The following is a 72,089-nucleotide window of genomic DNA, read 5'->3' as shown; positions in this document are numbered from 1 at the left end:
AATTTTGCTTTGCCCCTGGCTGATCGGCCAGGGGCACTTATGACAGCAGCAAATGGTACAAAACGATGGAAGGTGCAATATGGCTAGTAACCAATCTTGGCTTTTGTGCCCCTGGCTGATTGGCCAGGGGCACTAGCAGCAAATGGTACAAAAGGACTGGTAGCCATGATCATCCTCAGTTCCAATTTATGGAAGGGTTTGGATGGTGCAATATGGCTAGTAACCATCTCTGCTGTCATGCAAAAGCAAAAGCATGCTTCTGTGTAGCGCTGCTGCATCGCCTCTGTGAGCGGCATCTAGTACACATACGGTGAGAGTCACAAACGGCAAAACAAGCTCCATGATTGCCATGCTATGGCATCTGCCAGGGCAATCCAGGGGAAAAAGGCACGAAATGCTTGTCTGCCGTTGCTTTCCCAGACAAAGGAGTGACTGACGACATTTACCCAGAACCACCCGCGACAATGATTTTTGCCCCATCAGGCACTGGGATCTCAACCCGGAAGTTCCAAGGGGCGGGGGAGGCTGCAGGAACTATGGGATAGCTAGGGAATAGCTACCCACAGTGCAACGCTCCAGAAATCGACGCTAGCCCCGGACCATGGACGCACACCACCGATTTAATGTGCTTAGTATGGCCGCGCTCCACCCGATTTTATAAATTCTGTTTTACAAAACCGGTTTATGCAAATTCGGAATAATCCCGTAGTGTAGACGTACCCTTAGAGTGATGGATAGGTCTCTCATGAGCCACTTGTGGACCACCTAGGTTTATGACTGAATGACCAATTTCCTTTACCTTAGGACATCCCAGTATAAAAATCTATTTCTTACTTTTATTTATTTGCATTCCTAGCATTCATTACCAAATCAGTACTTTCTTTTTTTCTTCCCATACCTGTGAACATTTACAATATGATCTATTTTAGTCTCAACAGTCTAAAAGCAACTGGCCAGATTCAAGCCTGGTATAAATCCAGAGAAATCAAAGGAAATGCACCAGGAGTGAATTTAGCCAACTGATATTATTTACTATGAGCATGTACCTCTTTGGTACTCAGCCTATTACTGTTCTCAATTTTTTAATAAAGAGACATACACAATATCATATTTTTGTAAGGATTTCACATGCCTCTTAACTTTATTTGCATAATTAAATGCTGCTTGCCTTTATGGGCCAATCAGGGATGGAAAAAATAGACCCTGCTTTCCTAGAGCTGCACTCCAAGCACTAGTTATATGTGATTGGTTGGTTCTAAAGGAATCCACATTCTCTGTAGTATATAATTGAGTTACCCCCAAAAGTGTTTTAAAATAATGACAGATTTCAAAGCAGCAGCCTTGTTAGTCTGTATCCGCAAAAAGAACAGGAGTACCTGTGGCACCTTAGAGACTAACAAATTTATTTGAGCATAAGCTTTCGTGGGTTACAGGTTTTTTTCTCCTGCTGATGATAGCTCATCTCAATTGATTGGCCTCTTACAGTTAGTATGGCTACTTCCACCTTTTCATGTTCTATGTATGTATAAATATCTTCTTGCTGTATGTTCCAGTCTATGCATCCGATGAAGTGGGCTGTAGCCCACGGAAGCTTATGCTCAAATAAATTTGTTAGTCTCTAAGGTGCCACAAGTACTCCTGTTCTTTTTAAAATGTCTAAGTATATCCACACAAGTCAGTAAGCTGCCCTCAACAAACATTTTTCTTTAAGGTCTGATGTGCTCTTTGCTTTTAAAGATCACAAAGCTGGCCCTTTTGGTTTTTAATTGTCCTCTTCTTCTAGAGTCAGTGTTTCAAAATGTCTTTTTCTTTTAAACTCAGAAAAATAAAAAGACTTTTATTGGCTTAAAATGGTACTTTTTTGGAGTCTAATAGCTTACGTTTCTTTTATAAACACATGCATTGAAATCTATTGGCCCAGCCTCCCAAGTTCTACCCAACTCCCTGAGATCATTTTGATGTTTCCAAAACAAATATGTTGAAATTTCAATCTTACCAAATATATATATATATTTTTTATTTTTCATTCTACTTTGGGACTGTTTTCCCAAAAATTTCTAAATCTTTCTTTTTGGCCAGAAATTCCATTTCCTGGCCAGCAGTTCCTAAAAGGCTATTTCAAAAAAAAGATCTTTTATACTGTACTTTTTTTAAGCAACTGTGACCAGATGCACCCTGTGCTCATACGCTACGCACTATTGTATTAATCTTTGTACAAAATATGCCTGCTGAGCGATCATTTGAAAAATAATAACTCCATTGGTCAATAATATCATGATGAAACACATGTAGCAGCATCATATGTAAAGCTCATGACTGAAGCATGTTTACCAGACAAGTCTGGGGAAGTGGATAAACTAGTGTGATTGATGTGTGGCTGGTAGGCTGCAGCTACGGAGACACCCAGGGCATTATCTGTATGCTGGAAGGCTGTGAACAGCCCAGGTAGGAGCTATAGCAGCAAAGCATTGTGAGGCACCAAAGGTTGCAGGGCAGGGTGACACAGCCCCTCTCTGGTCTGGATTGCACCCCAGAATGTTATACCAAAATACATGAGTTCTCAACCAACCCTTAAACTATAAATTTTTAATAAAAATAACCTCATCTTTTAATAACTATAATTGTATGTATTCTAGGATAAAATAGAACAAAAGATTTCTGTCACTTGGAAAGTCCTTTCTGTTAGGAAGCCACTATGATGTGATAGGTACTATCTTAGCAATGGCTTTGTAGCCAAAATGTTAAGGCTTGTTCTCTCTTTTAGCTATCCAAGAATAAATGAGATGAATTACTATTTAAACCAGAGTTGTCAGTATTGTTGTTTGTCTGTAGGTGTGCACAGAATACAGGTGTTATTCTGATGATGCCTTCACGGTTTTACAAAGGATTATTTTAGTTTGTTTGATATATGCTTATTTCCATAAAGAACACAGCTACTGGTTTGTCCTACACACTATTTTTATATTATATAGCTGTTTTATTGTAGGGACTTGGAAAAAAAAGGATATAATTTGCATACTTATTTCTTTTTTGGATCAGCATGTATTATTACTAGCTGTAATCACTTCCTGAGCGCTATCCTCTGAGTCCCATCCTCTCTGCAAATCTAGCATTCAAGAAACTCCCAGACCAGTTCCTCTATTCTGTTCTGTTTAACCTTGAAACAGACTTTTATAAAACTTTTTCTATTTATTTCTTTTCAAAGGTAAGAGAAAGATAATCTGAGAGAAACAATGCAGACCTATACATATATGCAGAAGGAGAGGTGGTGGGGATAGCAGTCGAATGTCCTCCAGCAACCTCCGCCAAACCAGTCTGAAATAGACCTGTTCAATTGGCCTGCAGGACATGTGGCAAGACTTATCCATTTTTGACAGCAATCTGGAGAGGGGATCTGATCTCCAGGAGTCCGCCATCTCCTTGGGGTATTCAGCCACTGGCAATCTCAGCAGCTTCTCGCTGGACTCGGTCTCCTCTGGGGGCAGGACACTACTTGGTTTGGTCAGAGATCTACAGCAGGCAAGAGGCATCTGTCTCCTCCCCTGGATCTCCTTCAACTGAGCTGGAAGTCCCGCCTCCTATACTTCCTGTCCTTCCTCTCATCTTCTGGTGCAGAGAATAGTCCCTCTCCCTTCTGTTTTAGAGAGAGGCCACTCGGACTCACTACAAATGTATACATAAACATCAGAGATAGGCCTTTGAATAGACTCCATGAGTCCTCCGAGATAGTTCTTGTGGTAAACAAATAGCAGGAGAGTTTCCTGACAAACCATGTGAGGGTTGTTTATTTTCTATTTTTCAGTAAGGCAGAGATGATGTAATGTGATTACAAACTACAATAGAGTTTTACTAAAATATTTTAGAAGCCTAGTTTCAGAGCTAGTGAAATGACTATGCTACCTGCAGTAAGGTCTATCCTCCAACCACCTGAAGGATTTCCAAGTAATTTAGATAATCTCACTGTTCTTCAGAACATAATTTGTTTTATGACCACTGGGGTGAATAAATTTCAATTTTCAAATGAATAACCTGTATTATTGCCAATGAGCAAAGTCTGTACACATCAACCTATTAGCCATGATCAGCAGTGCCACAACTGAAGGTAAGAAGCTTGTTGTAAATGCACACAGAATGTAGAATGATTACTCATTGATTCTTTGAGTGTAGCAATAAGGACTTCTACCCCCCCCCCGCCAAAATATATATAATAATAAAACCGTTGAATATTCCCTCCCAAGTAAGAGAACTCTTTTTGACATGTGTAAAATCACATTTTGGTGAATCCCTTGAATAATTCCACATGGGTTGCTCCCTTAACAATTATGAGTTTCTAAAGCTACACTCAAGCAAGTATTCTTCCTAAGCCACTGTTTTTTTTTTTAATTTATCTGGAATATGTGGGCCCAAAGAATTAAAGGTGTTAGCAGGATCCTGTCACTGTCCAACATTAAACAGATTTAAACAAAGTTTGAGGTATGGTATATAAAGAACTCATCCTGCTTAGTACCTTGGCAAACAAACCATTACAAGTATCAGAGGGGTAGCCATGTTAGTCTGGTTATCTTTTTAAACCTTTTATAGAAGATACAGGAAAGAAGGGAAATCAGTTAAAGCATTTCTAATGTAAAGTATTAAATAAAGCTTTCCTCTTAACAACATCCCTTGTTTCCCTTTCCTTTAGCTGGAGAGAGTTTTTAGAAGGAAAAAGCCCCTTGTTAAACAATTTTTTAGATAGTCTGAAAGATGGTAAGTACTGTCCTTTTGGGGAACAGAGGAGTTAGTTGAGATGGGCCAGAGCTGCTGCTATTGGTGGTTGTGTTAATGTCCTGTTTCCTACCAGGCAAAACAAGGCGCGCGCGCGCACACACACACAAAAGAATAGCACAGATAGCAAAGATAGAAAATATATCTTCTGCCTCTGATATTAACTTTCACTTGCAATCTCACCGCTGGAAAAACACAGGGTCAGCACATGGTCTTACCAGACATCCCGTGACCTGGCAAACCCATATCAGCACCAGACTGTTTAAGGCATTGCAGTTCAGTTGGTTAACTAAGGTCCCACCACCTACAGCCTGATTCTTGAAAGTTACTTCAGCTAGGAAAAAAAGTGAAAGGCTTATATCTAAGCTTGCTATTCAGCATGAGGAAAATTCAAACCATTCCTTTTAGCTGAAAAGTTATTTCTGAGATCCAGACTGCTTTGTAGACCACCGGACTCGTCAGAGAAGAAAAAACACTGGCCCATAATACCTCTATCATCCACTAGTGCATCAAGATTGTTCTGTGGACCACTGGACCACAATGCCTTCATCATCTACTAGTGCACCAACAATAGGTACATGGGCAGGGGACTGACTTGTTAGATATCTAACATCACAGTTAGCGTCAGGGAGACTTTGTAGTGGTTGCATCAATTGAAAGAAAAGAAAAAAAGAGTTTGTGGCATCTACAGATGAATGTGTATATATTTTAAAAATCTAGCCATATTTGTATATATTTATTTATAAATAGTTTAACTTGTTCTTTGCAATTTTTTGTTTATACTTTCTATTGTTTATATCGAGCTTATTGGATGTTGTTCAGTAATTTGAAAATGGTGTGTGTGTATTTAGGAAGTGTACTGTATCCACTATTTAGGTGGATTACCCATTATTTCCCCGGAGGCACCATTGTTAAAATAGCAGTTCAAGTAATCTAGATCACCAGTGTAAGGAGCTGGGAGTTCATCAGGGAGACCCACATTGGCAGAATGACCCAGGACTTGAGGAGTTAAAGTACACTCCATAATTCTTGTGTTTGTACCCTCCGAGGCAGCAGGTGGGATTCTGTAACCTTACCGGAAAAATCAGATAAACCAGCAATGCTGATATTTTAAAACCTTATATAAGGGTGAGCTGGGAATAAAACAGGTCAATTAGACACATGCAGCCACATTGTAATTCTTACAGATATAGTTATTAGAAATTAACTTGGCCAAATATATGTTCTTAAAGTGTTTTCACTAGTGTCCTGCCCTGCTGTGCATGACAGATTGCTTTTAAGATATCCATAACTTATAACTGATACAGAGTAGAATTAATGTTGAGAACAAATTATGAGTTATATGCAATATATGCTTGAAAAAACAAACTGCTGTTTTCAGATTGACACCTCCATCTCAGACAATAAATGTGAATAAGCATAGCCTTTTGAAAAGAGGACATATGCTTGCCTCTGTGATTTCAATAGTGTTCTACATGGATACAGAACTATGCTTGTGAGCAACATGTTGTAGGGTCAGGCTATTGTGTTACAAGTGAAATATCCATTGTGTGCAGCCACCTTGAAAAGAATTTATTAAATTGCAATAGAAAAAAAATCAACCAAACTGTATTTATGCAAAGCAAGAAATAAAGTCCTTAGCTTTGTCTATGTCTATTTTCCTTGACTTCTGGCAAATCCCAGAGATATTTTATAATCTCTACCCCACCAGACTGGCACATCTGCTGCTCTACTGCAGAAAGAGACATGGACCTGTCAAGGTTTAGAGGGAGAAATGCTGTTGATAGAGGTACAATTATTTAAAAATAAGAGTTACCATTGGTTCAGTTAGCCTCATCTTCAGGATATGCTCTGAAAAATTCTTTTTCCACTTTCTCTTATACCTAGAAGATCATTTTTTAAGTCTCCAAAGTAAAAATATGAAAAACAACCAATACATAGTTTATGTGGGATAGAAAAATTCTTTCAAACCAACATTGGCTTCTAAAAGCTAACATTTTGTTTCTCTAACATGCTAGAAGTTGGTTGGTGATTTCATTTTTATGCTTTTTCTTAAAGAAATAGTCAATGAAAAGTACAAAAAACGGAAATGACTTACAACTTGGATGTTTCTAAATACTACACACTTCATGGGATCTCCAGCTTCACAGGATCTTGAACAGAACTATGGAATTATGTTAATTTACAACTTGTCAAAACTGCAAGACTAGACAATATAAAATTAGGCAATACTACATAGACATAACATATTAGGGTGGGAATAACCATAATAAACTAGGAGAAGATGCTAATAGGTGGGGAGAGGAGGAAAGGAGGGGCCAGTAGGGGGTGGAGAAAGAAAGGAGGGTTTATACGAAATGGAGGTCTGGCATTCTTTGAGTCATCTCAAAATTTTTATCCAAATGTATCTAAAAGCAGGGTCCCAATTTCTTCAGATTAATATAATCACTCTATACAGTGATAAGCTATTCTTTCTTTGATGATATCTCAAACAGGTTACTGCTGTGTTCTGGGCATAAGCCTTTCATTTTTTTGTAAAATCATGTGCTTGGTGATCATTAAACCCCTCAAAAATGAAGGTCCTTTTGGATGAGTTAAACATAGGTTCTTTAGCTGATAAGCTAATATATATATTTTTGGCTGAGGTTTGGCTGCTGAAGCTGAACACTATTTTTAACTCTTGTGTCTACCACTTTCCACAGCTCTCTGACTGTAGGACAGTCCCATAGCATATACATCGAGGTTCCTTTTTCATTATTAAACATTCAACAAACATGAAACCTCTGCAGTATCTAATACATTTTGAATATATATTTTTGGATTATATCAAGCATAGCCTGAGATCCACAGAAGCATTTTTAACATTAGATAATATGCTCAGCCACAGGGATTCTTTTAAAGGCTGTGATAAATCCCCATCCCAAATGTCTATAAAGAACTGAAATGATAGCCCTGGTCAGTGATCAGGGAGTAGAGGTTTTGTTTGTTTAAAGTTAATAAGATACTAAACAATGATGATCTAGTGGACAATATTTATGGAAATTTCCAAAAAGTTGAACCAGGTCTCACATAAACCTTTACTGTGGGAAATAATGTGATGAGAGGGAAAGTCTTATATGATGGGTAAAAATGTAGATTGATGGGTAGATGGGATTAAAAATTTGTTAGGCATCAGAAATCAGAGCAACACTGACTGGATACTGAAGAGATATTTATAATAACGGATCAGTATTCGCATGAGTACTATTATTCAATATATGATATGAAGGAAAAAGTGGACAGGCTGTTGTTGAAATTGGCTGACAATACTGACAGTAGTTGTTCCAGTTAGTAAACACTACAAAGGATTGTAAGAAACTCCAGATAGACAGAAACACATTAGGGATTTGGGTAGCACAATGTCAGATGAAATTCAATTTGGATAAGTGTCAGGCAATGCACATTGGTAGAAATAGAAATAATCTAAACTTCCTGCTGATAGACTCTACGCTTGTAGAACTTACAGAGGGGAAATGTTTGGTGTCACTGTAAGGAGTTCAGTAAATCCCATAGTACAGAAGTATAAACAAATAAAAAATACAGATAGAATGCTTGACTGTATTTAAAAAAGCACTGATTCCCTTATATTATATGCATCTTTATATAGCCCCCAAAATCTTCCTTAATGGTTTTCACCATGAAAAGGATTCCACAGCAAAGATAAAAGATATGTTTTTCAAAAAGTCCTTTAAAGACTTAAGAGACTTTCACATTTTACCTTGTCTTTCCCACATACCACCTGTAAGAATGGTGTGGGAACAATATGTTTGGCCTAGCTTTGGGAGCCGATAGATTTGGGGAATCAATTTATCTGCTATCCCACCCAGTCCATGCACTTTCCCTCTATTCAGATCTTAAACTTATAGAGAGTCCCCCAACATTTTTAAGAAGAGAGAAAAGGAAGGATAAAGATCCAAGCACAGAGGGCTCATATCTTAGGGGAATGATCTGCTACATTATTTTTTGTTGAGTACATGGAGCAACATAAAAGTATGGAAAAATCAGTTTTTACTATGCTCATCATAATCTTAAATATCTCATTCAAGTCACTTCTAACTTGCTTTCTTTCCATGGTGCATAATCATAGTTGTTTTGTTTACATATTATGGGAGAGTTACAGTGACTGGACAGTACCTCTAAATCACTTTTGTAGTCCTTCTCTGGACATTCTCAATCTTTTACACACACTCTCTCTCTCTCACACACACACTCTCACTCACTCTTCCCCAGCCCCACAGGTGTTACTTGGGAAAGGCATATTATCTTCCTGTAGTGGGGTGATTACCTGCTCCTGCCCTCCAGGGCTTAAAACAGCCCAGGAGAGGGCTGTAGCTGGGGCAAGAAGCCTGGGCTGATTGGGAGAAAGCAGGCCCAGCTGTGGCTAGGTCCCAATCAGGCCCAGCTGGCCCCTATAAGAGGCAGTGAGCCAGGCGCCCAGATAGTCTCTCTCTAACTGTAGAGGGAGAAGGGCCTGACTGCAGGGAGCTAGACAAGGTACCTAGAGTGGAGCAGGGCTGGGGAAAGGCAGAGTAGCTGGGGAGCTCCTGCCTGGAAAGCCCCAGGTTGCAGTCTAGCATTAGGCAAAGAGGTACTGGGGTTACAGGGGGCAGCCCAGGGGTATGCAAAGGCAGCAGGTCCAAACCCCTTTGCCAATGATGAATGGCTTATAATGCAGTCTGCCCCAGGGAACGGGGGCTAGATGGAGACTGGGCAGTAGCCAATACTGAGGCAAAGTGGGGATAGTGAGGTGGGGGTTCCCCTGGGAGGGGGAGACCCAGTTAAAGGGGCACTGAGGTCCTGGGAGGGACACAGGGGCTGGTAGCTGGAAGGCGGATCACCGGCCTGCAGAGGGCGCTTTGGATGCTGGAATGAGCTAATTCCCTGGATGACCATCAGGAGGCACTGCAGGGGTGAGTCCGGCCTGTCTACACTTCCCTATGAAAAGCTTTTCACAGAGGGAAACTTTTAAGGAAAATATTAGTGGGAGAGTCCTTACTAGAGCAACTCCTGAGCATGTGAGGTGGTTTTTTCTCAGGAAGCAATTATACAATCCTCCTTTTACTTACTTAATACTAAATAAGTTATTGTCCATTAAGCACCACATACAGTGTCAGTGCTACAAAAACAAATAATTTTCATCAGCCGGTCTAAAATTTAGTGATTTTAATTTTGGCAAAAAATGGCAAACGGTAATTTTCTTCCTTTCCACAAGTTAGTGAAAATGTAACTTAATGTTTCTGTATAATTGTATTCCAGAGCCAAACTGTTTAAAAATATGCATCATTTCTTGCTGTAGTTATAGTCTTACCTCCTTTATGACGACCAGGGAAACCATCTACTGTTCATCAAATACACAAATGTTATTTATAGTTTCATAACTCATTTTTGTTTTTATACTGATTTTACAGAAAACAAAAACTTGCACAGCTGCTCTTTGGAAGATAAAAAGAATTAAAATTGCTGTAGCCGACTTGTGAGCTGGAAATGTTTTCAGATGTTTAGCAAATCAAATTGCATGGGGAAAGGGCAGGTTTTATTTGCTGTGGATTGCTTGCCTCTAGAAATATCTTATCCTGTGTTTATTCTTAATTGATTAGCTCTTCTTCACAAGAAGCTTATTTCCCACTGGAAAGAGCCCTGGAATCCAAATATAGGATTTTTTTCATACCATAAGCACCAGGAAGGGTGTATACAATGGGTCCTCTAACAACGCAATGATTCAAACAAGGCACTCTTGGCTTATAGGAGTCATAGTGCTATGCTTTCTCCTACCTCTACAACCAGGCTTCCATTATGGTGTCTCACCCAGATACATACAGCTACCCTCAGACCAAGAAAGAGAAGTCTAGTTTCTTTTTACAGTGATGAAGGTGCCAGAGCTCTAAGTGTCTGGAACCTTCTGTACAGCAGTGTTCATTGGTGCCACTTGCCCTTTGCTGCCACTCCCATCCTGGAGGGTTTTGAGGATATAAAAGAGGAAGTGGTCCCAAACACTCCTCAGTTCCTTGATTAACTGGTGAAGGGGCAGTGTCCTCAATCCTTTCTTAAACTTTTTTTTTGTTTCCCTCTCTTTTTATACCCTTTTGAGGCAAACTTTGTTCATGGTTTGTCAAGTTTTTCTTTTAAAGTATGGGATGAGATGCCTGTCCAGTATGGGCTTGTCTGAACCTCCAGGAGGTGCTTGTGACACCTCACAGATGGGGAGAGGCTCCTCAGGTCTAGTGGACTAAGCTGCCGTTCTTTGAAGACTGTGCACATTTTGTACCCTAAGGGAGGGAGGGGCCCCCAATGGACACAGCTTGGAAGCTCATGGCACAAGTGCATTCATCCTGAAAATGTGAATATGCAGAAGCTTATCTGTTCTGGTTACAGGTAAGCAACCTTCCCAAACCTGATGAGTATAAGCCTGTCTAGGTGTTCAGTATGCAAAACTGTCATGGAAATGATTATCACATATAGAATCAAGAATTGTTTCAGTCAGCACGAGCTGCCATGGCAAAAATAATTGGGAGGGGTGAGTGGAGAAGAAGGAAATTATGTGGCTATGAGAGGTGAGAAAAGCAGAGGAATGGGGAGAAAAATAAGACAGCTTAAGTTTGTTATATATTTTCTCTACTTCTAGCAGACTGCTTTCCAAACTGTACTTATCAGGACTGAGTTCTCTACTTTCTCTATGCAGAGTTTTACCTTAAAAGAATAGTGAAATAGCAATTTTTTTGTCTGGCTGTAATGAAAGAAGGAATGGAGACAATGGATATGGTTTAATCAGGCAGCAACTTTATTATTAGATGTTTGGGACTACCCAGCAGGTAAAAGTGAACAGTGCAGGTAACTCCATGTTCATTTCAATATCTACCCAGGGACTTCCGCCAACCCCTTCTTTCTCTATCCTTGTGCTTGCCAAACCATTGCTAGGACCTTAGCATCCTACTTCCCTCAAATGAGGTTAAGGTGGGCTATAAAGGAAGTGGAGGGATTGGCTCCCTGCCATGCCAGCCATTGGAGCCCCAACCCCTGCCCTCTTCTGCTTCCCTGCCCCCATTCCACTCTTTTTACAAATATCTCCTTTAAGTCATTTACCAAGCCATTTATTTGGTCACTGTGTCATGGAGTATCTGCCCTGGACATCTACCCACACTTATGTTATAAATTGTGACATAATAGTATAATTCCCTTCCTTACTCACCATAAAAAGTTCCCCCTGAAACTGCTGTGAGGAAGGAGAACCCCCCCCCCCCCGCATTCCACCTAGGCCAATCTGGTGGTGAGGGAGAAACTCCTTCCAATCCCCCTAAGAAAGGTGCAGCTGATGCAGTGCCCATAGCAAGTCTTGACCAATCCTGGTATTTTGCCACTTCCAAGGGGAGGGAGAGTGGGTGCTGCTCTGCCTGGTCCAAGGAAAATAGGGCTTCTCCCATCAGGCTTGCCATTTATCAACTCTCCAGCTTTTCCAGTCCTTAAGGGATAAGTCAACATCGCCACGCTGATCCACTCTGTTTGCAGCACACCCCGCCCATAAAGCGCAATGTCCCGTTCCATGGCAAGCCAGACAATGCTCCCCCTCCCTTAAGTTGTGGTGCAGTCATTACAGTGGGTGATGGGGAAGAGTGGTTCTTTATTCCAACAAAAGCTTTGCAATCCCATTTAGGGAATTTAGTAGACCAGCTATCTTTTGGTGGAATTAATCTGAAAAGTTTTTGGGTCTTGTGAGCTGAGAGGAATCACTCTAATGAAGGTAATTGACAACTTAATAAAAGATTATCTAGCAATTATGTAACAGTTTACATTTTCAAAGCATAGTGCAATTAGTAACTGACTCTGAACTAGATAAATACTAATGTACCCATTTTACAGATGAGCGAACTGAGGCAGAGAAATAAGTTATTTGCATAAATCTACAAAGAGTCAGTGGCAAAGCCAAGACTGGAACTGGGGGAATTCCTGGCTCTTATTTCCAGGCTCAATTGTCTGGATCAACTGGTTCAATACTAAGTTTATTTTTTTGAGGGAGAGGGAATTATCTGATGGAAAAGTTTGTGAGTGAAAACAAAAAACTTACTTGAGAGTCAAAAGGCGTGGGGCACAGGAAGCAAATTTGGTATTTTGGGTGACATACAAAGACTGGATTTGATGAAAAATTGTTTCATAGTTCATTATGGAACTCCTCTTCTTCAAATGCAAATCACACCTGAAGAAGAGGAGAAGGACAATATGACTTCCAGCATTCTGTATATGAGAATATCCTTCTAGTGAACTATGACTACACGGGTGAAATAGAAGCAGGGCCGGCTCCAGACCCCAGCGCGCCAAGCACGCGCTCGGGGCGGCATCCCGCGGGAGGGCAGCAGGCGGCTCCGGTGGACCTCCCGCAGACATGCCTGCGGAGGGTCCGCTGGTCCCGCGGCTCCGGTGGAGCATCCACAGGCGTGCCTGCGGGAGGTCCACTGGAGCTGCGGGACCAGCGGACCCTCCGCAGGCACATCTGCAGCAGGAGGTCCAGCGGAGCCGCAGGACTGGCGACTGCCAGAGCACCCCCCGCGGCGTGCCGCCCTGCTTGGGGTGGTGCAAATCCTAGAGCCGCCCCTGAATAGAAGTCAAGTTTAACCTAAGGACATGAATCAAAGATTGCCGACACATAATATACACATTAAAATATACCTCCTGATTCTCCAGCATAAAGACAATTTAGCTAGGTTTTCTCCCAATATGGGTGTAGCAATACTTCTTTCAGTTTTCAAATTCACTTCACATCCTCCTCAGCAAGAGGTGAAAATACCAGATAATTGGGAGTGTTAGGTTCATCCTCATTAACACAACTGACTTTTCAAGAGACCATTTGAAATAAATATAGGATGGTAACTAAACTTGCAATTAGATTCTTGGTGACAGAGGTGAGAGCAACATCTGCTTCTCTAAATTTATGATTGCTTAAGTGTAGCAGTGAAGCATATTATTGGGAATCACTGCAAGTTCATAATTCTGTCTGCTGCTGCTTACAAAGACAAATATCCTTCTACTGTTGTACAGCTTGGCATGGGATAGTGCAACATGAGCCATTTTCTAATGTAGGAAAAAATCTATTTTTTTTATTTCATAACAGCTAAATTTCTTATTCATAGGACAATGTTCTTTATTGCAGCATATTGGTTTAGTTATTGTTTGAGTAGGGTTTTTTCCCACCTCTGAACTTGGGTCGGTGTATTTTGTAGGAAAGTGCCCACAGATTTTCCAATATCATTGTTCCTATTTGTTTAGGATGGCTGGATTTAAGCAGCTTTGAACAACAAAACATAGACCTATTTCTACATTAAAAAATACTTCATTAAGGGTACAGGCATGTAGCAGGGGTTAGAGTGCATATTACCTTTCCAGGATGTTAGAGTTAAACAAACCAGACTGAAACATACAAAAGCCAGGAATGGAATTTGTTGGGACTATTCTCTAATGCGATTAATCCATTGTTGAGAAGCATTTGGTATAGGTTACATTTAATATTAGTATGTGTCATTCATCAGGTTAAATGCAAAGTGCCTTTGTCCAGTCCATTAATTCACGTGGCTGAATGTTTTAGTGTTCTTGGTTTATAGGTGCTAGACAGGGCAGGACTTGGACACTTTGTGCAATGTTGTATAAGTCCTCTGTTTCATAATTTGAACATTGTTCTACTTAATGTAAACAAAATGTCTTCCACAGATCTTCAGATGAAACTTTATTCTGATGTATACAGCTTCATAATGAATATAATATATTTTTAAAGAAAATGTGAGATAATATATATGGTAACAGGAAGCAGAGGCACACACGAATTTTATGAACACTGGTTTATTGAAAAACACAATGGGAAACTGTGCCTTCCTCTGTAAGCTGAGAAGAGTGTTTTGTTGTTTACTTGGTTTTTCCTAGTCATTTCATGCACCAACACATTTTCAATCACCAGTTGAACCTTGCCTTGCCTTTTCTTGAGAATTTGGGCTAACATTCTCTCCTTTCTCTGAAAATTCTTCTCCTCCTTTGCCTTTTGGTATTTCAGGTGGTTATCCATTTTGTATTCCATATCACTGAACATCTTGTTTCTGGCCCTCTTTTTCTTATCTTGCTGATTGAGAGTGACATCCCCAAGAGTCCTGAGTATGAGTATTGGGGCAGTTGTCGTGGAAGTGCTTGACAAGACAATTAAATAGATTTATTTGTTTTGGGGGGGGGACATTCCCCCCCTCTTTACATTCTGCTTCTAGACAAGTCCACAGTTAGAAATGTTTATGAATCTGTCTTGCCTTCATTCATTCTTTCTATGCTACCCTATTCAGAAGCTGCTTGTAAGAATTTCAGATTTCCTCTATTTAAAACAAAAAAGTAATGTGGGGCCTGGGAGGGAAAAAGGACAAGCACATTAGGAGCAAGACTGTTACCAGTTTTGGTTTTAATAGTATTACAGACTGGGGAAGCCTGGCAGGATGTGAACATTTTGGAGATCCCAGGCAAGAAGATATATCAGACTTTCCTGGATACTGATGAATCCCATATAGCTATGCCAAAAGAATTGTGGTTGTTGCTAAGCCTGTAACCCTTTCATAGTGTTTTAAAGAATATTTTCACAGATAATTAGAATCGCTAGTTGTATCTTTGATTCCAACCCCCCCCCACACACACACACACACTCTCCTGGTTGCAATCTATCTTGAATCACATGTAGTGGTCGTGAGGAGGAGGAGGAGAAAATGTTATGAATTCTGTCCTCAGTTGAAGCTAGACCCTTCCCTTTGCATAGAATAGCCTCCCTGACAGTATTATTATTGGTCATAACCTGGAAATCCCTCCCTCTTAAGCTAAAATTTCTCCCATGATAATAATAAAAGATGGCAGGTGGCGCTTAACAGGCTGCAGATGCAATACCTTGCCTGGTGTTACTCCCTCTCCAGTTTGTTCATAGAATATCAGGGTTGGAAGGGACCTCATGAGATCTAGTCCAGTGTTTCCCAAACTTGGGATACCGCTTCTGTAGGGAAAGCCCCTGGCCAGCCGAGCGTTTACCTGCCTTGTCCACAGGTCTGGCCGATTGCAAAGCTGCTGGAAGCAGCAGCCAGTACGTTTCTCAGCCCTCACTGCTTCCAGCAGCTCCCATGGGCCCGGAGCAGTGAACTGCAGCCAGTGGGAGTCGTGATCAGCCTGGCCCAGCCCGCCAGGGGCTTTCCCTACACAAGCAGCATCCTGAGTTTGGGAAACATTGATCTAGTCCCACCCCCTGCTTAAAGCAGGACCAATCCCCAATTAAATCTAACAGATTTTTGCCCCATATCCCTAAAAGGCCCTGTCAAGGATTGAACTCACAACCCTGGATTTAGCAGCAAATGCTCAAACCACTGAGCTATCCCTCCCCTGAGTTACAGGCCTGTCCCCAAGTCTTTCCCTAAACAGCTGCTTAGAAAACTCAACCAGGATGCCTGCTAGCCCATTTGGCCTCATTGGCTGATCCTGGGCTTCCAAGATCATCGAGCTGCCCCCTCTTCTGCTGTGGTCTTCTCTGGTGCTGTTTCCATATCCCTTTCCTCCAGTCTAAACATCAAACTGTCTGTGTTCAGATATGTCATCATGCAGGGCAGTGGGTTCAGTGCTCTGGGTGGTAGTGAGCACTCAGTCAAACTCCTCCTAGGAGAGGCATTTAGAGGGGTGTTAAGACCTATCATAGCTTTTTGGTAGAGGGTATTTAGATGCTTAATGCACTTTCTAAATTGCACACCAGGCTGTTGATGCCCACCTCCACTAAAATCTTCAAGATGATCCCATATATGTGGATATTTCAGATGCTTTTGCTAAAATCATGACCCTTGTTTTGTTCACACCAGAGGTAACCAGAACCCTGGTGTGATCCTCCAGCCAGCTAGCAGCCCACTCGGTGATGGGCATCTGGCTGTCTGACAGAGCTGGGCTAATCTGTGCAGAACCTGGAGCAGGCCACATGGAAATGAAGGGTCAAACGTTGAGCAAGGATATATAAATCAGAAGGTAGCTTCCAGTACAGAGTGTTATTAGGAAGTGAGTAGGAAGAAGGGTCAGAAGATACAGGGAATGGCAGAGGAGGACTATCTAAATATGAACCTAGATACCATACCCAGGCTTTTGCTACATCCACACTGTTGAGTGGGCATATATGGAAGTGCTCACAGCACAACACATATTTTGCCCCATAACCCTAGCTTAGGATACCAGCTAAGGTTCAATAGGTGCCTAGATACATTTCAGGGCTTTCAGTGTGGGGGATTGGGGATAGAGGGGTTTGGCTACAACACCTGGCAAGCCTGAGTATAGACATACTTTAAGTATGTGGAGAGTAGGAAAATAAACCTTCTTGAATCATACAGTGAAATATTCCCATGGCCCACAAAGCACAGAAACACATGCTTAACGTAGTTGTTCCATTGACTTGTTAGGAGCTACTCACATATTTATAGGTAGCATGTACAAAATGTCTTGTTGGAATGGGGCTATGGTTCAGAGGTTTGTTTTGTGTAGGATCCCATGGGGCTTTCATGAACTGCCTGGAAAATTTCAGGAGCAGAAGGCTTTTTTTCTAGCCTGTCCACTCTCTTTATAAGGCTTCCTTCTTTTCTTAACATCAGATTGAACATAAGCATCCTTATTTATGTGTTCTCATTCTCTTAATTTGTTCCCCCTATTTCCTTCAGTCTTTTAGGATTCTAGGACCCTTTATTCTGCTAAAGGTATTTTGACCATTATAGTTTGTTCTAAAAGGTTAAACTAATTCCCTACAGGTTTAGATGATTTGAAACCTATCCAAACTGCTTTCTTATGTCAGTGTCTCCCAATAAGATAGGGCCTTCGTTCTAAGCTGTTTCTAGTAGTTGTGGCTTCTGTCTGCCCTCTGGTCTTTACCATGTGCCCATTGTCATTAGACAATGATCTAATGCATCCAAGCTTTGTAGTGCACTTCTAATGCGTGTTAAGTACCACAGAGTTGAGGATACCTAGGAAGATGTCAGTAAAAAGAAACAGTAACAGTGCCCAAGGCACTCTGCACAAGAGGTAAGTAAATTATTCCAAACCAAAAGGTCCTATGGTAGAGAGCCTGTGTAACTTGTCTCTAAAAAATTAGACTGAGCCAGAACCTCAGTTGCTCTGTGGCAGCTTTGTACCACTCTGGTTGTACTAAAGGGAAATCCTTGGATGTTGTAATGTGCCTGATGGAGGCAGAGTGGTTGAGGAAAAGGGAGTCTAGCCAGGCCATACATCCATTTCAGCAATCCTAATCTGTTCTAAGATATCAGAGTGCTGTTGTGCTAATCAAGCACTGGGGAGTGCAAATGACACCTTTGCACGCAGTTCCCATCCTAACCTGCAATTTACTCTACAAATCTTTACTCTAGAAGCAACTTTCCATACAGATGTTCTTGGCTGGTATTGAAGAATTTTAGAATAGGAATATAATTCTCTGTAGAATTCTTTATGAAATGGTTCCAAAATTCTGTAGAAAGATTACTATTTTCTGTTAAATTTTGCAGTGCATTTGTGTATGTTAACTCATGGCATCAATATAACTATTTGCATAACTAAGAACTATTAATGTGTGAAAGGGTTTGCAAGATTGCTCCAAAAGGCATTTAATAAAGTAATTAACCCAAATTACTAAAATTTGAGCACTGTAACTGTCAAGGAAATATTTACATAATTATTAAAATTATAATTAAATAAGATCATAGTACTTGGAAAACCTAATAAATTCAAACCATTCTGCCTACGAGGGCAAGATGCTTTTCCTCCCTGCTCCTCACACCATAAAGGTTGTACTGTATCATATTTTAATGATTTAGTAGCCAAAAGTCTAAAAAGCAGCAATCATACTGTTTTATTTTTGAATTTAAACAGTTACCTGAAAAAAAATTGTTAAATTGAACATAGTAATCAATATTAATTCCCACCTTTTTAAAAAAGATTCTACACAAAATAGTATTTTTTTTCCTTACAGTTATATTGCTACCACAAATTGCTAAAGTGCTATAGTATATAAAAAGGAATAAGTAGACAGAAGCTGATAATGTTTTGAATTCTGAATTCAAAAGCATTTGCAATATGCTATCCACATTTTTAATTATGTGTTAATATTTTTTCTTTGGTTAAATGTCACAAAACTAAAAAGATTAAAAAATACTTTAAACTTATTATAATTTTTTCTGATATTTAGCATATCCCTGTGATGCAAAGTATGTTTATATGAAGTATAGTAGTTATAAATGCAATAAGAGAACCGGATGCTGATGCCAAAATCCGGTCAAGAAATGGGATATATTAAAATTTAAAATATTCAAATGATTGATTCAGATAGCTTTTGTTAAGTATTGAATACAGTGGGTCAGATTCTGATCTCAATTTTAAATCGAGAAAAATACCTTTAAAATAGGGTTGTTCCATATTTACATTATTTTAAATTACAGATAAATATGTTCCAGTATTTCAAAGCACATTAAAATACAAAGGATGAATACAACCCCTAATGAATTAACAATTAAGTAAATATATTTTCATAATAAAACACATTGGTGATTATACCAATAGACTTTATCCCTGTCTTACAAAGATGTCTACAAACCAAGAACAGCTCTGCATTCCAGTGGCCCAATTTGTCATTGTCTTTCCATTGACTTCAGTGGAAGTTGTATCGGATCACATGAAACCATTCTTGTAGTGTGAAGAAGAGAGAGCAAACTGCTTCCAGAAACAGCTGCCACATAATCCCATTCCTAGCATGTAGATTCTGTTGGGGTGGCCTCACAACACAATTTAACTTATGTTCAGATTCACAAAATTTGTGACTAAATTTGAAATTAAATTCAAGCATCTCCTGATTGACTAACCTTATTCTGAATCCCATTTGTTTCCAAAGATGATTTTCTGTTACGTGATATTAGTGTGATATTAATATTACCATCCTGAGACACAACTGACATGACCTTTGTGACACGACAGATTCAGGAGAAGTGCAGAGAGCAACACCAGGAATTGTTCATGGCATTATTTGATCTAACCAAGGCCTTTGATTCTATCAATCGTGATGCCCTATAGAAGGTGTTGTGAAGGTTTGTCTGTCCACAGAAATTCATTTCCATCATCAGACTACTACATGATGGCATGACTGCCACCACTCTGTGCAACGGCTCAGACTGAACCATTTGTCATTCGCAATAGTATCAAGCAGGGCTGTGTCATTGCTCCAATACTCTTCTCCATTTACCTTGCTATGATCCTGATTCTCATCCTGATGGAATCAGTACTGAGTATTGTATGGATAGTCAACTCCTCAATCTCCAAACAAAATCCAAGATCATGGGAATTGGCATCTCTGAGCATCAGAATGCAGACCCACAGAGGCCGACCTGCAAAGTACCCTAAATCTTTTTGCAGATGCCTATCACAGCCTGGGTGTCTCTGTCAACATCGGGAAAACCAAGGTTCTCTATCAGCACAAACTACTCTTCATACTCCACAAATCACCATCAGTGGAGAACCCCTGAAAAACGTGGACCATTTTCCATAACTTGTCAGCTACTTCTCCCAAACAGCCAGCATTGACACAGAAATTGAATGCAGGATCCGCTGTGCCAGCACATCCTTTGGAAGACTACTCAAACAAGACTTCAATTATAGGGATCTGCAAACATCCACCAAGATCTTGGTTTACAAGGCAGTTGCCATCCCCACCCTTCTGTATGGGTGTGAGACCTTGGTAACCTACAGACGACATCTCAAGCAGCTGGAGTGGTTCCAGCAGCACTGCCTCAGGAAGATTCTCAGGATCAGCTGGGAAGACTGACACAGTAACATCCGCATTCTCTCTGCAGCCAACATCAGCAGTATAGAAGTGCAGGGCATGAAATACCAACTCCACTGGGCTGGCCACTGTGTACATATGCCTGACCCTCGCTTCCCACAGCAAGTACTCTTCTCTTGGTTAAGTCAGGGAAGAAGGGTTCACGGAGAGCAGTGGAAGCACGCCAAAGACACATTAAAAGTACACCTTAAAAGGGGAGGCATCAACCCAACAAACTGGAAGGACTCAGTGCAGAACAGAACACAGTGGCGCCACAGCATACACCAAGCCACAGCTCACTTTGAGGAGAACAGAGGTGCTCATGAGACAGAGAAGCAACAAAGGAGGAAAGAAAGGGCACAACAGTCCAGCCAACAACTATGTCTCCGGCAAGATTACACTTGTCACTGCTGTGGGAAAATCTGCGGGGCACGAATTGGGCTCCTCAGGGCATGAACCCCCTTGGCAGACATCATCCTTGCATCAAGGGATAGCCAAAGTCTGATATTAATAATAATATAGTGAATGAAAACACAAGTAAAATATTAATCTCTTCAGGTGGCTATTGAAAAGTGATGAATTCATACTGTGTAGGATGTAGGCTCTTGCAGTATTTTGCTGAATTTCTAGGAGAGCAGATACAGACTCACCAAGCTTTCTGATTGATAACTTTTTTCCTGGCTGTTTTTCTAGTCATTAACAATGCATTATTCACAAACTCTTTAGTTCTGTATGAACTCTCCAGTTCCTGAGTTCAGTTCATCTAGAGAAATAGGTAAGATCTTCAATTTAGGTTAGGGTACAATGACAACTGTAGCCTTTTCTGGGAACACAAATAGTTTAAAAAAGTCAGTCGAAAAGTGTATATTTGTGGTGGTCCCCTGTACTCCCTTGGAAACAATTTTCATGTAATTTTATTCTTTCAATATATAAAATATGTAAGACCCTCACTGCTTGCTGTTTATCAGCTGTCTGTCTGTAGACCTTGACAGCTTGCATTTAGGGGAAAAAAACCTAACCCAAACAAACAAAACTGTCTCTGATAAAACAGATGGGTCACTTTTGACCTTTTCACGGTTCTCATTAGGATCTGTTCTTCTACCCTTGGTGGCATCTCCAAGGCTGAGTATCTTATCAAAAATCCACTCTGTTTCAGAATAACTCAGATCTAGTGGGCCAGTTTTTGTTTTTTTAATCAAAACATCCAGTCTACGATTTACCACTTTTCCCTCAAATTGAAATTGATCTGAAAGATTTTTTCTCTTTGACAATATAGCAATATATGATTTATAAGACATAAAGCAGGCACCATTACTTGCTAGCCTCCATTAAACATATCATTTGTATTCTGATACAATGGAAATGTATAGTTATATTGAGTGTTTGTTCTTACATTTCTTGTCTTAGATAATATTACCTTACATCTTACCATATCATTTAATCCTGCTTATTATTGTTACCATTTTGGGTAGGGAGGGATTTTAGTCTTACAGAATCAAAGCATTACATTTAACTCCATATATAGTGGTAAACAATGTATTGTATATGCACAACCACACTTGAGAAACTTTAGCTGTGAGAATAATTGTCATATATAAAAGCTCAAGCACATCAGTGAATTAATCTTTCTTTTTCATCACAATTTCTATATTTGGCAAGTTTAAAATATTGGAAGATAGGTTTACAGGAGGAGGTGTGGAGGAAGGGGAAATGTTTCTATCCTATACCAGTGCTGCAGGTCCTAATTCTTGGCTCTGACCAACCAGCACCTGGTGTATCCCTGTATGGTGCAGCTAGAAAAGTGGCTTTAAGCCATGTTTGCATTGCCTTAATCCTGAGGTTGCTTTGTGATGGACAGATCTGTAGTGAAAGGCTACTCTATTTAAAGCCAGACACCAATGGCCCCAAGAGATTGTTGACACACTGCTCCGTGGAGGATGGCATCCAGGAAACTCCCTATACTGGAATGATCCTCCTGGGGAGCGTTAGATCTGCTTTCTGCCATCTTTGCAGAGACAGAGCAGTGCTGTGCAGCTCTATTGCAGGGGAGAAGCTGGCCCACAGTGTCACTCATCTTCCTTTTGGTGACAAACTAAAAGTGCTGGTGGCTATGTCAGAAAGGAATAAAGGGGTCATGAGGCTGAAAGATATTTTTGAAGGCCAAAGGGGACAGATTTCCTTAATATACTGTACCCCACAGCAGGAGGACAGTTTGAATAGTGTGGAATAGTAAGGAGTGATTCTGAAAGATGCTGAGCACCTTCTGAGAGGTGCTTGTGCCTTTATTGTCTATTGTCATCAGTTGAAGTGAGGGCGCTGAACATCATAGGGCCATTAATCGTCAAGAAGTAGGCAAGTTAAGAGAGAATTATACCTACCTTATCCTTGTGTGATACTAGGAATAGAAAGATATCCTCATGAGGCATCTGGCCTGCCTTAACTGGCTTGGGAATGCCTCACTAAAGCATTTTGATTTAATGATTTCAAGTCTAGATTTTGCAAAGCAGAATTTGCCTTCTGTAGTGGCAACTTAACCTTACATGAAATCAAGGTCACTATTAACCTTATGCAGTACATAGGGTAGTCTCAGTTTGAAACATCTGTGCTTTTTTAAAGATTGTTTCAAGACTTAGCCTAATTATCATTTCTGCAACTGAAGATGTTTTCAAAAGAATTAATAATGCTAAAATGACCTGTCTTACAAGTGATGCCAAATGGGTTAATTCCTAAAATGGATAAAAGAGCAGCAGTTTTTTTACAGAATGAATGGCAGTGGCACAGTATAAAGAAGCAGGTAGTGGTGACCCTTTCTCTAAACCTTTTGCCCTGAAAATGAAAGTAGATCCCCAATTATCTTTCTGCCTCAGCATAAGCAGTAAGTATGTCAGAGCTTTAGGACATGAGAAGGATTCTGATTTTTTTCCTCTCTTCACACTACATTTACTCATTTTCCAATTTAAATTATCATAAGAGGCAAGAAGAAGGCATATATTTAAGTTTCAACTACCAACTTTGAAAAAAAAAGAAATGCAGTTGTGATTCATTGCTCTTGGTTTTAACATTTTAAAAGGACCAACAAAATGAAGCTAGTGCTGAATAACTTCTGTCACATTTTCCTTTTATAATTTTTTATGTGGCACCATTGAGGAGGATTTGCTGCTTGCTGCAGTGTCTGACCTAACCCAGATGTTAATATGTAAGACATAAGTACTTTATGAGCACATTTGTCATCTTTGGTAATGTATTGGAAGAGCAATGCAATATTTTTTTTTAAAAGGAGGCTGCTATGTTTTAGCTGGTATATTACAGTGAGCTAATCATCATGCTTCTCTGTACATCAATAGACTGGGGAATTGTGCATTAAGTGATTATAATAATTTATTTTTAAAAGCAAACACAGAAAATCAACAGATAAATTACCATGCAAGATTGTTTTTGAGTTTCAGCTGAATAACAAATACATTTTTACAATTTAGGGTTTATATTTTGTCCAATGTGCATAAATACTATGCCCAAGGGGGCTTTAAAAACATATTAAATGTTTTGTATCAAGTTTAAGTGCATACTTAACTGTAATATTTGCAGTGCAGAAAACAAAAAATCAATTTCAGTCTTAAATGCCTTTGTGCAGGGACATTCCAGCATAAAGTAAAATATGCACTTTGGACTATCAGTAAAGCAAAGTTATATTCTGAAAAGTGACTATAAAGATGGCAATACGGGGCTGCATGGTTATAGGCTCACAATAACACTCTGTTCAGATTTGCATAATTTACAAATAAAATGTTTGTTTGTTTTAACTGCCAGAACTGAAAATAAATCTGGGATCCAAGAGTTAAGCTGGGTTCTTTCTTTCTCATATATTATCATCTTTAATAAATGTCCTTTGAGACAATTACTGAAATTATGTACTCATTTACACTTATGCAACCACATTATGTCCTCCCCAACTCTTGTGTGTTCCCATTATGAATTGTGGTTTTGCATAGATTAAATTGATTAAAATTTGTAAAGAATTGTGGTATTCATGCACAAGAAGGAATGCAATTCTACTTTCTTTCACAGCTGTGTTATCTCTGCTCAGCTAACAAGAGTGAAAAAGCAGTTTGTGTCACTGACCACACCATGCCTAAAGTGGGGGAAACCTTGTCTGGGCTTCCTGAGGGAAGGCAGCAGCACTTTATGGTGGGAGGAGGGTGAAAATGAAGTCAGAAACTGCTGCAAATGATGATGAACGGTGGTCAGTTTTGCAGCACTGACTCACCTCCTGGGAATGTGAGGTCGCAAAGCTGTAAAGGTGCAAGCCCTCGGTGTTGCCTTGCAAAAGGACCTAAAACAATGAGGAGTCTAGTGGCACCTTAAAGACTAACAGTTTTATTTGGGCATAAGCTTTTGTGGGTCAAAATCCACTTCTTCAGATGCACAGAGTGAAAATTGCAGATGCAAGCATTACTATAGAGACTGGGAGTGGCTGGCTCACTATAAAAGCAACTTTCCCTCTCTTGGTATTCACACATCCTCATCGATTATTGGAAGTGGACCACATCCACCCTGATTGAATTGGCCCGTCAACACTGGTTCTCCATTTGTAAGATAACTCCCTTCTCTTCATGTGTCAGTATATTTATGCTTGCATCTGTAATTTTCTGAAGAAGTGGGTTTTTACCTGTGAAAGCTTATGCCCAAATAAATCTGTTAGTCTTTAAGGTGCCAATGGACTCCTTGTTGTTTTTGTGGATACAGACTAACACGGCTACCCCTCTGATAGAAAAGGAACTTGGGACATGTCTATGCTACAAAATTAGGTCAAACTTATTTAAGTGGACATTTAGCCCCTGATTTTACAAAGTTGATGCTGTATATCCCTACTATGCACATTGTGTTGGCAGAGCGCATCCTCACTACCCTGGCTAGCATCAACTGATGAAGCGATGCACTGTGGGCAGCTATCCCTCAGTTCCTGCTGCCAATTGGAATTCTGGATTAGGCTCCCAATACCTGATGGGACAAAAACATTTTTGCGAGTTGCTTTGGGTACATATCATCAGCCTCCCGTGAAGCACTTGTCTCCTCCCTCCCTGAAAGCAACAGCAAACAATCATTTTCACACCTAAGCCTGGGTTACCTGTGAAGATGCCATAGCACAGCAAGCATGGACCCCGCTCAGCTGTACACTGTTGTTGTGAGCATCGCAAACAACTCGCGCATTGTCCTGCGGTATTTGCAGAGCCTAGCTAGGAGCCGATGTGTACAAGAATGTGATGCCATGCAAATAGCTGTGCTGGAAGCCATGGAATGGAGCAATTTGCACATGCTGGTGGTGGCAGCTGGGCTTGTTGACCCGGTGGAACACCGCTTCTGGGCCTGGGAAACAAGCACAGACTCATGGGACCGCATTGTGATGCAGGTATAGAATGAGGCGCAGTGGCTGCATAACTTGAATGCATAAGGCCACTTTCATGGAACTTTGTGAATTGCTTTCCCCAGCCCTGAAATGTATAAATACAAAACTGACCTGTTCTGACAGTTGAGAAGCGAGTGGCAATAGCCCTGTGGAAACTTGCAATGCCAGATTGCTACCAGGGAATCAGTTTGGAGTGGGTAAATCTACCATGGGGGCTGCTGTGATCCAAGTAGCCAGGACAATCAATTCACTTCTGCTAAGAAGGGTCCTGACTCTGGGAAACATTCAGGACATAGTGGATGGCTTTGCCACGATAGGGTTCCCTAACTGTGGTGAGGCGATAGATGGAATGCACATCCCTGTCTTGGCACCAGACCACATTGCCAAAGAGTACATAAACCACAAGGGGTACTTCCCTATGGTGTTGCAATCGCTAGTGGATCACAAGGGCCATTTCACCCACATCAATATGGGATGGTCGGGAAAGGTACATGATGTGCACATCTTTAGGAATTCTGGTCTCTTCAGAAAGCTGCAAGAAGGAACCTTTTTCCCAGACCAGAAAATTACTGTTGGTGATGTTGAAATGCAAATTGGTATCCTTGGAGATCCAGCCTACCCCTTGCTCCCATGGTTCATGAAGCCATACACAGGCAGCCTGGACAGAAGTAAGGAGCAGTTCAACCATAGGCTGAGCAAGTACAGAATGGTGGTAGAATGTGCCTTTGGATGTTTAAAGGGGTGCTGGTGCAGTTTATTCACTAGGGTTAGACCTCAATGAAAGCAATATTCCCATTGTTGTTGCTGCTTGCTGTGTGCTCCATAATATCTGTGAAAGTAAGGGGGGAAAGTTTCTGGGAGGGCGGGGTGGTTGAGGCAGATTGCCTGGAAGCCCATTTTGAGCAGCCAGACACCAGGGTAAAAAGAAGAGAACATTGAGGTGCACTGCATCTCCAAGAAGCTTTGAAAACCAGTTTTCTGAATAATCCAAAACTGATGTGACCATTCTGTGTGGTGTTCCTTACCAAGCTGCCCCCTTTTTTTGCATATACTGCCCTGTAAACTAAACCCCCACCATTCACAGTGTGCACAGAAAATGAAGAGCCTCTTGTCCTCAATTCATGCATTTTTATTATGCTAACGAACACTGAACAGAGACAGCAATGAATAGCAAAGATAACCCAGGTGTAAGGGCCTGATAACATCAGGGGCGGGGGGGAAGAGGGGCAAAGACATGTAGCTTACTACAATTGCACTGTCTAGCATTCAAAGCTGTGGGAATGAGAGCCTTCTGCTCGATGAACCATCCCCTGGAATTGAGTTCAAGGGATAACAGAGCTTCCTTCCCTCCACCCCCCTTGCCCCACATTCTAGGATGTCTGGGACAGGTGGATATACTTGGTGATGAGGGCAGCTGGTTCATTATTGGGTGCAGCGGGACTCTAAGGTCTAGCTGACTTTCCTGCACCTCAACCAGACACCTCAATATGTCTGTTTGCTCCCCCATAAGCTGCAACATCTCCTTTTGCGTGTTACGCTCTTGATCCCTGCATGCTTTCCTGCCCTCTTGGTTGGTGAGCATGCTCTCTGACAGTGTAAGCCTCCATGCATTCACTGGGCCCTGCCAGTCTCAGAGGAATGCATCAAATCACAGAACATGTCTTCCCCAGTCTGCTTTTTTTGCCTTCTAAACCAGTCAAGGTTGCAGCTGCAAGGAAAAACATACATTGAAAACAGAAGGTTAACTATTGTAATTAATGAAACACTTCACAGCAGTAAATACATGTATAGAAATGGTTAGCCATTCATTTATAATAGGTAATATAGCCCTGAACATTTCTACGCAGCATGCTCTCTTGAAAATAATGTGGATCAAAACTACTTGCTTTATGTCATCACCATTTTTATATAGTACAGAGAATGCACGTACTTAGTCTGAAATTTGAAAATGTTATGATGGGTTGCTTGTAATACTATATGAAAGTTTTAAATTTACCTATGCTTTCACATTTTTTTCTTTCAGTGTTATAGAATAATTTTTTAATTAGGACTAATGAGTTACTGTTTGTTTTTCTTCAGGTAAATTGAATATTGAGCTAAGTCACAAATGGTTTCACATCAGGGTACATCAAATTCTTAGTTCATTTCTGTGATCTCCTTATAGGCAAACCAATAACATGGACTGTGCCATCTTGACTAGCACTTAACAAACCTTTTAATTTTAATGTTGCAATCTACTTAGTTGTCTTGACAGAGGTGCTGCTGCAGTTAAAAAATAACAAAAAAAAGTCAGGTTCAGGGCCCCATTGTGCAAGGAACATATATGAAGAAATGGGTCCTACTCTAAAGAGATAGTAATATGCTTAATAATAGTTGTTCCTACACTTCTCTATGGATGCGAAACCTGGGTGACCTATTGACAGCACCTCAAGAGTTTGGAGAGGCACCAGCAATGATGTCTTTGGAAGATCCTTTGTGTCAAGTGGCAAGATCACTGTGCTAATGCCAGCATCCGTGTTGAAGCCAATATCACCATCATTGAAGCAATTATCCTCATGCACCAACTTCCCTGGGGTGGACATTGTGTGCAGATGCCAGACTCTTGCCTCTGAAAACAAGTCCTCTACTCTCAGCTCACCCATGGTCAGAGATCACGTGGTGGTCAGAGTAAATGCTACAAGGACACACTGTAAGCGTATCTTAAGAAAAGTGATGTAGACATCACAAACTGGGAAGAGCAAGCCACCAGCTGATCCCAATGATGCCCTATCCTCCATCAGGAAGTGGAAAGCACCTTGCCCTCGAAGCTGAAAAAAGAGAGAAGCGGAAGGAAAAATAAATAAGTTTCTCCCAGTAGGTACAAAATGTCTGTACCTACTGCAGGCAGATTTTCAAACAATTGGACTCATCGCAGGACCCATATGTAAATCTGTGGTAGAGATCATCCTCAAATCAAGGGATCGCCAATCAATCAATGTATATCACTAAGCTTCAACATCAGCTTTAGATGGCATCCTTGTCCATATTCTCTGTTTTTAAAACTAATGTTCTTACTCTCATAAGATGCATAAACAGATGCATAATATAACTGCACTATGATGGAAAAGTTCTTCTGAGGCCTTCCCCAAACCTGACAAAGTTTGTCAGATGAAAGGTATTTAAAAATGGCATTGATTTTGTTGTTTGCTGTTTTTGAATTTATAGACCAGAAACTGATTTCACAGAACATTGTACATGCTAATGAATGTGCTTACAATAGAAACAGTCTGTCAGCCTAAGGATTGGGATGGAGGAAGTTTTCACATCTGCTAGCTATCCTCCACTGAATTAAATAAGTGACTGAGGAAACAGAGTATATAGTGATATAAACCTGGATGGGGGCCAATAGCAGGTAACAGCAATTTTGGACAATGTTAGTGAATGGCATTAAAGTATAATTTTTCAGCTCTTTATTTTCAGGGTCAGGCAGAAAAAATATAAGCAATTAAGTTGGAAATTAACCTTATTTATTTTTAAATAAACATCTGGTTATTTTCATTTAAATTGTATATAAATGGGAATTTCCAGAATGAGTAACTATAATTTGTTGTAATTAAATGACAATGGAATTGTAAATTGTAACTGAGTAATGTTCTGCCACTAAGCAATAAATACCACAACAAAACACATTTATGGAAAATAAATATGTGAAAGACAGATGGTTATTTCCAAAGCTGTAAATGACTTTCTGTATCTGATTGATTGTGCCCTACTCAGTGAAGACTACACATTCCTAAATGATCACTGGACGACCATTGATTGGAAATCCTAAGGTACATGATTAGAATGAAGCATCTTAAGTTTGGCTTCTTTGTCAGTGAAAAAATGAAGCTGACTGAACATTTCTACCAAATCCACTTTACGCTTAAACTCAAAATTTGAGATCAGTCTCATTTGCAAACCTCAGCCTGTGATTGCAAAAATATTCAGAAATATGGACTGAAGTTCATACAGCCGGGGAGCCTTCACAAACTCTTTTTTCCTCGGCTGTCCTCATTGTTCCCCACAAGCAGCCATCCCTACACTTAAGTCCCTGGACTTTTTTCTTAACTTATGTGACTTCAGAGGAACTGAGTATCCTACTAGTCCCTTCCTCTGACTAAGCTGAGTAACTCCTAACTAGAGTCTTTCCTCTTTGCTCTTCATGAAGCACAGCAGCAGGGAAACTCAAAAATCAATGCACATTTATGGAAATTGGTGCACAAAGATTATCAACCAAATTATTGTACAGAATCAATTTGTAAACTTAACCGTGCAGAATTCACACAGATTTAACTGCAGTAAAAGAACATGGTGAATAATTAGTAGTCAACTCAATGGCAGAACCATTTCATCCATACACCTTTTTCATGTGGTCCCATCCAGAAAATCCCTTAAAAAGACACTGACACTAAATACAGCATCTGTGCATCTTTCTACCAGTTGGCTAAAGCAACCTATCAGCAAAAGTAGCTTGTGGTAATTTAGCATTGTTCAACAAAGCCATCAAACAATGCAGGTTCTTATAATCCTAGTTCAGGCAAATTTATTTAAGCCCACGCTGAAGTCAAAATCGATCATTCAAGCATGTGCTTGAGTCCCATTGAGTCCAGTGAGCATGTGCTGAAAGTTAACCATGTGCTTATGTCCTTTACTGAATTAGAATCTATACTGGTGCACATCACTGTAATATCTGTGCTTGACCTAATTCATACCTGCTAAATCATCACATTGTATATGATGATGACCCATTTGAGTATAAACTGCTCCATATCATGCCTGTTAAGCAGGACCTAGAAGGTAGCACTACATTATCACCAATGGATCCCGACAAAGCCTTTGATAGGGTTATCTGATACTTTGAATGGTGTTTTCTTAATGAGAGTAGAGCATCATTGGGATAAATCCTCCACTAAAAAAACAATAACATACTACACCCTTCTATGACTAGTGCTATGAAATGCAGTTTAAATTAATTCAGAAGAATTTGCATTTCAGGATGGTTAATCAATGTTTTTAGATAAGTCTGTCCCCTCCTCCCCCCAGAATTTTCAAGTGAATAAGCTTCACTAGAATGAATATGTACCAAAAGTGAATCTTATGTTCAAATGCTCAAAACAAATGTAGTGTATAACTAACCAAGAGATTTGAAAATTTTGAGCTGCAACTTTTATACTTTTGTGCTGTCAGATCCATAGGCATTAAAATCGGTGATCTCTTGCTCTCAGACCTTGACTATATGGATGATGATCTTCTAGTACCTGTTTTGCAAGGCACTCCAGGAAATAAAGGAGTTGTCTAAAGTTGGCCTCCATGTTTCGTGGGCAAAGACGAACTTGCAAAATCTAGAAGCAGGTCCACCCGCAAATAATGAAACTGTCAAAGCAGTCTCCAAGATTTACTGTTTGAGTTCTATACTTACCAGTTTCTCCAGTTCTAACATAGAGGTTCTCCACCAGATTGGCATCACAGCCTCTGCCATAGTTCATTTACAATGAATATGGAATCAACATCATCTCAACACAACAACCAAGTTCATGATCTATTCGAGCTATATCCTCTCCGTACTGCTGTCCAGTTGCAAAACATGGCTACTATGCCGCTCAGACTGGGCAAAGCTGGAGGCTTTCCACACAAAATGCCAACATAGTATATTGAGCACACAGTGGAATGACTTTATTTGTAATGCAGATGCTTATAGTCACTCTGGTCTACAGACTACAGGGGCCATTGTCCACAGATGGAGTTTTATGCTTTTCGAACATGTCACTAGAATGCCACAAGACTTTCCACTGAACCCCATTCTCAAGATAGCTTGTAACATCTGGGATAAAATACCACCAACCTAAGGTGGAGGAGGCCCAGAGGCAGGCCCCATATCACATGGGTGCATCAAGTCTGTCCAACATTGGACTCTCAGCCCATCAAGCCATGGTGGCTGCACAGAAACAGACCAAATGGCAAACAATCGCTACAGCCAACCATTCAATTAAGCATTGAAGAAGAGAAGATTTACTTCCAAGATTCTTTGTGAAATTCCTAGATGGCACAGAACTGGCATAACTTCTTTCTCCATCATCATCATTCATTCTCCCTAACATAAAGGACATAAATAGATATGGCTTGGGAAACAGGATGTGGCTATATCTCTGTTGTGCACTGGTGGTAGCTGAATAACACAATGGCTTCCAAATAGCTGAGCCAGTTGGTTTAGTTTAGAGTACATAGGTGCAAATACTGCCACAGGATCAGGAGTCACAACTGACCTCTCTATGGCCCTTGGAATTTCTTCAGCTTCTCCCAGTGGATACTGGGTCCAGCAGAGATTCTGGGTCAAGACTGGATCCAGCATATTTTGAAAAGAACATTTTAATTTAATACCAACCAAGTATTTCTTAGAGGTAAATATTATTTCTCAATTGCTTCACTAGCTTATGGTGCCTCAATGGGAGAATAATACAAATTTCTCATAGGACATTGGAAAAACTAACAATGATATAGAGACCTTCCTTGACTTTTAATGCTGACACAGTGTGTTTGGAAAAATCAATGGCATATGTTCAGGATATCAGTAAGTGACTCATCAGTATGATATCCTCTGCTACTCTTTTTGGGAAGAAGGAGCACGTGCTTGATACCTAAAAAGCAAGAATACTTTCATATAACAGGCAGGGAATGACTTTGTCTTGATTTAATCTCCAGCTGCCCAGATAATATATTGCATTAATTAGAATCCTATTTTAAACTCCTTTTTTTACTCCCTCCTATTTATAAAAAACCCTTCAATGTGAAATTGAAATGTTTCTTCACTGATTTTTTTTTCTTCTTCCAGAGCACGCACACTGGTTTGCTAATATAAGTTTGCTTATGGCAATTAGCATTGACTTTTTTCCTTTTATTTTAAGAAATAAATGACATTGAAACACTTGTTTTCAGGAACAAAATTACAGTCTTTTCAAAGGAATCTAATAACAAGAAAAAGTAGGCCACATTTTTGGGCTGTCAGCATAGTCAGTTTCTCCTTAAATACCCATTTAAGGTCCTGATCCTGCAAACACTATACTTGAATACTAAAGTCAATGGGACTACTCACATGTATAAAGTTAAGCATGTGCTTAACGGTTTCTGGGTTTGGGGTCTATAAACCTGATTTTGTGACCTTTAATCACACTGAATAGTGCTTTATTACTTCATTTTTCACCATTACAATGTGTGAAATCCTGGTCCCATTAAAGTCAATAGCAAAACTCCTATTAACTTCAATGGAGCAGGATTTCACCTTTAAAATCAATAGGTCTACTCGCCCATTTAAAATTAAGACAGTGTCTAATTACTGCTTTAACAAGAAAACAAACTTTGTGGATGGGAGATGCAGCAGATGTGATACATCTGGACTTCAGGAAGGCTTTTGATATTGTCTCCCCTAACTCTCATAAACAAAGTAGAGAAATACAGACTAGATGAGCCTGCCATCACAACTGGTTGGAAAAACCATACTCAAAGAGTTATTATCAATGGTTCACAGTCAAGCTGGAAGGACATATGAAGTGAGGTTCCTCAGGGATCTCTCCTGGGTCTGGTTCTATTCAGTATCTTCATAATGGATTTGAATAATGGCATAGAGAGTATACTTACAAAGTTTGTGGATTATACCAAGATGAGTGGGGTGGAAAGTGCTTTAAAGGATAGGATTAGGATTAATAATAATCTTGACAAACTGGATAAATGGTCTGAATAAACTGGGATGACATTCAATAAGGACAAATACAAAGTGCAACACTTGTGAAGGAATAACCAATTGCACAAATACAAAATGGGAAATGACTGCTTAGGAAAGGATCCGGGGGATATAGTGGATCACAAGGTAAAACTAAACCAACAATGTAATACTGTGGTTTAAAAAAAAAAAAAAGCAATCATCATCCTGGGATTTATTAGCAGGAGTGTTGTAAACAAGACACGAGAAGTAATTTTTTCACTCCAGCACTGACGAGGCCTTAGCTAGAGTATTATGTTCAGTTCTGGGCACCACACTTTGCAAAAGATGTGGTCAAATTGAAGAATGTCCAGAGGACAGCACCAAAAATAAGTACAGGTCTAGAAAATATCACCTACAAGGAAAGATTGAAAAAATGGGTTTGTTTAGTCAGAAGAAGAGAAGACTGAAGGGAAATATGGTAAGTCTTCAAGTATGTTAAAGCTTGTTATAAAGAAGATGGTGCTAAATTATTCTCCTTAACCAGTGAGAGCAGAGAAAGAAATAATGGGCTTAAATCGCAGTAAGGGAGATTTAGGTTAGACATTAGGAAAAACTTCCTAACTGTCAGGGTAGTTAAGCATTGGAACAAGATACCTAAGGAGATTGTGGAATTTCCATCATTTGAGGATTTAAGAACAGGTGTTGCAGGGCAGAGTGGCGCCGCACTGGTACCGCAGGGGTTAACCCTTCCTTCTCAGCAGAGGAAGCCACGCCCCGGAAGCTCTGCTGGGCATGGTCCAACTGGAGAACAGGTATAAAAGCCTGCAGAGCTGCTCAGTCGGGGCTGACCGCCGGAGCGCACCAGGATCCGGAGGCAAGCCAAGCCAGGATGCACACTCATGCCCGGTGGAGTACGTCACAGGAAGGGAACAGACCGGAGGACCCCCCCAAAGCGGAGAATCTGGCGTTTATGGTAGGAAGTGGTGCAGGGGAACTTTAGAGGTAAATGGCATTAGAGCTGCACAGATGCTCAGCATGTTGTGGGCAGATCCCCGCCAAGCTGGTGGCAAGGGGAACTTGCCACTACCGGGGCCCTGGGTTGGGACCCGGTGGAGAGGACAGGCCTGGGTCCCCCTACCACCTCCCACACACATACACCAAGGGACTCTGTCCGCTAAGCCATGCTACCCTGTCTGAGAGGGGGATTATATGGACTCTGGCCATTGGGCCACACTGCCCTGATACTTGGGGAGAGTTACATGGACTCCAGCCACTAGGTTGTACTATCCTGCTTGCGAGGGGGGTTGTATGGACTCTGGCCATTAGGACGCACTGCTCCAATGCTGGCAACGATTTATATAGACCCTGGCCATTGGGCCACACTGCCCAGATGTTTGGGGTAAGTTACCCGGACTCTAGCCGCTAGGCCCACTACCCCGAACAAGGGGTGATTGTGTGGAAGGAGGCCATTAGGCCGCAACCAGCTGCCCACAGAGAGACAGGCACGTGAACTTGGGAGTGGCGAGGTTCAGACACCCCATCCCACTCCTGCAACAAAGTGGCGGTGCAGTGGCAGGCCTGCCACAACAGGTTAGACACCTGTGACGGATGTTCTAGATACTACTCCAAAATGAGTGTGTCAGAATAGCAAGCAATTACTTTCCTTTAAGCCTTTTTTAGGGAGGCACATTCATTTTATTTGGTGGTAAAGAGATGGGAGGTACAGTCTCTGGCAGGAGATCATGAAGATCTTAAATATCTCTTTTTGCTGGTTTATTTTTATTTTAATTATTGTCCCAAATGAGGCTAGAAGAGCAGTCTATTTTTATAACTACATTTTATTCTACATTTAGAGTAGAGAATAGGATCTCCTTGTTATTTGGCTTGTTTGGTAGGAAAAGCTAGGAGATCAGTACAAAATGTGACATGGAGTCATTTACTATTTCAATTTTTAACCTAGATTCTCTAAGGTAATAAATTTATATTGACCTACAAGTAATGGTGTTAAGGTTAGATAAAGCTTGAAAAATACTTGTTACCAGGCCTACTTCTGAAATTATAGCTCCTTAAGATTATGCACCTATTTTATTATAAAGCCATTTCCGTTTTGAAGTAAGAATACACATATTTTCTTTGAAAGCAGCAAAGAGTTCTGTAGCATCTTATAGACTAACAGACGTTTTGGAGCATGAGCTTTCGTGGCTGAATACCCACTTCATCAGATGCATGTAGTGGAAATTTCCAGGGGCAGGTATATATATATGCAAGCAAGAAGCAGGCTAGAGATAACAAGGTTAGTTCAATCAGGGAGGATGAGGTCCTCTTCTAGCAGCTGAGGTGTGAAAACCAAGAGAGGAGAAACTGGTTTTGTAGTTGGCAAGCCATTCACAGTCTTTGTTTAATGCTGAGCAGATGGTGTCAAATTTGCAGATGAACTGAAGCTCAGCAGTTTCTCTTTGAAATCTGGTCCTGAAGTTTTTTTGCTGCAGGATGGCCACCTTAAGATCTGCTATTGTGTGGCCAGGGAGGTTGAAGTGTTCTCCTATAGGTTTTTGTATATTGCCATTCCTAATATCTGATTTGTGTCCATTTATCCTTTTCCGTAGAGACTGTCCAGTCTGGCCGATGTACATAGCAGAGGGGAATTGCTGGCATATGATGGCGTATATTACATTGGTGGACGTGCAGATGAATGAACCGGTGATGGTGTGGCTGATCTGGTTAGGTCCCGTGATGGTGTTGCTGGTGTAGATATGTGGGCAGAGTTGGCATCGAGGTTTGTTGCATGGATTGGTTCCTGAGTTAGAGTTACTATGGTGCAGTGTGCAGTTACTGGTGAGAATATGCTTCAGGTTGGCAGGTTGTCTGTGGGCAAGGACTGGCCTGCCACCCAAGGCCTGTGAAAGTGTGGGATCATTGTCCAGGATGGGTTGTAGATCCCTGATGATGCATTGGAGGGGTTTTAGCTGGGGACTGTATGTGATGGCCAGTGGAGTCCTGTTGGTTTCTTTCTTGGGTTTGTCTTGCAGTAGGAGGCTTCTGGGTACACGTCTGGCTCTGTTGATCTGTTTCCTTATTTCCTTGTGCGGGTATTGTAGTTTTGAGAACGCTTGTTGGAGATTTTGTAGGTGTTGCTCTCTGTCTGAGGAATTAGAGCAGATGTGGTTGTACCTCAGTGCTTGGCTGTAGACAATGGATTGTGTGGTGTGCCTGGGATGGAAGCTGGAGGCATGAAGGTAGGCATAGCGGTCGGTAGGTTTTCGGTATACGGTGGTGTTAATGTGACCATCACTTATTAGCACCGTGGTGTCTAGGAAGTGGATCTCCCGTGTAGATTGGTCCAGGCTGAGGTTGATGGTGGGGTGGAAGCTGTTGAAATCATGGTGGAATTTTTCCAGAGTCTCCTTCCCAGGGGTCCAGATGATGAAGATGTCATCAATGTAGCGTAGGTAGAGAAGGGGCGTGAGTGGACGAGAGCTGAGGAAGCGTTGTTCCAGGTCAGCCATAAAAATGTTGGCATATTGTGGGGCCATGCGGGTGCCCATAGCAGTGCCACTGATCTGGAGATATATATTGTCATCAAATTTGAAATAGTTGTGTGTGAGGATAAAGGCACAGAGCTCAGCAACCAGTTGTGCTGTGGCATCATCAGGGATACTGTTCTTGACAGCTTGTATTCCATCAGTGTGTGGGATGTTTGTGTAGAGAGCCTCTACATCCATGGTGACTAGGATGGTGTTTTCTGGAAGGTCACCAATGCATTGTAGTTTCCTCAGGAAATCAGTGGTGTCACGGAGATAGCTGGGAGTGCTGGTGGCATAGGGTCTAAGTAGAGAGTCCACATATCCAGACAGTCCTTCAGTGAGAGTGCCAATGCCCGAGATGTTGGGGCATCCAGGATTTCCGGGTTTGTGGATCTTGGGTAGTAGATAGAATAACCCTGGTCGGGGCTCTAAGGGTATGTTGATTTGTTCCGGTGTTAGTGTAGGGAGTGTCCTGAGTAGATGGTGCAGTTTCTTAGTGTATTCCTCAGTGGGATCTGAGGGAAGTGGCCTGTAGAATTTGGTATTGGAGAGTTGTCTGGCAGCCTCCTTTTGGTAGTCAGACCTGTTCATGATGACAACAGCACCTCCTTTATCAGCCTCTTTGATTATAATGTCAGGGTGGTTTCTGAGGCTGTGGATGGCATTGTGTTCTGCACGACTTAGGTTATGAGGCAAGCAATGTTGTTTTTCCGAATTTCTGCCTGTGTACGTCGGCAGAAGCATTCTATGTATAGGTCCAGACTGTCTTTTCGACTCTCAGGAGGAGTCCATGTGGAGTTTTTCTTCTTGTGCTGTTGGTGGGAGGGTAACTGTGTATCAGTGGGCTGTTCAATATTATCCTGAAAGTATTCTTTGAGTCGGAGATGGCAAAAGTAGGCTTCCAGATTGCCACAGAACTGTATCATGTTAATGGAGGTGGCAGGGCAGAAAGAGATAGGACAGTCCCGAGATAGGACAGACTTTTCTTCTGGGCTGAGTGTGTGGTTGGATAGATTGACGATATTGATGAGTGAGTTAGGGGTACCACGGTTGTGGCACCATGTGGCAGGTAGGAGTTTTGACAGCTTACAGTCCTTTTTCCCTTGTAGAGAGGTGAAGTGAGTAATGTAGATCTCCTGTCTTATTTTAGTGAAGTCCGTTTGTATGGAAGTTTGGTTATTTATGAGAGTATCCAGGTTGGACAGCTCTTTTTTGATGTTTTCCTGTTTGCTGTATATGATGCTGATCAGGTGGTTCCTCAGTTTCTTTGATAAAGTATGGCATAATCTCTCACTGTGGTCTGTGTAGTATGTAGATAGCAGTGGATTTTTTACCTTTAGTCCATTTGGTATGATGTCCATGCATTTGCATTTGGAAAGGAAGATGATATCTGTCTGTATTTGTGCAATATTTTCTTTGGTTTTTCAGCATATATCCATTTTACACAGCCTATGTTTTCAATTGATCCTTGAAGTTCTTTGGTTTTATGTTAAAATACTCTGTTTAAATTATCTAAGTTATAATAATAAAGTGTAGAAGCAGCAAAGAATCCTGTGGCACCTTATAGACTAACAGAAGTTTTGCAGCATGAGCTTTCGTGGGTGAATACCCACTTCTTCGGATGCAAGCAGTGGAAATTTCCAGGGACAGGTGTGTATATATAAGCAAGCAAGAAGCAAGCTAGAGATAACGAGGTTAGATCAATCAGGGAGGATGGGGCCCTGTTCCAGCAGCTGAGGTGTGAAAGCCAAGGGAGGAGAAACTGGTTCTGTAATTGGCAAGCCATTCACAGTCTTTGTTTAGTCCTAAGCTGATGGTGTTAAATTTGCAGATGAATTGGAGCTCAGCAGTTTCTCTTTGAAGTCTGGTCCTAAAGTTTCTTTGTTGTAAGATGGCCACCTTAACATCTGCTATTGTGTGGCCAGGGAGGTTGAAGTGTTCTCCTACAGGTTTTTGTATACTGCCATTCCTAATGTCTGATTTGTGTCCATTTATCCTTTTCCTTAGAGACTGTCCAGTTTGGCCGATGTACATAGCAGAGGGGCATTGCTGGCATATGATGGCATATATTACATTGGTGGACGTGCAGGTGAATGAACCGGTGATGGTGTGGCTGATCTGGTTAGGTCCTGTGATGGTGTTGCTGGTGTAGATATGTGGGCAGAGTTGGCATCGAGGTTTGTTGCATGGGTTGGTTCCTGAGCTAGAGTTACTATGGTGTGATGTGCAGTTGTTGGTGAGAATATGCTTCAGGTTGGCAGGTTGTCTGTGGGCGAGGACTGGCCTGCCGACCAGTCCTCGACCGCTATGCCTACCTTCATGCCTCCAGCTTCCATCCCGGGCACACCACAAGATCCATTGTCTACAGCCAAGCACTGAGGTACAACCTTATCTGCTCTAACCCCGCAGACAGAGACCAACACCTAGAAAATCTCCACCAAGCATTCTCAAGACTACAGTACCCACACGAGGAAATAAGGAAACAGATCAGCAGAGCCAGATGTGTACCCAGAAACCTCCTTCTGCAAGACAAACCCAAGAAAGAAACCAACAGGACTCCACTGGCCATCACATACAGTCCCCAGCTCAAACCCCTCCAACGCATCATCAGGGATCTACAACCCATCCTGGACAATGATCCCACACTTTCACAGGCCTTGGGTGGCAGGCCAGTCCTCGCCCACAGACAACCTGCCAACCTGAAGCATATTCTCACCAACAACTGCACACCACACCGTAGTAACTCTAGCTCAGGAACCAACCCATGCAACAAACCTCGATGCCAACTCTGCCCACATATCTACACCAGCAACACCATCACAGGACCTAACCAGATCAGCCACACCATCACCGGTTCATTCACCTGCACGTCCACCAATGTAATATATGCCATCATATGCCAGCAATGCCCCTCTGCTATGTACATCGGCCAAACTGGACAGTCTCTAAGGAAAAGGATAAATGGACACAAATCAGACATTAGGAATGGCAATATACAAAAACCTGTAGGAGAACACTTCAACCTCCCTGGCCACACAATAGCAGATGTTAAGGTGGCCATCTTACAACAAAGAAACTTTAGGACCAGACTTCAAAGAGAAACTGCTGAGCTCCAATTCATCTGCAAATTTAACACCATCAGCTTAGGACTAAACAAAGACTGTGAATGGCTTGCCAATTACAGAACCAGTTTCTCCTCCCTTGGCTTTCACACCTCAGCTGCTGGAACAGGGCCCCATCCTCCCTGATTGATCTAACCTCGTTATCTCTAGCTTGCTTCTTGCTTGCTTATATATACACACCTGTCCCTGGAAATTTCCACTGCTTGCATCCGAAGAAGTGGGTATTCACCCACGAAAGCTCATGCTGCAAAACTTCTATTAGTCTATAAGGTGCCACAGGATTCTTTGCTGCTTCTACAGAACCAGACTAACACGGCTACCCCTCTGATACTTGACACAATAATAAAGTGCAAATTTTTAACTCAAATTAAGCCAAAAAGTGGGAAAAGCAAGAGAGATCTCTATATCTCCACGTAGTATATTAGGCATTTTTTAACACATTTATACCAGTGCTTAACCACCCTGACAGTTAGGAGGTTTTTCCTAAAGTCTGACCTAACCCTCCCTTGCTGTAATTTAAGTCCATTGCTTCTTGTCCAGTCCTCAGAAGTTAAGAAGAACAATTCTTCTCCCTTCTCCTTGAAAAAACCTTTTATGTACTTGAAAACTGTTATCATGTCCCCTTCTTTTCCAGACTAAAACTCAATTGTTTTTTCAATCTTCCCTCATGGGTCATGTTTTCTAGACCTTTAATCATTTTGTTGCTCTTCTCTGGACATTCTCCAATTTGTCCACAATCTTTCCTGAAATGTGGCGCCCAGAACTAGACACAATACTCCAGTTGAGGCCTAATCAGCGCAGAGTAGAGCAGAAGAATTACTTCTTTTGTCTTGCTTACAACACTCCTGCTAATACATTCCAGAATGATGCTCGCTTTTTTTGCAACAATGTTACACTGCTGACTCTTATTTAGCTTGTGGTCCACTATAACCCCCAGATCCCTTTCAGCAGTACTCCTTCCTAGGAAGTCATTTCCCATTTTGTGTGTCTGCAACTGATTGTTCCTTCCTCAATGGAGTACTTTGCATTTGTCCTTATTGACTTTCATCCTATTTACTTCAGACCATTTCTACAGTTTGTCCAGATCATTTTGAATTTTAATCCTATCCTCCAAAACTCTTGCAAAACCCTCCCAGCTTGGTATCACCTGCAAACTTTATAAGTGTACTCTCTATGCCATTATCAAAATCATCAGTGAAGACATTGAACAGAACTGGACCCAGAACCGATCCCTGCGGGACTGCACACGTTATGCTCTTCCAGCATGACTGTGAACCGCTGATAACTACTCTCTGGAAATGCTTTTCCAACCCGTGGTTTTTTTACCCACTTTATAGTAGCTCCATCTAGGTTGCATTTCCCTAGTTTGTTTATGAAGCACCTTCTGAATTGCCAAGCATGGTACTGTGGGTGCACCCTGCCTCAGTCCTCCAGTGGTGGCCATGAACTAGGCATCAGTCCATCCTGAGCTCAGCACACTCAGACTTTGGCAGTCTGAATATTTAAGTACAAAACAGAACAAAACTCCACAGCAACCACCTATTTGCAGTGCAGAGACCAAGGCTGAAGCTTTGACATTGGCATGTCACTAAGGAGCTTTTCTCCATCTCGGTCTCAACCTGAACTACTCTAAGAAGCAGGCAAGCTTTCTTAACTGGCCAGCTGGCTCTTGATTGGTCAGTATCTCCTCCTAGCTCTTCAAGGACTCTAGAGGACTGTTTTGTTGGTAACCTAGATTTTCATTGATCGGGGGGGTCAAAAGCAAGGTGATTTTCAGCTATCTTTGAGCAGAAAGGACTTGTGAATGCAACGGATAGCAGTAGCACATCTGATGTGGGAATTCTCTATTACTGTTGCTTAGTAAATATGCCCTTAATCTAAATGCAGTATCTACCCAATTCTAGTTAGGTTTGCTGATTACAAATCCATTTGGGAAATAAAAATTCATAACAGATAGAGGTTCTGTATGTGCTGATGCCTTAGCTTACGTTTATACCCATAGTACTAATTGGTCCCTCCATCATTGTGATGGACAGGAATGTTTACTTCAATCAGTACAGTGATGCAAGTGCATTATCCACAAGTTGAGCATTATGGTCTATGAACTTTCTTTCCAAGCTGAAACTGCTTCCACTTACTAACTTCCCCTAATTGTTCAATTTTGTAGTCTATGATTTTACTTCTGATGAAGATGCTCTAGAATCCTACATCCTCACTGCTGTGACCATAACTTATAATCAGTTTTCATTATTTGTTAGCTTGTGACTATTCTGTTTATATTCTTATCTGTACCCCTCATCAAGTTATCTGAATAGACTGGTGCATCAGTATTAGGACAGAGGGAGCATTAAACAAGTCTTGCCACCAAGGACTTTTGTACAGAATAGTCATAATCAGATCTTGTTCACCCAGGTCAAGATTCTGTCTCTGCTCAGCTGTTTTATGCTACTCCAGTCCAGAGATATAAAACTCCTAGAAAATGGTGACTTCTTAACCTCTTTCATTAGACTCTACATGACCCCATTCCTAGCTTCTGGCATAGGCAGCCTGTCTGGAGAAAAAGGGTCACGACCAAACACCCCTGTGATCTGGCTATTTTCACTGCAAGAATGGTGCCTCAGGGCATGGCAAGTGACAACTAATGTCAGTCATCCTTTAGCTGATCCAAAATACATAGCAGACAGAACTGGTACCTAATCAGCCCCAGAATCTTGGGACTGCTTAAGTGCCATACAGCCACCTATGCACACTTCCCCAAATCACATTGTATTAAATAGAGCATAGATGCAGTTCAGACCCTGACTCCTGAGTCCGAAGACCATTCAAGGCTTTCATAAACAGCGGTACTAGCCTTTCTAAGTTGGTAGTGAGGGAAGAGGCGACGGAGGATTCTTGAGCTTGGTCTATACTTAAAAGCTAAGTTGATATAGCTGCATCATTCAGGCATGTGAATAACACACAGGTGGCATATGTATATTGACCTAATTACCAGTGTAGATGCAGCTATGTTGAAAGAAAAGTGCTTCCATCAATGTAGCTTCCATTGTTTGGGAAGGTTATTCCTACACTGACCCTTCCATTGGTATAGGTACAATACAGGGATATGCTGGCATAGCTACGGCAACATAGCTATGCTCTTATAGTCTCCTTAATGTAGACCTACTCTTGGTTTCCTCCTCCACACCAACCTCTGGAGCTGGGCTGTGCAGATGAGAATGCTTTCTAAACCATTTCAAATGGTATAGCTTAGGCTGCTTTGGCATGCTTCCTGTGGCATTGTATTTATCTTGGGAAAATGGGTTGATTCATTGTTGCCCTGCCGTTGTATAAAGCAAGTGGTAAAATGCTACCATTTTGATTTGGTGCATTTTACCCCCACTTTGCGGTCTTTTCTCAATGGTGAAAATGGTGACAAAAGGTTCAAGTTAATTATGAATCTAACACATCATTGTCCCTGTACAAGACCTTTCTCTATACATTATTCCCACTTTTCAATATGTTGATAAATAAATCAGCTATCCTTCCCTAAAAACCTCAGCTCCAAAAGGTCTTTATTACCACTCTCCCTCTACTCTGATACTGAGCAGATTCTCTGTTTGTTCTACGTTTCTGCTTTCCTTTCCACAGATCTTTTATGTGTAGGATACTCTAAAATAGACAAAACATAACTTCAGTGGCACTTCACTTTTCCTCATCCACTTACCCAACCTATTTTTTTAATCATAACTTTTTGACCTTTTGTTTCAGTTTTCTACCCAACTTTGAATTTCACCATTAATAATTCTTACATGTTCTATGCCTCCGCCTTAAAGTCCAAAGAGATTATATCTGCAGCTACAACCTGTCAGTTTTCATTGTCACTTCTCACCAGTTCTGATAGATCATTATAGAATTTTATTCTGATAATTCACATGATCAGACAAAAGCAGAAATGATGAGCCAGAAAAATTGCTCAATCCATTGCTAATGTTGTTGATGTTTTTGTCACTTTGAAGATATGCACTGCTAATATTTATGTCAATAAAAGAACACACCATTTTTCAAACTCTAAATAATCAAATGGTATTTACTGCAGCATACCATATTCATTACTGTGTATGAATTGTGAATTGTTTGCTTACATTGTGATTAAAGAGAGAACCATTCTGATCCTGAATTAAGATATGTAATTTACCAAACAAATATTATGCATGCATTCAAGTCTCAGAATAATTGAATATAGTTATAGTTTTTAAAATATTGAAAACAGTGATTTTTTGTCTTATATATGACTATGTGAATATCCATGGTGAGTCCCTTCAAATGTCTCACTTGATCATCATGAATGTGAACATATTGAACTTGACTTAACAAGTGCCACCATGCCACAATGTTCTATCTATACAGATCTGAATTAAAAGCAAATATTACCTTGAGGCATATGTGTTCTATAAATCCTACATGACCATGACACACATGTCAGAATTTTACTTCTGCAACGCTGCCACCTTCCTTGACATGTTCAGTGGTTCTTCTGATTCTCTACTTGCTTAACTATACAACTCTGACTTCTAACATTTTATTCAGAGCAGATGTCATACAATGAATAACATAGTACCTCATTTGCATTCGACTGTAGCCCAGAAATATTTTACAGTTACAGTTGATGACATTTCATTATTTCTGTATTGTGCTGTCTTCCAGAAACTTGCCTTTTGGCACAGACCAAAAATCTTTAAATGAAAATCTGTGGCTTAGCTATCTTTTTTTTGTGCATGTAAAATGTTCATATTGTAAGGTCATTTCACCTGGATTTCCTTTGTATCTTCTGTGGAGGTAAAATGCCACATTTTTTTTAATAGCAGAATAAAACAGACACTAATTATAATGTTAATGTAAGCTACAGAACCTTGCAGCAATTCAGCACTCTCTTATCTCAGAGATTCCTTAATCAGTGAAATACTATAGAAGGCTCTATTTATTATTGAAAACGGAGGGACTTATACTGCCCTACTTCCATGTATATATCTCCTGTTGAGATCAATGGAAGCTGAGTGCACAGATCTAGGGCAGTATATGGCCCTTAGGAAGCATCTCTGTTAAATCTCAGACTCCAACATCTGTTATAAACAAAAGGCTAAAGCCCTTAAAAATGTTAGGTCAGTCCATTTACAATCTCATATTTCAATATCAGCTGTGAAAAATAACTTTGACTGAAAAAACATAGAAAATGATGTGTAATTTTTAAAAAAATAGCTTCTGTAAAGACTGGTGTAAAGACATGATGGTAAAAACGGTTAGTGGGGATTTATTAACATGAAACGATATTCAAATCCTTATACTGGTAGTGAAAGGGCATTGAAAAATCACTTGAATACACTGGTCTACAATTTTTGGGAAGTCATCTGCTTCAGAGATAAAATGTGCTATTTATTATGTATTTTGATGTGCTGAATTCAAATATGACAATTAAAACAACTGATTGGCTACTGTTTCTAAGTTATTTAAGTTTTTACATTTTATGTCTATGTATATTGTATAGATAGTAGAGTTTTAATCATAAATTGTAAACCTAGGTCTTTTCATGTGTTTATGGTTGCTTTACATGATAATATTTCACCTGTCCTGTTTATGTAACACTTTAAAAATCAGCAAAAGGGTTCTATAAATAAAATTTATTATGAAACAAAAGGCAAAAAACTATTATGTACATAGTTTAGTCCTATTCGGTGTCTACTCAGCGCTTCTTGGCTTGTCTCTTGTATTCATTAAATGGAGCATCTCTTGTCACTGTCCAGCAATAGTCTGCAAACATTGATGGGCTCCATTTGCCCTGATAGCGTTTCTCCATTGTTGCAATGTCCTGGTGAAAACACTCGCCATGCTTGTCGCTCATTGCTCCGCAGTTCGGTGGAAAAAAATCTAGATGAGAGTGCAAAAAATGTATCTTTAGTGACATGTTGCAACCAAGGCTTTTGTATGCCTTGAGGAGGTTTTCCACCAACAACCTGTAGTTGTCTGCCTGGTTGTTTCCGAGAAAATGTATTGCCACTAACTGGAAGGCTTTCCATGCCGTCTTTTCCTTGCCACGCGGTGCATGGTCAAATGCATCATCTTGAAGAAGTTCACGAATCTGAGGACCAACAAAGACACCTTCCTTTATCTTAGCTTCACTTAACCTTGGAAATTTTCCACGGAGGTACTTGAAAGCTGCTTGTGTTTTGTCAATGGCCTTGACAAAGTTCTTCATCAGACGCAGCTTGATGTGTAAGGGTGGTAACAAAATCTTCCTTGATTCAACAAGTGGTGGATGCTGAACACTTTTCCTCCCAGGCTCCAATGACTGTCGGAGTGGCCAATCTTTCTTGATGTAGTGGGAATCTCTTGCACGACTATCCCATTCGCAGAGAAAACAGCAGTACTTTGTGTATCCAGTCTGCAAACCAAGCAAGAGAGCAACAACCTTCAAATCGCCACAAAGCTGCCACTGATGTTGGTCATAGTTTATGCACCTCAAAAGTTGTTTCATGTTGTCATAGGTTTCCTTCATATGGACTGCATGACCAACTGGAATTGATGGCAAAACATTGCCATTATGCAGTAAAACAGCTTTAAGACTCGTCTTCGATGAATCAATGAACAGTCTCCACTCATCTGGATCGTGAACGATGTTGAGGGCTACCATCACACCATCGATGTTGTTGCAGGCTACAAGATCACCTTCCATGAAGAAGAATGGGACAAGATCCTTTTGACGGTCACGGAACATGGAAACCCTAACATCACCTGCCAGGAGAGTCCACTGCTGTAGTCTGGAGCCCAACAGCTCTGCCTTACTCTTGAGTAGTTCCAAATCCCTGATAAGGTCATTCAGTTCACCTTGTGTTATGAGGTGTGGTTCAGAGGAGGAGGATGGGAGAAAATGTGGGTCCTGTGACATTGATGGTTCAGGACCAGAAGTTTCATCCTCTTCCTCATCTGACTCAAGTGAGAATGATTCTGGTGCATCAGGAACCAGCAGTCCTTCTCCATGGGGTACTGGACATATAGCTGATGGAATGTTTGGATAATGCACAGTCCACTTTTTCTTCTTTGACACACCTTTCCCAACTGGAGGCACCATGCAGAAGTAACAATTGCTGGTATGATCTGTTGGCTCTCTCCAAATCATTGGCACTGCAAAAGGCATAGATTTCCTTTTCCTGTTCAACCACTGGCGAAGATTTGTTGCACAAGTGTTGCAGCATATGTGTGGGGCCCACCTCTTGTCCTGATCTCCAATTTTGCAGCCAAAATAAAGGTGATAGGCTTTCTTAACCATAGTGGTTATACTGCGCTTTTGTGATGCAAAAGTCACTTCACCACAAACATAGCAGAAGTTATCTGCACTGTTCACACAAGTACGAGGCATCTCTTCTCACTTTGGCTAAACAGAAATGTGTCCCTTTGCAAAATCAAACACTGACAAATAAGAGAGCACGACACTGTATGATTTCTAGAGCTGATATAGGGCAATTTGTTCAGCAGAGTGATGTAAGCTTCATTATGATTGCATCATCTATGACTTCTAGGAATAACATGATGCAATTCATATCCTGTAGGATGCAATACCAGCTTCAGATTGCATCATTCATTGTTTTGCCTAAAAAGCAAGGACTGTCCAAACCCAGTCATAGATTTATTCATAGATCCAGTCAAAGATGTATTTAGTCATTTCTGGTTTAAATTGAGATCCCTTCCCTTTATAACTCACTTATCCTCCGCTATTCCCAAGTCAAGGGTCGTATATACTGACCCAATAGCATAACTTGAAAACTAGAGCCAATCAACAATTTTAAGCATAATTTTCATTCTCAGTGACCCAGAATTAGTAAAGTTTGACTACATTTATTTCAGAAGCATTTTGGCTGTAGAGCAGTGATATCAAACGAGAACCTTCACAATAAAAGCACACAGGATCCCAGCACTTGTTCCTCCTCCAGCTCAAATGTCATGCTTCAATGTGCTAGGTAGTGTGCAGTGGTTTATTGTACTTGAAAGTATGTTGATCACATCAAAGAGACAGTGGTTCTTATTTTTACATGACCTCCATGACTGTGCAATGATGTATGACTCAAAGCACTGCTTTGCAGTGCTGCCCTGCTCTGCAGTGCTGTCCTGCTCATTGCACAGGGTGTGTTGTTGGGCTCTTCACTCTTGTCCTTCTCTGTACTGATCAAGATTTTGCCTAATATATGGGGGTAACTGATTTTTTCCTTTTGTTTTTGTAGTGTACAGATATGATGATTTGCTATGAAAACTGGATATTTTAAAATAAAATTAATTTAAAAAAATCTTGATTATATTCCATTCTACTTTATCTCCATGTTTTCCTTCTTGCACTATTATCCTGAGGGCCTGTAAACACAAAATCCAAATCTTAGCCATGGAAACAATTCCCTGATATATCATGAATTTTCTGTTTGTGAAGTGAAAACTGTTACTAATTTCCCTAAATAATTAGGAGGGGGAGATAATCTCACACTTTCAATCATATTTTTTTTCTTTCTTTGATGTCCTCATTTGGTGTATTGGGGAGTGGAGAAAAAAGCAGATAAACAGTTATTGTTTGTTTGTTTTCAGATAAGCATGACACAAATCCTGCCCTCAGTTCTGTGAGTGCACAGGCTCCAAAAGTGGCAGAATCAGTTGAGCTGCATTACATGCAATGGGTGTGGCAGGGTAGTTGGGGGAATAGTCATGCTGGGGGAAAGTGACAATTTCAAAATGCAAAATAGACACTTTGTTGGCAATATTTTTAGGTTTGCTAAATGTCCATACAAAACTCAAAAGTAAAAACAAAATACCAACAAACAAAACCAAAAAGTTGCTGATGTCTCTACTGCCAGATTCTGAATCAGAAGTAAGGAGACTGCTCTGAATGAGTTTATCATGAAACACTGAAGGAGGATCATTAACATTCACTGTGAACAAAAGAATGGCTTTGATCATGTCAACATTCATTCAGCCTTTTTTTTCTGTCAAAATATTATTCATCACATTGAACGCTCATTCCACTGGCCTTTGTGTTCTTAGTGAACACAGCACTAATTCTAACTGGTTTAGCAATGCATCTTGAAAGGCTATTTTGTAGTTACTTGAGAGAGAGAGAGAGAGAGAGAGAGAGAGCATTTTAATTGATGAAAGGAAAACCTGGACAGTTCAAATACTGCAAAATAGTTCTCAGGTCACTGGGACTAGAGCTGATGGAACAGTTTCCCATCTGAAAATTTTCTGTCAGAAATGCTGAATGAAATTAATTGAACTATTCTGCAGGAAGTGTGGTTTCTGTTGAAACTTTTCATGGAAACATGGTAGGTTTCCTGTTAACTTGCTGACCTGTCTAACTCCTTGGCAGCTTGCCTGGACTGAAGAGTTTTAGACCCAGGACTCCCTGTGCTTCTGTCATAAACAGATAGTTAAGGGTTAATGCCTCTTTTACCTGTAAAGGGTTAAGAAGTTCACCTAGCCTAGCTGACACCTGACCAGAGGAACCAATGGGGGAACAAGATGTTTCAAAAGGAAGGAGGGAAGTTTCCTTTGTTTAGTCAGTTTCAGTTTTCAGCGGGAGTGAAAAAGATCAAGGAACCAGCCTCTTATCAGAGTAGTACGTTTTAGAAAGGAATAAATAGGTTTATGTTTATTTCTTTGTAACCTGTCTTGTGCGATTAGAGGAAGAATCAAATTGGGTATTTGGGTATTTTTGTGTAACTAAGTTTTTGCCCAGGGGAACATCCTGTGTTTTGAATCTGTTGTCTGTGAGAGTAGCTGGTATGCTAATCTCTCCCAGAGGGTTTTCTTTTACCTTTCTTTTCTTTAATTAAAAACCTTTTTCTTAATACCTGATTGATTTTCTTCCTTGTTTTTAGATCCAAGGGGGTTGGATCTGGATCCACCAGGAGTTGGTGGGAGAAAGGAGGGGGGATGGTTAATTTCTCCTTGTTTTAAGATCCAAGGGGTTTGGATCTGTGTTCACCAGGAAATTGGTGAAGTCTCTCAAGGCTACCCAGGGAGGGGAAGGTTTTTGGGGGAAAGAGGGTGTTCCAGACACTGAGAAATCTGGATGGTGGCAGCAAGATCAGATCTAAGCTGGTAGTTAAGCTTAGAGCTTCTCATGCAGGTCCCCCACATCTGTACCCTAAAGTTCAGAGTGGGGAAGGAATCTTGAGAGCTTCCCAGCCCCAAACCCCTTTCCACTCACTCCTTTCCTCCCTTCCCAGCATTTCATGGGTACTTTATTTTCTTTTTGGAAATAGTTTGAGTGTCTTCTGAATTACCTCCTGTAACTCATTTTACATTTCCCCAAAGCAATCTCCCCACAAACAGAGACAGATGGTAGCAACATGCCTATATTTCATTTTCAGATTGCTGCCTAGGGCGGCTTCTGTACCTACAATGCTTGGTTGTTGCACAAGTTCATAGGGAACAGCCTGCTCCACTGAAGTCACCCAGCTTATATGACTAGAAACCCTCTTGGATAATTCATTTGGTGCCTAAGGCCTGGTCTACACTGGGGGGGGGTCAAACTAAGGTACGCAAGTTCAGCTACGCGAATAGCGTAGCTGAACTTGAACTACCTTAGTTCGAACTACTCACCCGTCCAGACGCCGCGGGATCGAAGTCCGCGGCTCCCCCGTCGACTCCTCCACCGCCGTTCGCGTTGGTGGAGTTCCGGAGTCGACGGGAGCGCGTTCGGAGTTCGATATATCGCGTCTAGATGAGACGCGATATATCGAACTCCGAGAAGTCGAACGCTACCCGCCGACCCGGGCGGGTAGTATAGACGTAGCCTAAGTGTTAGGCATTTTCAATATTGTTTTCCAAAAGGGCATGGGTGCCATGTGGTGAATGTCAAGGCATTGAGCTTTTTGGGACCCAATCTACCAAAATATTGGTAGTCTACCTTAAGGAAAGCAGTTTTGGGGGACTGGTTAGAATCTCAGAAATCCCTTTGTCAAATTCCCCCAAATCTGGATTACTAACTCTACCATGCACCCATGCCACACACCACATTTAAAGGCAATCTGAGTAACTATGCACATTTTAGAACACTTAGATGTGTAATCTTTGATACAGAAAGGGTTTCTCAGTCTTAACTCTAATGGAGTCGGTACTCCCCTATGATACAGTTTATCAAAGGGACAATTTGTGTTTGCTTGAAAGACACACTTGTATACAAAAAGAAAAAAAAAGTAGTTTTGCCTATCTTTGGGTTGGTAACCTGAGTCTGTCCAGCTCTTACAGAACTAACAGCTTTGTGATTCATAGAGGTAGATAAAGCTTTATAAAGTGTCCTTGCTCAGATTTCACAGGGGTAGATAAAGCTGTATAAAGGGTCCTTGCTCAGCTCCATAATTAATATAATCCAACCTCTGGGAGTGGCGTGTTTTATAAAGAGTGCATCCTTTATTTTGAATTCTTCCTCCAGACAGATATAGCTTCTTTCCAAAGAGCAGCCAGAAGCATGTAAGACCAGGTAGAGGTGGAACAGAGAGAACAAATGCTTGTATACTGCTAAGTCTGCATACTCTTAAATTACAAAGTAAATGGGAAGAAAGGGGGGATTTTTTTTTAACTCAGAGTTGTCTGTGCTTCACAATGATAAATTTCTTGTAAATATTGTTTTATAGAACAAACTTATTTTGTGCACAGGTGTGTCTTCCTAACTCCTTTTTTGGCATAGTAAAAAGCATTTCCATTGCATCTTTCATCTCAAGAAAGAGCTTTATAAACAATTATCACATCCAGTTTGTAGGTGTAGAAACTGAGGAACAAAGTGATTGAATGATTCCCCCAAAGTTGCATACTGAGCCAAAAGCAGAGTTAGGAATCAAACACAGGAGTCTTGTATCGCTTCGTTCCCTGCTCTACCCATTCAGCAATACTTCCTCACTCTTTAACTGAAATGATGTGTTAATCTGCCCTAAACCTTAGGGTAAACAACCTTAAGGATAGTATAATTCTTCATAAAACAGCAGAATCAAGGTCTACAGCTTAGAAGTGAAAAGGTATGTAAAAATATGGGAGGTGAGTGTGGCTTAAAGCTGGTGTTTGAATCTTAAGTAAGAATTTCATAACTTTTCAATATGTGCTGTAAGAACCTAAATTTTCAACCACAGTTTTGTATTAAAAAAAATTCTGCTGAGATTAATGTACACTTCACTAGCTAAAGGACAGTATATTCTTTGGGGTAAATAATGTAACATTTATTTAAAAAAATCTTTACAAATATGTATTTGGTAGTGTAGAAAACACCCCCAAAGAACTCTTAAGACAGATCATAATGGCTATTTAAAGGTTATAGTCTGTTGTGTAAGTTATGCACAGTGTACAATATGAGTTATTAAATGTACACTATTGGGAATTTACTTTTAGTCCTAAATATCAGTCTGAAAGTAAAATTAACAGTCTGATTTAAAACCACAAAAGACAGGAAATGTAGCGTTTAAGCTGGAAAAACTAGTCTAACTGCCCCTGATTAAGGAAGATTCTACAATCCTTCTAGTTCATGTTCTCAGAGGAAGAAAAAATATTAGTCAAATGCATTCAATTGACCTTCACTTTGAGTCTAATTATGGCCTTAGGTCTATGCATCTTTTGTTTCTTTTTTTAAATTTGACAGCAGTAAGTCAGTTCAGCACTGTCCTCTGCAATTGAAAGAAAATGGTTGATGTTAAAACAAAATAAAAAATGTTTTGAAAAGCATTAGTGACTGATGCTAGGTTTATCCTGGTGTGCAAAACAAAGGGCCAACCTCCTCGCCAGGTTTCAGAACCCAGGCTCCATCTGAGTGTGAACATCTGCACTGCTATTTTTTCACACTCATGTGAGCCCAAGTCAATTGACGGGGCTCTGAGAATCGCTTTTCAAGGTCTTTTTTGAAAGTTAGATGTATCTACAATTTCAGATAGTTCTGTATTTGTCTCTAGGGCTAACCAAAAAGAGCAGAATACTGTCTCAGTTCCTGCAGTGTTTTATTCTTGTTCTGCAGTCTGTCTTTCTATCTTTGAGGGACCAATTCAACTCCTACTGATGTCAAATAAAAGACTCGTATTGATTTCAATGGGAGTTGAATTGGAGTTGGTCAGAAAAATGTAAGCATCTCAATACAATCTTTCCTTCACTCATCACACCAACAAGTGGGGAAGCTATCACATTTGAAGAGGGCCTTTTCTCTAGCAGTGAGTACTAACTTGAGACTACGTGCCATGGTAGCCACCAGATTTTCCCATAAATACAGAAGAGGAGGTATTTGAATAAGAAAGGCAGTAGTCTTGCTTACTAATGTAAAATCCTTCCTGGGCTGATACTCTGGAATATAACCCTATCCCTATTCAAATTCCTCCTAAAGACCAATTTTGCTGATATGTCTACAAGAAATAAGTCAGATACTCATTTCACTTTTGCTTAGAAACACATGTACAGATATTCTAGAGGTTTCCTGTATGTAAATGTTCAGGGACTTGAGAGCTGAAAATGGACACAGAGTTTAAGCGCTCAAACTTGCATGAAGACTTGCAGAAAGAGAGATATACAGATATGATATGCTTCTGGGGACAGGAAAAAGATGCTTTCCTGAGGTTTCTGCAAGAGGGAGGGAACTGTGTGAAGTTTTTTACACCCTGTTCAAAGAAACCAGACTTGCACATATTTTGTAAATAGACAAATTTCACAAAGAAAATAGCTGAATCTTCAGCACTCATTTCTGCTTGCAAGGCCCTGAATCCTGCTCTCTCAGCAAAGGGACAACAACAATAATCAGTTCAGAGATTCCATGCCCAGAAAGCACCAGTGTAATAATCTATTCTGACCTTTTGTACATAATACAGGCCATAGAACTTCCCCAAAGTAATTCTGAGAGCATATATTTTAGAAGAACATCTAATCTTGATTAAAAATTATCAGTGATGGAGAATCCACCACCACTCTAGATAAGTTTTTCCAAATGTTAATTACCCTCAGTCAAAATTTTAAACCTTATTTCCAATCTGAGTTTTTCTAGCTTCCACTTCCACACAAAATTACTCAAGATAATTAAGTCCAATGCTGACGGTGAAGCGTTACAAAGGGGCCTTACTAAACTGGGTGACTGGGCAACAAAATGACAAATGAAATGCAGTGTTGATAAATACAAACTACTACACATTGGAAAACAATCCCAACTATATACACAAAATGATAGGGTCTAAATTAGCTGTTACCTCTCAATAAACAGATCTTGGAGTCGTGGTCATTCTCTGAAAAGATCTGCTCAATCTGCAATGGCAGTCAAAAAAGCTAACCATTAGGAAAGAGACAGATAATAAGACAGAAAATATCATAATGCCACTATATAAATCAATGGTATGTCCACACCTTGAATGCTGCATGCAGTTCTGGTCACCCCACCTCAAAAAAGATATATTAGAATTGGAAAAAGTCAGGAGAAGGTCAACATAAATAAATAGGGATATGGAATGGCTTCCATATGAGGAGAGATTAAAAAGACTGGGACAGTTCATCTTGGAAAACAGATGACTCAGGCAGAATATGATAGAGACTATAAAGTCATTAATAGTGTGGAAAAAGTAATGAAGGAAGTATTGTTCACATAAGAGAAGAACCCAGGGTCACCCATTGAAATTAATAGGCAGCAAGTTTAAAACAAACAAAGTACTTCACAAAGTGCACAGTCAATCTGTGGAACTCATTGCTAGTAGTTGTCATGAAGGCCAAAATTATAACTGGGATCCAAAAAGAATTAGATAAGTTCATGGAGGATAGATCCATCAACAGCTATTAGCCAAGATGGTCAGGGATGCCACCACATGATCTGGGTATCCCTAAGCTGTGACTGCCAGAATAATTGTCCTGTTCTGTTCATTCCCCCTGAAGCATCTGGCTTTGGCCACTGTCAGAAAACAGGATACAAGATTAGATGGACCATTGGTCTTACCCAGTATGGCCATTCTTTGGTCTTAAACTTTACAGTGAAGCACACGGAGAAAGAGTGTGTGTAGATTTGGACATACTACTGTTCTACTTATTCTAGTACATTTCTTCCATCAGTTTTAGAAGAAAAATGACTGATTCTTTACTATTCTCACAACACAAAGGACATGGATGCTGTTGTTTCTACAAGATGATTGGAAGGCACAATTCCCCTGACCTATTTTCCCATAAATTACAGTCATACACGAGCTCAAACCATTAACATCTCCCACACAGCATTAATTACACCTGGAAATGGGAGTTAGCACAGTCTTTGAGGTGTAGATATAACATACCTCATGTAAAGTGCAGTATTATGTGGGTGGGTAAATTCTTCCCTTGATGTTTCCAAATGGTCTTCAGGTGTAATCTCATTTTCAATGTACTTCATCAACCCTATCTGGAAATAACAAATAGCTTGCATTGTGATATGAACCACATCTCAAAGTAACAATCATCCTTCAGCAGCAAAATACAGCTGGGAAAAAGCATTTCTAGTTTGATGCAATTAGGTCATCCTGAAGTCAATGAGGATCCAAAAGTACCATTAATACGCCAATTTATGTACAACAGGCAATCATATTTCCCCATTCAAAGAGGTAGTTATCTTTTCTACTCTCCCATCTGATTATTTTCCCTGTTATGTCTATCCTAACTGGATTCATCTCACAACAAGCTTATGTGAGAGTTGGTGTCTTGTCTAACACAAGAGATTAAACAGGAGGAAGGATAACTCAGTGGTTTGAGCACTAGCCTGCTAAACCCAGAGTTGTAAATTCAATCCTTAAGGGGATCACTTAGGGATCTGTGGCAAAATCAGTACTTGGTCCTGCTAGTGAAGGCAAGGAGCTGGACTCAGTGAGCCTTCCAGCTCTATGAGATAGGTATATCTCCATAATTTTTTGTGTGTGTATCTCAAAATCAAAATTCACAAATCTATGAGGTAAAGAGCCAGCATCTGTAGCTGAGACATACATCCTCTGTGGATCAGGCACAGAGAGGGGACCCATAATGCATACTTCCCAGTGAGTTACATTTGCTCTCCTTGAAGCCTCAGTCATTATCAGGTTCTGAGAAAGGTACTCAGATAGTAAAGGGGTGGAAACAGGGGGAAGCATCATGTAAATACCTATATAGATTTAGATATAAAGTATTGCTGAAGGCTGTTATATGATGTATTATATAAGTGATATTGTAAGTCCTGAAATACCTTTAATGTGAAGAGTTCAAATGGATTCTTAAATGTTACATGAGAAATACACCTAGAAAGTAAGTAGGAAGCATTATTCCCATTTTAAATAGGAGTAAACAAAGGCACAAGTTGCCTAATGTCATACAGTGAATCAGAATCCAGGAGACCATCCTTGAAGTGTAACTGCTACCAGAAACTGCTTCTTGCAGTATAGTGTGCAATACATGTATAGCTGTATGTTTTGAATCTTAGATTTAGTATGCATTGGTGTATCTCATAACATTAGCCTTTCACAATATATTGATCTCAGTTTCTTCTTTAAATTTTAAAAGATATCATTATATACATGGCAAATAACAGGATTCTTTGTAAAAACATAATCCAATCTACCCTTTCCAATTGAATTGGGAGTGGAAAAGTTTAGTTTGTATTTCTTTCCAGTCATTTACCTAAATTAGTAGCCTTTACAAATAAAAGTAAGTTTGGATTCATTATTCCTCTGCCTTGTTCAGTCTTGTATAATACAAGCATTATAAAAAAAGTTTTTCATTGAAGTGTTGACAGTGCTTTATATTAGCTGTACATAAAACCTCCGTGGTTATTATACAAAAAGAAAAGACAAATGACAGCTGGTGTCAACACTAAACAGCTTAGGGCAAACTATTTTCTCAATACCTATGTAATTTAATTGAAATGCAATATTTCATGAATATTAGAAAGTGAGGCTTTATTAGAAATGGCATGGAAAAGTGAATGCATGACTGTTTAGAGTAACAAGCAGCATAAATTTATTCATTCAATACATCAATGAATTATTTAAAACTCAGCTTAAGCGCAAGGTCACAGAATAATTTTGGCAAGTACACACTTTTGCATGATGCATTTCCATAATTCCTCTGCATCTATAAAGTTAATCATAGCTTTAGTATATAAGCCTTCTTCGTGTAGTAAATAGATCTAGAAAAAGGCTTCAAATTAAAATCTAGGAATAAACCAAATTCATACTACATACAGGACACACCACTGGTATAATTTAGAACAAATATATAATCAATCACATTACCAACTCATGCAAATATTTCATTAACTAATAGCAACTCTTTAATATAACTTTATGTATAAAAACACATGATTGGCCTGGAAAGATTTCATTAAATTTGCAAAAATAAATCTGTTATCCTAAGTCTTTTCAAAAGGAGGAACTTTATGCTTTAAAGAGTGAGAACTAACTAAGCAAATTCCTGACCCCTTTGGGAAGGAAGATGTTGAGTTGCTAGGTTGCTGGAAGCATTCCAAGAAATTTGAGCTGAATTTAGAAAATGGAAATTGGAGCTTAGTTGTTTTAGAACCAGACTGAGTCATAATACTCCAGTGGACTGCTAAAAATATTCAAGAGCATGCTAACTACGTGTGTATTCTAATGCATTTTCACTCATATCATATGGCTAAAATATAGTGAATGCAGCTTGATGAGTTAAACAACACTCCTGCCTCATGCCATATCTCTATGCCCCATAAATTATCCAAAGTAGAGGTTATGAGATAGGGGAGGGTGAAAATCTTCATGGGCACCCATATTCATGACCCACACACACACACCAACTCCAGGGTAGTCTAAATTGTCTGATAGATGGCTGGTTTAAAAACCCTAGGTTGTTGTAAGATGATTGGTACAGAAATTTTTGATATTGTAGGGTGTGGCTACCACTGCTAATATATGAGGCATTACTTGTTGAGCTGTAATGGATATTGCAGCAAAGGAATTTGAGTAGTCATGAATGAACCTCAAAAGGGTTAGAGACAGGACCAGCTCTTGGTAAAAATGATAGATTGGGTACTGTGATACTCCTTGTTGGCATATATTTGTAAGGGACCACATGCCAGCTGGGGTTGCTGGAGTACACTGCACATTGATCACTCACCCTATTCTGGCTCCACATCTATGGAGGAAAGCCAAAGTAATCAGAAGAGAAATGGGTTAATTACATTTTCAAAGTTGAAGATTTGTATTTGAAGGAGAGGATTTGCCAGCTTTCTTCCCTTATAGTTGGCCCATCTCTGCTACTGAGTAGCTCTGTTTGGTCCATATTAATTTTGAAGTAGATTTGATTTTCTGTAGAGATATTTTGAGCCTGCAATGCCAAGTGATTTTAAAGTCATTGTTTTCATAGTTTAATTATGTACATTATATTCTACGCACTTTCTTTTCAGTGATTTTTCTTTAGAACATTTTCCCTATAGAAGAGTGTTGTTGAAGTTATAATTTCATGTAGAAGCCCCTTAATTTTGCCCACTACTTGGTGATATTATGGGTGGAATTCCAAGAATATGTGCTATTTTCTAAAATAATATTTCAAAGAGTGGAGGGGAATAGTAATATTCTTTCCAGAATTTCCTAGTCTCTCCTCAAAGCAGGTTGTAGTATACATAGTATTTGGCAAATTATTCCTGAACATGTTTATAGCTGATGCATATAGATATCATGCACAATCACTATACTATCATCAGATGCAATTGCATTGTAAATCCTTTTGGGATTCCCTGAGTATAAAAACAAATTTGATTTTATTCTGTTCTTAATACAATTTTCACTATCTATAAATGCATCATCACTTCTTACAGCAATTAGTTTGTATATACAATGAATTAACACCCTTATTTTGTCTACGCTACAAAGTAATTGTCCTTTAGAAATGCCAGAAACACAACTGTGTCCATCAGGCTTTACGGGTGGGCTACTGAAATACACCCTCTGCCTAAAACTATTTCACTACTACATAATATATAATGAGCTGTGATAGCAGTAATTTAAGATGATTTCTGGAACATACTTGTTGACTCGCCAGCTGGAAGTACATGAGGTTATCCTAAACAAAAAGCCAACAAACCCATAATAACATATGCCAATATTTTCTACAGTTGGAAACCTATGCATTTTGTTTTCAAAAGTTTTTGTTTGTTTGATGTTTAACTCAGGTTTAACTAAGTCTTTATTTTTCCCCCCCGATCTGCTTTGCTCATCCAATAGTGGGTACTGTGGCACATGTTTGAATTTTAAGTGTGAGGTTTATACTGTTCATATATTACTTATACTAGGTTGCACTGAATCTGGAATGCTTCAGTTAAGGACTTTATAAAATAATAAAATAAAAATTATTATGAATGCTCAAAGTTCCTGCTATTAACAACTTTTCTGCAGATACTTTCATGATCTGAGATAAAATAGTATTGACAGAGGTACTATCAGTATAATTTTTTTTCAGTCAATCTATCAGCACTTCCCAAGTGTCTAGTATTGTTTTCTAAGTGATGTGGTCATAGCAAATAATCCATTTATTTTTCCCTCTTTTGCTTGTCTTGTGATCCATGTGCAATGAGGACATACATTCAAATTTCTTTTTAATACTTGCTTATGAAAAACTCACATTAATACTCTAAAACAAAGATCATCTTTCCCAAACCCAGTGGAACAAAAACTGGGTCATTCTAGATCCACCTTAAACTATATTACATAGCCTGCCTTGTTCAATGACTTTAAAAAGATATAATTTAGAACTTTATGAGAGGACAGCAAACATCTTTTGTTTGCCTTCAGCTTAATAGTTTGTTGCTGACTTTCTCTTTTCATTTAGCTATAAGTACAAAGAAGCTGTCACTCTGATGTGACATTTTGACTCCAGATGTTAGAAAAACATCAGTAAATTATGCCTACCATACATACAAAATCGCTGCTATCTCAAGCTATCTGATGTCTCCAGAGAAAGGCTATTTTAAATCTATTGCTGTCAATGGGAAATATATACTCAGAAACAGATTTCTGCAAACTATGTTGCAACTGTAATACCTTGCTTGGTATTACAAGCATGTGGTAAAGGAGGTCAAGATACTCAATAAACATGTCTTACCATTCTAGAATTACCACTTGGGTGTACTTACCTGACTGTATCTTATCCTCAGCCAATTGGTCTGATTTTGTGCTCTTGAAGGTCCCTGTTGAAGTAGTTCAGGAATCACAATAATATATAATAGTGCCAGGCAGGCAAGATGCCTGTTCTGCCTGCCCATACACTAAAGACTAAAGGAACACAAACCTTGCTGAAGTAGTAAAGTCTATTTTTAGGATGGATTTTTTTAAATTTTATTTTATTTTATTTTTTGCTTTTCCTTAAAAATGATCTCAAAACACCTCACAAACTAAGACCCAGATCATCTGTCCTCCATTTGTTCATGGACACAGATCATCTACTTAAATACCTACATAGAAGAGACCTTCTTAGCAAGAATCATCACCTTCCTCAATGAATGTTGCAGTCTATTGTCTCGGTGGAACTGTTTTTCTTCCTCTTCAGGCTCTGCAGATTCATGATCTGTTAGAGCAATGGGATAGAGATGAGCTGGGCAAGGAAGAGGAGCGATTGGGTTGGGAACAGAAGGTTTAACATCACCCAGTGCTCCAGATGAGCTAGGCAAGGAAGAGGAGTGTTTACAGTATTTAAAGCACTTGTTAAACCCTTTGGTGACTAAAATTGGAAGATGTAAAGGAAAGAAAAATGAGAATGTGAGGGGGCATTCATCCCACACTTGCCCTGAAAGAGTGAAGGCAGATTGAGAAGAGGATAATTAATCCCACAGGCTACAGCTGAGAGGATTTAGGTGGCTAAGAAATCTCCTGACTGTGGGAGGGAGCCCAGCTGGGCTGGGCTTATAAAAACAGAAAATTGGCAGGAGAAGGAGGCTGCTTGGGAAGCCTGAAATCACCCCCTAGGAGAAAGGAAGAGTGTTTGGAGGCTAGAGGGACAGATGACCAACACTTACTCCCTTTGTGGGATTAGTTAGGAGGCTGGCCAACCCAGAGAAGGTGGTGTGTCACATGGTAGGGAAAGGTAGTAAGGTTTAAAAGGAAACAGACCTTGACTACTGATTAGAAAATGTCTCAGCCAGAACCTGTAGTAGAAGGCAGGCCCAGGTTCCTCTACCAGCCACTGAAGGAATGGCATTATGTGGCAGCAAACGGGAAGGCTACCCATGATTTCTAAAGGATCACTTTGGCACCCCAGAAGGAGAAAATGTGTATAGTTACCTGGCTGGAAGGCTGAGTCATGAAGAGGAATTAACTTGTGGACTGAGAGAGGGGCAAAAAGGAGACACAGAAAGGGGTATTAACCTTGTGAGTCCTTCCCCAGAGTGACTAGGAGGAGGCCCCAGCCTAGCGGTGAGTAGAGCACCCCCTCATACACCTATCAGTTCTTTCAATATATATAGTCCCTTTAGCAATGTATGTGAATGAGGCAGTGGCATAGACTATCTACATAAAGATTTCCATGCACGTGTTGTTCAAATGTTCTATCAAAAAGAAAAATGTTCATATCTCAGAAAAATAGAAGTTCATTTTGGTAGGATAAAGTACTGTCTGTCCCCTATCTTAAACTATTTTTCCCACTTTTTCCTCAAAGGCCCTGAATCACAATTTCTTTGCCTGCAGTGAGTTTTACCCATAGTTTTCTTTCCAGTGGTTCTTAAAGCATGATAATTACACTCTTTAAGTCAGCAAGATTTAGGATTGTCATTAGTGACATGATTCCTACCCAGGGCCGCCCAGAGGGGGGGGCAAGAGGGGCAATTTGCCCCAGGCCCCGCGTCCCGCAGGGGCCCCCACGAATGTTTTCTGGGGCCCCTGCGGTTCCGGTTGAGCTCCCGCAGGCATGCCTGCGGCAGGTCCACCGGAGCCCGGGACGAGTGGACCTGCCGCAGGCATGACTGCGGAGGGGGCGCCGTCCCGCGGCTTGGCTGACTCCCGCCGCAGGCATGACTGCGGCAGGTCAAGCGCGGGACCACGGCACCCGCCGCAGTCACTCGTCCCGGGCTCCGGTCGACCTGCCGCCCCCCAGGTCTTCGGCGCGCTCGGGTCTAGAGCCGCCCCTGAGCGGGGGCCCCCCACCGCTGAAGACCCCGGGCCCCCGGAATTCTCTGGGCGGCCCTGATTCCTACCCTTGGATCTTAACTTGAATCCCCATTAGGTATGGTCTTGTTCTCTCACTAGACCACAGGTCTGGCTGATTAAACCTTCACTTTAGTCTCAATAACCCAAATGGGAAAACTTGTCTTTAAACATCACCTACATTGATGCACTACTGCACTAATAAAGACTAAAAAGAGTTCAGTTACTATGCACTTCAATGGAACTGGAGTTACTTGCTTAATTACCATGAATGCTAAGAGAGGGGGCTGTGTAAATTCCCTCTTATTGATATAAGAATATTAAAAAGACACTTATAGGGGCTCTCAGCTGGTATTTGAATGACCTGGATATGTATATTTTCAAGTTATAGTGACTCTTTGGCTATTGTGCTACACACTAAATTGAGACAAGCTTCAGAGAGTCAAATTGTATAGAGAGATGTAAATAATTGATTGCTCAGTTTGCTGGGCAAACCACAAATCTTACTTTCCATAAGCCCCTTATAGACTGCCCCCTTAGTGGAAAATAAATCAGAAACAACTTAGTTTCAGGTTGAACAAGTCTGAAATATTTTGTTTAGATTATGGGCATTTTTAGTAAAAGCAACAAATCTGGAAATGCTATTCAGAATTGAAGGAGGCAGGGCGTTGTCCCCCTTATAATCAACAGCCCTTTTGTTGGAGCGCTCTCCCACAATGTGGGAAAGTTAGGTTCACATCCTCTTTATACCTGATTTGGAGCATGGAGTTGAAGTTGGGCCTCCTGCATTGCAGTCAAGTGCCCTATCCACTGGCTTATAAGGTATTCTGGGGGGTGGATCTCTCTCTTGTTGCAGCTGTTCCATGTTGCATAAATACTGAAATACTTTTGGGCTGGGGAGAGGAGAGAGACTCTAGAGCTTGGTAGTTAGGGCACTCATCTAGGATGGAGGGATTCCAGTCCCTGATTCAATACATATTTAATTAGTTACACAAAGTAAAACAGTTTCAACAGGAGAAATTGACACCCACCCCAGCAAACTCCATTGCTCAGTGATTAGGGTACTCACCTGCAGTGTGAGAGAGCCAAGTCCCTAATCTGTTAGGTAGAATGGGAACTTGAACCTGTCTCCATCCCAGATTAGTGCTTTAACCGTGAGACCATTGGATATAAAGAAGGCACGTCGTCCTCCTTCAGTCTTGTGATTGGCACCTCAGTCCCCTTGTAAATCTACACTCGGGGGGGGAAATAGGCCGAAACACTTTGGTGAATTTGAATAGTTTTGGTTAATCCACAACTGTATTTTTTTCTATTAGTATTCATAAAGCAGAGTAACCACTAACTTATCAAGAAAACAAAATAAAACAAGCCAGAACCTGAAAAAAAACAATGAAATTGTGAGCTCTCACTCACCTTTTATAAAATCAAACAGAATTTCCAGTCCTTCTATTTTGCCCAAAGAAACAATGTCTTTGCCCAAAGAAATAATGAAAGTCTCCCTTATATCAGCTATTCCTTTGTGTACAAGGTAATAATCTATCAGATATTGTACTCTTATTTTATAATTTCCACTAAAATTTTGGGGCCTTGGTTTGTCTAATTTGTATCTTTATCAGCTGAAGCAGTACTTTGACTCAGTAATAAACCAATGGAATTTCAAATACAAAGTCCTCATTAGTATGGTTAAACTAAAGCTACTCAGTAGAATGTGTTTATATAAAGCTAATTATGGTACTCAGTAGAATTATTTTCTATTTTCTTTGTTAGAAAGTAGAATGCTTGCAAAGAGCAGGAAACTTCACCTGTAACCTTGAATAGGTTTTCTAAAAAATCATTTTGTCCAAGGCAGCATACATTTATGAAGTATTGTAGATCAGCTAGCATGGTGTGTATGTGTGTATATTACATGTGTATATATAAAATCAATAATGATGCCATTCTACCCGACGACTAAAAGAAATCTGATCAACTTCTCCAAAGGATTTTAGGGCGTGCAGGGAAAAGTCTATTAGCTGGCTTTGTTAGAAGGGAAACTGTGGTATACTTCTGCCTCTTATAAAATTGCATTTAAACTAATGATTTAAAAATGTGAGTCCTCTAAGTTTAGAAACTTTAGATGTTTTTAGGGATCAGGTGTAATAAATGACATCATAGGTGTAGTGTAACAAAACTTCTGCCTTTGAAACAATTTTGAACATTTTGTCCCCTGCAAGTGTAGCTTTAACAAGTGGCCTTTTTTGTGGTCGGGGGAACCAATCTTCAAAGCCCAGCTCTAACAGGTGGGCTGGGTGCTAGTGTGTTTCAGGTAAGATGATATGCGGCCGAGGAGGGTGTGGCGCAACTCTTGAGCTGCCCTGTAGCCATTATTGCAGTCATGAGACTCTAGACGACTTCATAGCCTCAATACACCTTCAGGGAGTTGCGTGGGGGGGCTCACAGGATTTGCAAATAATTTAATCCTCTGAGTCACAGATGACCCATTCCTGCCTGACTCTTTGGGCAACCAGGAAGCCCAAAGAGTTGTTTCTCCTCAATCCTTGTCCGCTCTCTTTGAAAGAGTAATGGAATCACATCTGTTCAGTTAACAAGGGATTTGTCAGAGGTGCAAAGGCAGGAAAAGACTTTTTTTTTCCCTTTGGTTTCATTGTTATGGGGCTCTTAACTTGGCCTCCTGTTTTGTGCATACCAATTTGTGAAGACAAATAATTGTGTACCTCATTTGTAGGGAAAGAAATTGACAAGTCCTCATTCGGCTATCTGACCATTATTTCCAAGCACACATTAGAGATACAAAGATGAAGGCAGCTCTTAACATATTTTAAAGCTAAATTTTATCACAAGAAAAGACATTTCAGGTTTGACTATTTCTTCTAGAGTCCATGTCAGCAGATAGATATGAATGTATTTTTCAAAAACAAGAACAGCTTTTACCTACTCTGTTTGAAATGATTTTGTATTTGCAGAATTAATAACTTATTCTGGCTGTCATTTAATAGAGTCAAACCTAGAATTACACTTTCTTTGGTTTTGACTTTGTTGTATCTGAGAGCAACAGTATGGTCAGGCTGTATCTCTGTGTGTGGATGTTAGTCCTTTAAACTGGTCTAGAATGATTGAACCTGAGAATGTGCTTGAAGCATCCATCAATTTCAGTTTTCCAGTGAGCTGGAGAAGTCAACTGCATTCTGTTTCCTTGAATAAGTCCAGTGGATTGACAGAATTCATGGACCATTAAGTACTAAGGAAACGGCTTTTCTTACCCCAAAAAGTAGGCTGGGCATGATAGGGAGACTAGTTTCCCTCTAGTGCAAATAGGTTTAATATACCTATTCTCCTGTCTAAAATATTTTGCTGACATCAAAATGTAAATATGATTGACTGGCCTGGCTAGTATCTAAAATGTTCAGGGATATATTCTGAAAACACTGCATGGGAGATTCATGCACATACACAAGTGTCTATTGATTAAGGTTTTGTGTAGGGAAGAGTAGTGTTCTGATTATTTACACTTGTCACTTCCAGTCAATGAATACTTAATCCTCTGTAACACAATCTGCTTTCATTTAAAGAGGTTATTTATGACATTCATGACTGCTTAGAGACATTAGATCAAAGATTCTGACTCACCTTATGCTCTCAGAATCCTCAGAGAGCAGGATATGGAGAAGGTTTTCATTTAGTACACAGCTTTTGGACACTGGCCTCTGATTTACCTGTTGCAAGGATATGTCTTAAAGGCTATTAGTTATTGGCAGAATCTGTACAATAGAGATGACAACCTAATTGAGAAGGGACACACAGGTTTTTTTTTTAACCATCCTATAGCACAAATATAGTTCTCTATTTAATTCCATGGGAGGTTCAGAGTTTGTAGAAAGCTTATTGTTTTCTGTTTAGGTAAAAAATCCTACAGAAATTAAAGTGAGCTATCAGTACATAGAATGTGGATTACAAATGTAATGCCTTGTTAAGTTATTTATTTAGTGTTTCTGAATTCTACAGATGGTTGTTTGTATGTAGTCATGAAATTTGCACGAATACTTGTCAGATTATAGGTTATGTACAAAAATGGTTGATTAAAAATGCAATTTCTGTTCTGTGGGAAATTCCAGTGTTTTGGCATTTGTTGTATCTGCAGTCAGAACAAATTATAGAAATATCAAAATATTTTGTAGAATGAAAAGTTCTGAATTTTTATTTGGAAATATTGAAATATATCATTGAAGCCAATCTGGAATAGGGGGAATGTGTTGTTTAAAATTGGTTGGAAAGTGGGATGGCGGGCTGATGATTTCAAATTAACACACAACTCATTTGAACAGTGGGGTTTGTTTAATTCTGTGTTTGATAAAGTTTTAGCTCTCTAGAGATACTCTTTAGAAAATAGCACCTTAGGCCTTGATCTTCCAATCAGAGGCACACAAGTATAGTCACCCCCCTGCACTTTAAGCGGTGGGGAGCAGGGTTGTCTGGCTGGCCAGGAGAAGAGCGCAATGCTTTCTGGCTTGGGGGAGGAGAGGAGACATAAAACTGCTGGAAAAGCAGTCAGGGTGGTGGATGACTCACCACCTAGAAATGAGGGGTTTAAAAAGGTCAGCCTGGGCCTGGACGCTTATTCACTCAGAACAGCCTGGGCAAATCCTGGTGCATGGCTTACTGCAGGACCACGTGCAGTTAAACGGTGAGTGGGCATTGGGACATATCTAGGAACCTGGTGGGGTGTGGGGGGGAGGCAGCCAAGCTAATGGCTTATGCTTCCTTGTGGTAGATGTTCAGTGCAGGTACTCCATTCTTTAATAATGCTTCTGCATTGCTTTATTAAAGAATAAAACATTGGGATTCTTTTGTGAAATCTGCATTTTTAGTACTAGTGGTTTCTACACAAAAAAACAAATATTTTGTGGTTTAGCAGAGCATTGTTGCATAAACACTCTTTACATAAGGAAGACTGATTTATGTAATGATTTTGAGTTCTTGTCACCATAACAGCTAAGCACAATAACAAGCAAAAAACCCCACTCTCATCAGGGTAGCTTAAGAACTGCCACTATGGCCAGAAATAAAATTCTTGGATTTATTTCAGATATTTTTAAGGTTAGAGTGGGAATTATAGCTTCTTGTTTATCTTATAAAGCCTTTAACATTTAATATTAATAAGTAACATGAGGGATCATGGAAACACCACTCAAGCAGTGTAACTGAATAAACTAGGAATATATAAAAGGCCCACGTGGGAAAATAAAGTGGAGGGAGAAGTAGAGATAAAGTAAAGTTGGAGAAAGGAAGGTCTTCTGAGTAAAGAATAGACATGGGAGTGAGAAGATCTAGGACCATAACCTGTGGGCTTCTGAGCATGGTGAAATTAGTGGGGGGAGAGACCACAAAATGTGACTTATGCTGAACCTTGGCCTACCAGGAGCCAAGTGGTTCTGAAAAGCATCATAGGATAGTATGATCACTTCCAAAAGAGTAGCTTTGGTAGCCAAAAATTCTCAAAGAATAGCAGTGTTCCAGCCATACCACACCTGCTGAGCTTGTATAGTGGCATAGAGCTGGCTATACTGGCTCTATACTACCTGAAGACCTCCACTTCTGCCAGGGAATTTTTTTCACCCTTAAGATATTATGCTGTTCAAACAGAAGTATATTGTCATTTTGCGCTTTCCTAACCCACTCCTCTAGTATAGTGCAGGAAGAGATTTGCCACTCTTTTTTTGTCTTTCGGTATCTTCTTGTATTTTTCTTTAACCTCTTCCAAGCCTCATTTGAAATAGCAATAAAAAATGCCTAGATGTAGTGTCTCCTATTAGTCTTCAAATAATTAAAAAGACTATTTTCTGAGATAGCAAGAAATTTTAGCTACACATTACTGATTCAAGAACAAAGTCTGGGATGGGAATTTCTACTTTTCTTATGACTCAAATCCATCAAAGATAGTTAGAATATCAATTTCTGTGTTTCAAAGGAAAATTAACATCTGTGCAGTGAGAATTGTTTCCCCAATCTCATTTCAGCTGTTGTATTTTTTCTAATTATGTTGAGACTTCATAATGAATTCCTCAAATGTTTTTTTTAAAGCATGCATTTTTTCAGTTTTACAAGGTATGCAACATCACATCCTGACTTGTGATCTGTTGTGTGTTATGAAGGGAATAGATATGCCAATTGTTCCCTGAGTAAAAGTGAAAGGGCAGGAAAGCTTGCTTTGTTTTCAGATCTGAGTTTTTCTGCTTAGTCTTTATTCTGCTTGGAAGAAAATTTGGCACATCTCTAAAGTATCTTTTTAAGCTTGGTATTAGCTTCATTTAAAAACCCTCTGGTTTTAACATACTTAAAAATCACACTAATGGCATTATTGAACCCAAAGATATCCTTCAAAATAGAAGCAGCACTACCACAAGTCTTTTATTTTTAAATTTTAAGGCCCCAGTCCTGCAACTGGATCCAAATAAAAGGAATGAGTAGCCTTACTGACTTAGGGATTGTCTTGCTATGCCGAAAGAATGACAGGAGACATTAGATAGGGGTTTAATCTGGCCACAACTTTATTATTAGATGTCTGGGACTAACCCGGCCAATAAAAATATGCAGTGCAGATAAAAACCCAAAATTTCACTGGGGGGTGTGTGCTTTTTTTCAGACCCCCCCCCCGTTTCCATTCACATCCCTCCAGCAGATCCACTGCCGGGACCTGCCAATTCTGAGTGGGTGAGGGGTTCCACCAGCTCCCCACCTTTTCACCGAGGTCCCTCTAGCAACTTCCTTGCCAGGACCTTACTGACCCCCCCCCCCATAGGAGGGGTTATGGTAGACTATAATGATGGGGGTTGGCTCCCTGCTGTACCAATCAGAGGAGTCTCCAGCTGCCTCCAGTTCACTCAGTTACCAAGTACCTCTCCTTAATTCCTTTCCCAAGCCATTTATCCATTCTTTGTGCCTTAATGTATGGTGGACACAAATATGATAAAGAGAAGACTGCATGCGGACCTTTCAGTTCTATTAAGACTTTTTATTGATAAATTTATATTTTCACATTTTTGTATGAAATTATGGGTTTTGAGCTCTTTATTTTTTTCCATTCAAATCTTCACAGTTGTGGGAGATTATGGAGGGGTCAGGCAATTCTTTAAGGACTCTGAGGTTCAAAAATTTAAAGTGTTATAACTATTAAAACACAAATTGTCAATCACATATCAAAATGTACATAGTAATTATCCTTAATTCAAACTCTTATGTTCTCAGGTTACTACTTTCTTTCTTTCTCGATCTGTAAATTTTGATTATTGATTGAAATATTTCTTGTTGGTTTGTGTGTATATGATGAAATCAACATTTATCAACTATTACTGACACAAATCTAATCCTTCCAAGCTAATTTATATGAATACTAAAAATCCACAATGTTATATCATATGAAAAATATTGATAAAGTAAAGCTGTCCAGTACTGAGAGCTACATTCTTTCTTTCATTATTTTTTCCTTCCTAAGAGAGCGAGAGAATAGTTTGGAATCTGTATTCATGATTTCTAAACCCAAATATTAAAAAATTGTTAGGCACTAAAAATTGAGATTAGATTAAAAATCATAAGATTTTTTTAAAAATACATTTAGTTTCCTTTTTTAACCTTCTGGCTTTTAAATTTTAGGGTACGCGTGGGTCACATTTTCAATTTTTTCTCCACAATTATGAGGGCTAGAAACTTACCTAAAAAAGAAAACGAAAGGTGAGATTTTCACTCATCCATCTGACTCCAGGAGCCACCAGAGTGAGGATCATGATGATATTTCAAATATTCAGTCTATTTATTTACTCAAACATCTGTTGCAATTTGCATATTAGTTTTGTTGTAGCTGAACCCACACTTGCAGAATTTTTCATACTCTAACCATAGTTCAATTGACTGATCAAGTTTAAGGTCCCAAGTAGTTTTTATTAAGAGGAAAAGCATCCTTGACAGTATACCAATAAAACTATTAATTCATGTTTACAACATTACATTAAGTAATGTTCTCGTGATTTTTTATTATAATTTAGTGACAAAAATATTTATGAAAATTCATGCAACACATTTTATCAATTTGTTCGTGTATGCATACCCCTAAACTTTTGTACCCTCCCCCCCAATGGTGTGTGGGAGGATGCATGCCATTCTCACCTCACAACTGTCACATAGCATCAGAACCAGGATGTAGAGCAAAACTCTTATGACTCCATCCAGTCCTTAATTAACTAGATCCCAATTCCCTATCCACATCCATAGCTAGCAAGAGACTTGCTACTTGGTCATGTGCTCTATAAAGTCAGGATGATTTTACCTTGGTTATGGATCCTATATACTTTTAGATTCCATTATACTACTTTATTGTCCCCATTTTACAGAAGACTGAGGATCAGAAGGACATGTCTGGTGGGTACTGTGGCCTAATGGTTTAGGCTCAGGATTCAATTTCTGTTTGCAATCCTAATTTGTTTTGAGATTTGGGGTGAGCCACATGCCACGGTAATTGCCAGGTTTGTAATGAAGAGAAGAGATAACTTTCTGGTTTAGGAACTGGACTGGGACAATAGGGACAAGTCAAATGCTCCCAGCTCAGATGCAGATACCTGGAGCAAGTCATTTAACCTTTCTGTAACCTCAATTATTTTTTTTCCAAATTAAATAATACTTTCCTCCCTCTCAGGGGTTTTGTATGAAGTTTGGTGGTCACTTATTTGTTAAGGTGAGATGCAGGGAAGGAGGAGGCTGCAAGAGTCTCATTGCCAAGGCGTGGGGAAGGCTTATGCCGCAGCAGCAGATTTTGTACATGAGAATTTGAATGGGCAGGGGGTAAGGAGCAGGGGTAAAGAGAAGAGAGAATCTGTGAATATGCAACATGGATTGTGAATCTGGGTGTCAAGTAGGAGCTGAGGGAAGAGGGTATGGTTTTGTTGGGAGACAGAAGTAGGGAAACAAAGTTTTTTACCATAATAAATTTGAGTTACTGTCAGATTTGGGCATGAGTAATCAAGTAGTCTCAGATCTGAATGGAAAATCAGAGACTGGGGCTGGAGAGAGCTGTTGAGGGGGAAGTCGTGTGGAGACATTGGGTAGATATGGTCATCTAAAGATAAAGTATGAAAAGGAAAGAAGGGGGATAGACCAAGGACCAAATCTTGAGGAAACGTAGGAGAGCATAGTCATGAAAGATAAAGGAGAGTTAATGCTTATAGAAGATTTATTATTTGTTTGAGTTAAATAATAATAAAAAAAATGAATAGCACTCTAAATACACTCTGTACTCTTAAAATATATTACAGTCCCTACTGAGGAAATTTTATGTTATAGTCAAACATGTTGCACTCAAGGTTTCATTACAGCTGTATAGTTCAGATAGAGATTAACTGTTTAAATTTAATTGAAAAGAAAATCTTTATAATACAGTTTGAGCCCATACCACCCAGTTTTTAAGTGTAAACAGCAGAAGTTCAACTATCAGACTCAATACTCTCTACCACTCTACCACTCTCATTCCCCCAAATCTAATCCTGGTTTCCATATAAATTCTGCAGTTATTCCAATCATGAAAGGCTTTGACAGGT

The 72,089-nt window shown here is 40.1% G+C and overlaps 1 long non-coding RNA gene across 2 annotated transcripts; it reads right to left on the bottom strand.

The window, feature by feature from the left end:
• Nucleotides 1-27,172: 27,172 nt before the first annotated feature.
• Nucleotides 27,173-63,268, bottom strand: LOC120406786. 2 transcript variants are annotated; one of them, XR_005599581.1, is made up of 5 exons: nucleotides 63,259-63,268; nucleotides 61,651-61,692; nucleotides 60,829-60,937; nucleotides 55,675-55,778; nucleotides 27,173-27,735 (listed from the first exon to the last, which is right to left on the bottom strand). It is a non-coding gene; the product is annotated as an uncharacterized LOC120406786 (long non-coding RNA). The 2 variants fall into 2 exon arrangements; XR_005599580.1 differs by lacking the exons at nucleotides 61,651-61,692; nucleotides 63,259-63,268 and having other exon boundaries at nucleotides 60,829-61,343.
• Between the last annotated feature and the right edge of the window lie 8,821 nt (nucleotides 63,269-72,089).

This window comes from Mauremys reevesii, linkage group 5, assembly GCF_016161935.1.
Source record: "Mauremys reevesii isolate NIE-2019 linkage group 5, ASM1616193v1, whole genome shotgun sequence".
NCBI classification, from domain to species: Eukaryota; Metazoa; Chordata; order Testudines; family Geoemydidae; genus Mauremys; species Mauremys reevesii.
The sequence above is the reverse complement of the archived record's forward strand: the minus strand, read 5'-3'. Positions and strand labels throughout refer to the sequence as shown.